This window comes from Myotis yumanensis, unplaced genomic scaffold (assembly GCF_028538775.1).
Source record: "Myotis yumanensis isolate MYYU_CA2020_CCGP unplaced genomic scaffold, mMyoYum1.0.hap1 SCAF_2, whole genome shotgun sequence".
Lineage (NCBI taxonomy): Eukaryota > Metazoa > Chordata > Mammalia > Chiroptera > Vespertilionidae > Myotis > Myotis yumanensis.
Window position 1 is genome coordinate 72793935 of NW_027223753.1, and position 72089 is coordinate 72866023.

The 72089-nt window shown below is 44.5% G+C and overlaps 1 long non-coding RNA gene and 1 pseudogene across 1 annotated transcript; one reads left to right on the forward strand and one right to left on the reverse strand.

The window, feature by feature from the left end:
* Nucleotides 1-19225: 19225 nt before the first annotated feature.
* LOC139001905 (uncharacterized) lies at nt 19226-52050 on the reverse strand. The gene is made up of 3 exons (XR_011470114.1): nt 51956-52050; nt 41973-42248; nt 19226-19475 (listed from the first exon to the last, which is right to left on the reverse strand). It is a non-coding gene; the product is annotated as an uncharacterized lncRNA (long non-coding RNA).
* Nucleotides 52051-66179: 14129 nt separating this feature from the next.
* Nucleotides 66180-67682, forward strand: LOC139002452 (tubulin-specific chaperone A pseudogene; annotated as a pseudogene).
* Nucleotides 67683-72089: the final 4407 nt, after the last annotated feature.

Below are 72089 nucleotides of genomic sequence, written 5' to 3' on the forward strand. Positions count from 1 at the left end.
CCTACCTCATCGAATAAAGTCATAATCAGTTGTTTGTGGAAGATCTCTGAAATCCTGGAATGGCTGGTAACTTATAAGTAAGTATGTCATTAATTAGCATCCACCCAAACTCTTTGCATACTAAAGAATGTTTAATTTCTGTTCCTTTGGGAGCAATCGGCTGGCTGAAGAGACTGGAGCATTCCCTTGGTTTTGCTTGCCTTCCAAGCCTGGAGGTAGCTATGGTTCCTGACTTGTCACTCACTGGATGCTAGGCCACCTCAGGTGGATGCCAGTGTGCACTGAAAACTAGGTTCAAGGTAGACACCCCAAGGGCGCTGGCAAATGACTCAGGCTGCAGATTTGGGCTGATGAGGCTCCCTGGGAAGAGCATGGCCTTTGTGTTTGAATCCCAGCTTTGCATCTCCTGAGCTGTGTAAGTTTGGGGAAATCACTTCACGTTTTTAAATCTTGAGCTTTTTTTTCTCACATCAGATGGAAATAAAGCTTTATATCAGGCTTTACATTAGGTCAGTGGTTGGCAAACCGCGGCTCGAGAGCCACATGCAGCTCTTTGGCCTCTTGAGTGTGGCTCTTCCACAAAATACCACATGTGGGCGCGCACCTACAGTGCGATTGAAACTTCGTGGCCCATGCACAGAAGTCGGTTTTCGGCCTGGGCGAGTCTATTTTGAAGAAGTGGTTCGGAAGTGGGGGGTGTCGGTCGGGCAACAGGAGACATGGCGCAGGCGGCCGTGGGATACGCAGCGCGGGGGAGGCACGCGATTCATGCACAGTTGAGTGAGCCAGTCAGTCAGCAGTCTCATTGTGCAGTGATTAGTGCTAGTCGCATCCGCAAATCGCACTCTGGTGACAAAAGTACCTACTCGAAGCATAAAGTTACCTGTATTTTTTCCAACCAGCTGCAAATCCTACAGGTATTTTTGTCATCAATTTAAGAATTGTAATTCTTTTGTGTTGGTGGCTTTATTATTATAAAAGGAAACATTTTTTTTAGGTGCCCTGTTTGAGATGGCTACAAAGAAGAAGCAAAGAAAAACGGAAGGCGAAAACTGTGAATTTAAAGTTGAATTTAAAGTTGAATGTACCTACCTATATAGTTTAAAAAATTTGGCTCTCTCGCCCTGACCGGTTTGGCTCAGTGGCTGGAGCATCGGCCTGTGGACTGAAGAGTCCCAGGATCGATTCCGGTCAAGGGCATGTGCCTTGGTTGCGGGCGCATCCCCAGTGGGGGATGTGCAGGAGGCAGCTGATTGATGTTTCTCTCTCATCGATGTTTCTGGCTCTCTATTCCTCTCCCTTCCTCTCTGTAAAAAATCAATGAAATATATTTTTTAAAAATTTGGCTCTCAAAAGAAATTTCAATCGTTGTACTGTTGATATTTGGCTCTGTTGACTAATGAGTTTGCTGACCACTGCATTAGGTGGTTGCCTCAGAGGAAAAGATGTGTCTGTCAGCCCAGCCGGCGTTTACTAATCTAAGACTTGGCTACGGAGAGCTGGCTCTTCTCCTTTCCCATCAACTCACTAGCATGTAAGCTGCCTCATGCTCTATAAGGTCTATTGAGAACCCAGCCAGCTCCCAGCCTTTTCCAGGTATGTTTAGAAGTAACTCAGAACCTAAGACCTTTGAAGGGATACAACAACTGTTTCTACTAAAATGTCAAACTCCTTAATTTATTTCTTTTCTGTTTACTCATCTTGCCTGTTTATTAAACACAGGTTTGATGGCTTGGTCTTTGAAAGTAGGGCATAGAAAAAATAGATAAGGAATACTTACCTTTGCATAGCTCTGAGCTCAGACCTGGCAAATATTGGATGGTATGACTAGGAATACAGGTCTGAATGTCTGACGTTGAGGGCCTACACAGGTGTTCCCCATTATGAGGTGTAGTCTAAGCTGACCGAACTCTAGGCTGGAGGACACCATTTCAGGTTATGCTTTTGCTATGAGATCTCTTAAAAGGAACTGATTCCTGCCATCTGGGGGAATGGGCAAACTACACCATTAACTTAATTGTATTTAATCACTCTGTTAGATATTTTTAGCCATTGTTTTCACATTTAACAAGCCAAAATGTAAGCCAGTCAACTCATATTATAATCTTTCTAAAAAGCAAACCCAGGTAGATAAGCGAGAAATGTAGGGAGGAGAAGTGCTGAATCTTAACCCACCCTACCAAGTGCTGATTTGCACAGATTTGAAAAGCATGATTAGGAATGAGTCTGGAGCGCAGCTGAATTAATGAGCGATTGCACATAACTCTGAGATTGAGAGTCACAGAACCTCCTAATGAGAATACCGTGAGGGCAGAAGTGAAATCACCCTTAGCAATTCTAGATAATAGCTTTCATTGCCCTGTCTGGGTTTGGGGCCCAGCCTTTGGGTGGTGGAAAGATGAATTAGCAAGAGGCCAGTCAGAATGACCCAGAAAAGCCTGTTCTTCTGGAAAGTCACTGCTCCCACGAGCGAGCAATGTGTCCCTAAGATCTCAGCCAGGAAATTAATGGAGTTCATGTTCTCAACCAGTGAAGCGGAGGACCCCAGGCCAGGGACCCCTCCAAGGACACACCAGGGTGGAAGAGCCATGTTTACTACCGTCAGGACCTTGGGGCTACCAAGCATGAAGCTTTATTTATTTATTTATTTTTTATTTTTATTTTTTTAAATATATTTTATTGATTTTTTACAGAGAGGAAGGGAGAGAGATAGAGAGAGTTAGAAACATCGATGAGAGAGAAACATCGACCAGCCGCCTCCTGCACATCTCCCACTGGGGATGTGCCCGCAACCCAGGTACATGCCCTTGACCGGAATCGAACCCGGGACCCTTCAGTCCGCAGGCCGACGCTCTATCCACTGAGCCAAACCGGTTTCGGCTAGCATGAAGCTTTAGAGATGCAGAATCACTGACCCACATTAGTTGAATTCATTTACATTAACTATGCTTTGCGTAACTTTGTTTATTCAAATCAGAAGATAGACAATACATTTAAAATGTTTTTCAATAAGTCTTGAAATAACAAAAAATTTCTTTGTTTAATTCAGTTTATAATACCAGTGCTGTCCAATAAAAATACAGTGTGAGCCACAAGTGTGAGCCACGTACATGATTTTAAATTCTCTAGTTGCCACATTTAAAAAAGTGAAAAGTAAACAAATTTTCCTACATACTTTGTCATGTTCTAGTAAAAAATGAAATGTGAAGGGAAAAAAAAGTGAAAAGTAACAGGTGACATTAATTTCAAGAGTCTGTTTTTCCAGTCCTGATGAGGACTCTCCTCCCTGTTGTGAAGGTCCTAATGTCTGGATTCCATGAGCCCTAGGGCAAGTCTTGTTTCTATCCATCACTGACAGGACTGAACTCTGTCTTTCTCAAGGAATGTGCTCAGCAGGCCGTGGAGCCCAGAGGTAGCCGGAGAAAAAGGAAGAGTGGTTACCAAAGCCTTTGTTTCATTTGGAAAAGGTGTTCCTATCTTAAAAGTGAGATTACTTTTCTTTGTCATTACTTTGCCAAATTAGTTCCTTTGAGAAGAGAAGCCATATTCTTTTTATAGCAACTGGTCTCTTGGTTTCTCCCTGAATATACCTATTAAGACAAATCGGATCCCAATAATTTTTTGAGCAGCTGGCCAAAAGCTTGGCACTCACCACCTTCCTTTCAATACAAGGTCAAACATTAACAAAACACATATTCTGTGACTAACAGGGTACTGGGCTCTGTAATGGATAAAGAATGAAATACAAGCCCTGGTTATTTTATTGAAGTTAGGCTTTTGCTATAAAACAATACAATATTGAATAAAATGCTCATAACATGCTATATGTAATAAAAGATCTGAGGAGAGAAAAAGAAAAGAGTATGTTTTACTTAACCCAATATATCAACCCATTATCATTTCAATATATAATCAGTATAAAAATTATTAATGAAATATTTGACATTCTGGGTTTTGTTTTTGGTACCATGACTTCAGAACTCAGTGTAATTTATCCTTATAGAACACCTCAGTTAGACATTTCAAGTTCTCAAGAGACATATATGGCTCATGGCTGTTATATTAGACAGTACAGTCATAAGACTATTTCATCCCACAAACTTTCTGATTTATTGAAAGTCTATCATTTTGAAATCTGACTCAAGGACTCATTATTAACTCACCTTGCTCTGGAATTCCTGGTATGGATGGTGAAGTTCATGTTAATAATGTGCTAATGAGACTAGGGCAGTGATGGCGAACCTTTTGAGCTCGGCGTGTCAGCATTTTGAAAACCCCTAACTTAACTCTGGTGCCATGTCACATATAGAAATTTTTTGATATTTGCAACCATAGTAAAACAAAGACATATTTTTGATATTTATTTTATATATTTAAATGCCATTTAACAAAGAAAAATCAACCAAAAAATGAGTTCGCGTGTCACCTCTGACACGCGTGTCATAGGTTCTCCATCACTGCACTAGGGTCTACCACCTTAGTCTCCACCCTGGGGTATTCCTGCTTCCACTCTACTTTTGACACACAACCAGAGTGATCCCTTTATAGCAGCGGTTCTCAACCTGTGGTTCGAGACCCCTTTGGGGGTCGAATGACCCTTTCACAGGGGTCACCTAAGACCATCGGAAAACACATATATAATTACATACTGTTTTTGTGATTAATCACTATCCTTTAATTATGTTCAATTTGTAACAATGAAAATACATCCTGCATATCAGATATTTACATTACGATTCATAACAGTAGCAAAATTACAGTTATGAAGTAGCAACGAAAATAATTTTATGGTTGGGGGTCACCACAACATGAGGAACTGTATTAAAGGGTCGCGGCATTAGGAAGGTTGAGAACCGCTGCTTTATAGTCTAAGTTAGATGCCATCACTTCTCTGCTCAAAGCTTTACCATAGCTCTCATCCAGTCCTTTTGTAGTCTGCAAGGCCCCACATCTTCTCTCTCTCATTTGCTCAGGCTCCCGATCTTGTTGCTATTCCTTAACTGTGCCAAGAATACTCCTGCCCCAGGGACTTCGCACTTACTTCTGCCCCTCTACCTGCAATCGTCTCTCCCACATCTCCCTGCACTTTATCAGAGGGGCCTTCCTTGACCACTGTATATAATGGCCCTTAAATAGGGTTTCTTTTAAGGCCCCTTCTCATCACCTTGCAGACTCACCCCCTAGTACCTGCTTCATTGTCCTTCACAGCACTTGCTTACTTATTAGTTTATTTTCTGTTTCCCCCAGGTCCCCTTCCTCAACCTATAGAATGTGAGATCTATCAGGGGCTTCCTCTATTTCCTTTGGAGGCACTGAAGACTCAGCAGCAATAGTATCTGGTGCTCAACAAATTTTGGTGACTGAATAAAGGAAAATAATCCAACCTTGGTGAGAAATGCTTATGGGAATTACAGACTTTCATAACAATGAGAGATTTATATGTGAGGCCCTACTTGGAGTTTACTCTTAGAACCCAGCGGGTGTTTCCCCCTGTGCTAAATTACTTGTCTGACTAGAAATGCAATGGTCACTCATCCAGGTTATTCAGCGACCCTGGGGGTCTCTGCCTGACGCCCTTATTACTTTTCTTATCATTTATCACCTGCTACAGGCTCACATTAGGCACACTGCTTTTATTTGACAAACCATAAATTAATAGTTCTCCAACAATCTTAGATGTTTCTTTGATAGTAGCCCCTAGCAACTCAAATTGCTTAAAACCAGATCAGCAGTTTCTGTCAAAGAACTCCTGACATGCGACTATCTGATTGTCCTGCTTTTTATTAGTATTTACACATTCCTGTCAGGGACGTGGGGAGGGACGCCCCACATTTGTTTTTAGGTCACTGGAATTCACAGCAATTTCCCTGTCTGGGTTGGGTGTGCACTGACACAGCCACTAACGGCTGCTCTGTGTTTCTCATGCTCCTGTGTTCTTCTTCTGAGAGGACTGGGTCACTGATTCAGAATGAACCATTGCATTGAACTTGTAAGCACCTTCCTGTAGTACCTCTGTGAGGTCAAGAAGAATATGCTCTAATTAATCTACACTTTCCCATGGTCCCCCACAGGACTTACTAGTACAACACAAGTCTGTGAATTCTCTAGTCAGGGGTAGAATGTGGCCTGTGGCCAGGGGACTGACATGGTCACCAGGTCCAACCTGAACGTCCCTCAGATGTTCCACGGCACCATGTTCTAACCAGGTGAACTGTGTGACCTAAAGGGCTTCTGATGTGGTTGTGGATTGGACCAATGTGAGCCCACAGCAATCTGCATGCTTGGAACTACTCAGAGGGATCCGTGTCAACAGGAAACACAACTACAAATGCTGTCACTCAACCAGTTCAGTGAATGATAAAGAATAAGCTCCAGGGAGATAAAGCAAGAGCATCATCTCCTTGGTAAGTATGCTTACTTTGCAATGACATGACATACTATAAACACAGTGAACTCTGATTAGTTGAAGGACAAAGCTAAAAAAAATCTTTAAAAAATTTCTTTAACCCTCACCCAAGGATTTACTCTCATTAATTTTTATTTATTTATTTAATACATTTTTATTGATTTCAGAGAGGAAGGAGAGGGAGAGGGAGAGATAGAAACATCAATGATGAGAGAGAATCATCCATTGGCTCTATCCTGCACATCCCCCACTGGGGATCAGTCCCACAACCCAGGCATGTGCCCTTGACTGGAATTGAACCTGGGACCCTTTAGTCCGCAAGTTGACGCTCTATCGACTGAGCCAAACCAGCTAGGACACTCCCATTGATTTTTAAAGAGAGGGGAATGGAGAGAGAGAGAGAAAGATGGAGGGAGGGAGGGAAGACAGGAGGGGGAGAGAGAGAGAGAGAGAGAGAGAGAGATCAGTATGCATCCTGCCTGGGCATTGAACCCATAACCTAGGTATGTGCCCTGACCAGGAATTGAACCCACAACCTTCTGGTATACGGATATAGCGCCAATCAATTGAGCCACTCGGTCAGGTCAATAACATTTTCTAAGAACATAGAAAAATAGAATGGCCAAGGGACATTGTAAAACAGGACTTTTTAAGGGTGAAAAAGACAGGTTTAGGAAATTTTAGAAATTAAGGGGACCATGGAAGATGCAGAGCAGAAGAAGATATATTTCCATAGAATAGGGGAGCTGGAAACAGCAGAAGATCCATATTTACAAAATAAAGAGAAGGAAGCCCCTCATCCAGAAGGAGAAGAAGAAGGCACAAAGGGAATAGGAAAACAATAAGGAAGGAGGGGAGGAAAACCTCACAGGTCCCATGTGAGGTTCGACCTTTGAGCTCAGAAGTTATTATAGTAGCCAGTCCAAGGGGATAGTGACCATTCAGAGGGGATATTAAGGCACAAGGACCTGCAGCCTTTATAAGCTGTAGGGAAAGGAACTCAGTGGGAGGCCTTCTCCCTCCCCACGTGGGAGTATGTACTTGTTCTTCAATAAATTTCCACCTTCGCTATACCCACCTTTCGTCTGTGGATTCATTCTTCGACTCCCACGGACAAAGAACCCTGTGGGAGCCATTCTGTCCAGGGGAACACCATGTGCTCTAGTCTAAAAATCCCACTTCAATTGGAAACCACCTTTCAGAATTCGCAAATTATTTAGAATTTATTAGACGCTGTGAGATCCATTTCTTTTTTGCACAGCTGAGTCAAGGTTATCGTAACTAGGCAAACAATAGTTTGTGTCCTAGAATTTTATATTTATGTGATACTGAGTTATTAAAGTTTGTAAACTTTGCCAAGTTTTACCCAGATAGAACAGAGGCAGTAATTTCTGGTTTAACAAAATCAGGAATGTAAGTGAAGGCTGGATTACAGCTCAACAGTGGATGACTCTACCTGCCAGATTAGGACATTAGGAAAAGGGGCAGAAATAGGATGTTGGGGAACCAGCTAGAATTCTAAGAAATATTAATCATGCTCTGTCAACCATGATTGTTTTATTCTGATTAAAGAAGGCACTTCTACCCCAGCTGGAGCTGACTTGCAGATGCAGCCCTTCCTCCCCATTTGGAGCTGCCTATTATCATGGAAAGATTAACAGATTTGTCACAGAAACCAGACTTGCCAGCCCTTTGAAGATCCCCAGTCCTTTTTGCATATCTGCAGGCCTCTGCAAACCTCCAGCCTGCTTACCCGGTAATTCTGGCACTCCCTTTGGCTATTTCCCCAAGTAACCTCAGCCCTTGCATATCACTCAGCCCTTTGAACGACCCTTTCACAGGGGTCGCCTAAGACCATCAGAAAACACATATATAATTACATATTGTTTTTGTGATTAATCACTATGCTTTAATTATGTTCAATTTGTAACAATGAAATTGGGGGTCATCACAACATGAGGAACTGTATTAAAGGGTCGTGGCATTAGGAAGGTTGAGAACCACTGCCCTAGTCCGTTTGCTGGCTTATGGTGTGCTGCAGAGCAGATTTTTGTGGATAACCTGCTGCTCTCCCATACGGCAGGTAGTAGTGGAATAAACGCTTATATGATTCAACCCTGTCTCTGCTTAATTGGCTCCAGTAGTGACAGGCAGCACAGACCCATTGTTTGTCTGGTTACAACTATGCTTCATTCAATTCCATCCCACAGACAGTTATCATTGCTTTGTGGTACTCCAGGTAGCCTGACATTAATTGGATTATGTTCTTGTACTCAGCAGATGCATAATCTATTGGAGGAAGACAAATTTGACCATTTGACAATCAAATACAAATATGGACACTGCTTTAGTCACTCAGAGGAGGAGTGGCCTGCTCCCTGGTGTGCTGGGGAAACTTCCCAAAGGAGGTGCTGTGGAGCCAGACTTTGAAGAGCCCCATGTTAGGGTCTTGGCACCTGCTAGAGCTAGTCCCATTCCTGGAACAGACTCTGGCCCCAGATTTTCTGGACCATCTCAGACCACCTTAGGTTTCCCCTCCCCGCCCCCCACTACCACTCTTTCTCTGTTTTCTTCTTGGCACTTACCATTATATGAACTTCTCTTAATAACTGTGTTTATTTGTTCAGTGTCTGTCTTATTCTCTCAAGAACATAGCCCTGTGAGAGCAGGAACCTGATCTTTGTTGTGCATTAATGTATACGCAGTGCCTGGAGAAGTATCTGACATATACCAGGATTCCAGTAAGTGCTTGTGAGGAACCAACGGGCTCAGCTGCAGTAAGGAGCCATCAGAACTTCTTGACTGTCAGGTGACGTGATGAAACCGTTCTGGACAAATTATTTTAGCAGCAGGGTTTAAGATGAATTGTGTGGGACACAGACTTGGGGCAAGAAGAACAAAGAAGATTTCTGGAATAAGATAAATGTGAGTGCTACAGGTAAGATACGGGTTGTGGCAGCAGGCATAAAAGGGTAGGCTGAACCCAAGATAACTGCTGAAAGAAGGGTCTGCACTCACACAGACCTTCCTACGAATCCTCACAGGCATAGCTCATTCCCTCCTCCTGGAACGCTCCTTCCTTTGATCTTTGCATTTCATTTAGGGTTCTGTTCACATGTCACCTTCCTAGAGTTCTTTCCTGACCACCTTATCTAAAGAAACCCCACCTTCTACCCTGGTTTTGTTTTTCTTCCTGGGACATTCACCACAGACATTACATTATCTGTACCACATGTCAGTGCCCTGAGGCCAGGAGGGCAGGGGCTGCGCCTGCCTTATTCACCAGTGTATCACTGAATGAATAAGTATATTAGATTAGGTGTGAAGATGGCTTGTGAGAGAGACTGTCATGAGAGATCTGAGTCATTAGGAAATGAAAATGACAAAGAGAGCTTGCTAGAAGTTACGGATCCCTGAAGGCTCTTCATTTTAAGACAGATTCAGCCAAACCTCTGTTTCTCTATTTTGTAGCATCACATAATATGCCGGAAGCCGGTCCACCCTTGCTGCTTGACATAGTCGCTGCAGGGAAGAAACATCTGCACAGCTTATGTTTCAAGGGACCTGGCATATATGGCATACTGTTCTTAATATGTTTGTTCCCTTTCTTGGCGCTATGTGTTTTAACCAAGGTCACCTCTCCGAGAAAGGTTGTTTCCCCAGGTAGGGATTTTTCCCTGAAGTTAGGGAGGGAATAAAACCCCTTAACTAAATGCCAGGCAGGTAGTTAATCACTTTAACTACGAACAATCACCCTTAAACTACATAATCTTTACTCCCTGGAATGGAGATAAGAAACGCCCTAACTTTTGGAATAGAAATTGACAGGATTAAAATCAACTGGTATAAATACAGATGTAACAAGACAATAAAAGACAGAACTTGGCTGGAGATCCTGGCTAGACTGCTGATCAACTGAACGCTGTCTCCGTGTCATTCCTTCTTTGCCGACTCCATCCACACCTTTGGGGACCCCTGGACCTGCTGGGGCTGGACCCCAACAATAATAGGCCCTCAGTTAATCCAAAGTGAACTGCTTGGAACTGCTCAGCAGGATCAATGTCATTAGAAAACACAGCTACCTTGTTTGCTCTCCCAGTTACTGTGCACGGAGAAATGAGTAAAAATAACATCATCAAAGAAGTTTTCTTTCTTCAAAGATTTTACTAACATCTCTGGTAAACTTTTTGTTTCAGTTATTATACTTTTCAACTCCAAAATTTCTATTTGGTTCTTTTTATTATTTTTAAAATGATGATGAGAGAGAGAGAGAAAGAGAGAGAAAAACATCAATTAATTGTCTCCCATATGCTTCCGGACAGGGGATCAAACACACAACCTAGGTATATGTCCTAACCAGGAATCGAACCCCACAACCTTTTGGTGCATGGGACCACACTCAACCAACTGAGCCATACTGGCCAGAACTGGTTCTTTTTAAAAAATAATTTTTACTTATTTGATAAGACATCCTTCTCATAGTTTTCTTTAGTTCTTTAAACATGGTTTTCTTTAGTTCTTTAAACATTTTTGAAACAGCAAATTTAAAGCCTTTGCCTAGTAAGTCCCACATCTGGGCTTCCTCAGGGACAATTTCTAGAGACTGATTTTCTTTACCTGAGTATGGGCTATAACTTTTTGTTTCTCTACATATTTCATAAGTTTTTGTTGAAAACATTTAAAAAAGTATAATGTGGTAACTCTGGAATTGGATTCTCTCCAAGCCCAGGATTTGTTGCCTTTTTATTTAGTGATTTTTCTGTGGAGTCCATATACTTTGTCACTTTTGGCCACGGAAGTCTCTGCTCACTTAGCTTAGTGGTCAGCTGATAATGGGACAGAAATTTTACTAACACGTGGCACCCAAACTCTCAGAGTCTTTGCTGAGGAACTCTGTGTGCATATTTGGGCACACTTTCAGCATTCGGGCAGGCAGTTCCCACCTCTGTCTTAGCCTTTACTTCCTGCTTGCACAGAGCCTCAAGGTGAGCCAGAGGTGAGCATTTAGGGCCTTCTCAGGTTTTTCCTGAGCATTTGCACAGCCTTGGGTTTGCATGTAGCCTTCTAGATTCCCAGAAATCTGTCAAAGCTTTTCAAAGCTCCCTACTGACAGACACCGTATTCCCCAGCTTATTCTTGTAAGTTTTTTAGTTAGTCTACTCTTTGACTCAACTATTATCCACCACCTTAGACAGCTGTGGTTTTTAATGAGTGCCCTGGGAAAGGCTCTTCGCAGTGGGTGAGCCCAGGTCAGTTCAAATAAAGATAGCTTTGTGAGTGGGCTCTTCCAAGAACCACCAGATGGATCAACTAGGACAGTTCTCTGGGAAGAGGGCTTTGAAGGAACTCCCGCCCCAGTCCGCTCTCTCCAATGGCTGCCAGGCACTGGTTTTCACTGAGCTTGTTGGTTATCAGGGTTACTGCTCAGCTGGGGAGAGGAATGCAGATGGAGCAAGTTGAAATGTCAACATCTTACTGCTGTTACTGAGATTCAGCCTTTTTTTCCCCTTGAATAAACTCTTCTCAGATTGCCACAAACCTTGATCAATTTCCAGATTCTGAAAAAGTTGATTTTGACCAGTTTTGCCAGTGTTCTCACTGCTTTAATGGAGATTTTCAGAGGTCCTTACTCGGCCATTTTTGCTAATATCCACCCCCCCACCCCCCGCTTCTATGAAATTTACTCTTTCCTTGACATAAACTATTATTTTCCAAACATTGACAATCTGAGGCCTCCAATAGTTTAGGTTATACATTTTGAACAAATGAGTTTTCTGAGACAAATGTTTGCTCATATAAAATCAACCACCAAGGAAACGAGGAGATTAAAACAGGTAAGCCACAGGAAAAATTGTTCCTGGCTATCTACGCCTTTTGTCATTATTTATCTCTTTTTTGCTTGTTTGTTTCAGCATGAACTTGGTTAACTTGAAAATGCCTGGGTAAGGTTCAGCTCTACGTGTCCGTTCCCCGTCTCCTCCCTGAGCCCAGACAAGCCTGGAGCTGAGTGAGGCTGAGGGAGAAGCGGTCCTCAGCAGACTCTCACTGTTGGCCCTCCTTGTCATATTAGTTATCTTGGGCTGCTATACACAGAACGGGTGGCTTAATCAAAGAAATATATTCTCTCACAGTTCTGGAGGTTTGAAGGCCAAGATCAAGGTGCCAGCAGGTGTAATTTTTTCCTGTGGCTCCTCTCCTTGGCTTATAAATAGATAGCCACCTTCTTGTGTCTTCACACGGCTTTTCCTCTGTGCAGACCTACTCCTGTTGCTTCTTCCTCTTCTTAAGAAAACACCAGTTCTATTGGATTAGGGCCCCACCCAGTGAGTCCAACACTCAATGAGTAGGTTCTTCATAAACATTTTCATTGAGGATATGCATCCTCCTTTCCCCTTGCCCTTTACGCTTCTGCACATCATTTACCCCTCTGCAGCATCATTTACCCCTCTGTAAGCACCTCCATGAACAGGCACTGAGGCTTCTGGTCCATCGGGAGAGCAGCACTGTATAGAGCTGCCAGACTGATCTTGATGTCAGAGTTCAGATCCCCACTCTGGTACCAAGTGTCTAGATGACCTTGAGCAAATCAGTTAGCTCACCTATTATCTCCAGATTGGGCTCAATACTCTTTCACTTCTCTCTCCTCTAGACCCTGGATTTGTCACCAACCCCTGAAACAATTTTGCCTCAGCCTCTGTGTGGCACATCTAGGGGTCAACTAGTAAAATACATCCTGGTAAATGCACGAATTAAATAGCTCTGAGTGGTCTCCATCTCTGCCCAGGTAATATATGCATCACTGGAGATGTTGTTGCTGCTCAGGTGAGAATGGTATAATATTATTGGCTAATTTAGTTCAGGAAGGAATGGAAAATGCAATGCAGAAGATGGTTAATGAGAAGGTAACTCAGGGTACACCAGAAGCTAGGGGTTCCCTCACATGTATTTACTCAACTAACTTTCACTGAGAATCTGCCTTGTTCTAAGCAATGTGATGGGCAGAGCTCGTATCATGGGATTTTCTGATCATGGGATTGGACTTCGCATGAATGATAGGGTTGCAGAAAAATGTCTAAGTCTTGGATTTATTGTTTATTTGTTTTTGACTATGGGCAAGCTACTTAACTTCTCAGTCTCAGTAATTCCATTTTTTAAAAAAAAAGATGAGCCCTGACCGGTTTGGCTCAGTGGATAGAGCGTCGGCATGCGGACTCAAGGGTCCCAGGTTCGATTCCGGTTAAGGGCATGTACCTTGGTTGTGGGCACATCCCCAGTGGGGGGTGTGTAGGAGGCAGCTGATGGATGTTTCTCTCTCATCGATGTTTCTAGCTCTCTGTCCCTCTCCCTTCCTCTCTGTAAGAAATCAATAAAATATATTTTTTTTAAAAAAGAGATGAACCAGGTGTTCTATATGGTTGGTTCTACCACTTTGGCTCCCACCTACTAGAATTCTGTTTTACTGGGAGTGGAGTGTAGAGCCTGCCTAAAAACAAATCTGTACTTTTGAGCTTGATTTCAGCACAGGTTATTCTAGCTGGGAAGATGGGAGGAGAGAGGAATATACTTGTGGTAAAATATTTTTTTGGGGGGAAATTAACCCTACAGTTGACTCAGGAAAACTTGGAAATGAACCTCTCAATGAACCAAATGTTTGCATTCTTATATTGTCCTTTCATGGTGTTATTCACAAGTACCTCACATATGGTAGGAAAGAACCCACTTTTGCATTTTAGTAAAAAAGGGGTACACTGTGGACCCCTAAGGAGATTGACCAAGTGTTCATTTTAAATGCAGACTCAAGGGGCAAAACTCTCATCTGCTGGTGTCACAGATGCAGCAGTCACATGTTTATGTGCTTAGATGTGGGAACCACATTTTGTTATCTTCTTTCTTCCCAGCACCTAGAAGCACAGAGCAGACCCTCAATGGACATAACAGTCCTTATTCTCTAAGTGAAATTGTCTTCATGTCACCAGCTTAAAAAATGAGGCAAAGCCAAATCCAAATTTAAGTACTAACATTGTCCCTAAATTGTTGGAGAGCTAGATTTCATTATTTTCAATAAATCCAGTGGAAGTTGTCCTCACCTTTGGAGTTAGCAATTTAGGCCTTTGGCTCTCCTGGGCCCAGTGGTGCCTCTGTGTTCAGGCTAACTCGGCCTTGGTGCCAGCCTTGATGGCAGCTTGTGTGGCAGGGAGGCTTGGGCTACAGGCCACAGCTGGACTCAAGTGCCAGCTCTGTCACTCACAATCTTGTAACTTTGGAAGGAGCTAACCTCGCTAAGCCCAGCTTCCTCATCTGTAGAATGAGGAGAACACTATGTCCTACCTCAGAGAATCACTATGGAGATTAATTTTAAAAACGCATTAGTTAAAGTCCACAGTGACTGGTATGAAAGTTAAAAGCAGAAAAAATGCTGGCTTGAAGAACAAATGTCATGGGCAGGAGGGAGAATTCTCTATTTCTTTTTTTTCAGGATTTGCACAGCACACTATAATTATTATATTTTTAGAATTATTTTTAATATTATAATTATTTTAAATATTATCACCATATTTTTGAGTTTTGAGCCTCCCTATGAACTTTATCAGGAGACTAAGATGCTCCTGAACTATAGCACAGGTCATTAATTAATCTTCCAGATGTGCTTCTAGAAACCACTGTCTTATATCATTTGAGTGCTTTTGTAAGATCAAAAAGATATTTGTAGTCTAAGACAGGCAGGGAAAAAAAAATATAATTAAAAGCCTCAATTCTTTAAATAAATATTTATAGTGTCTTGTACATTTGTGTTTATCAGCAGTAGCATATCTACACTAATAAAAGAGAAACATGGTAATTAGCGTACGACCGCTACCCTTCCCATTGGCTAATCAGCATATCCTTATGCAAATTAACTGTCAGCCAAGATGGCGGCCGGCAGCCAGGCAGCTGGAAGCGAACATGAGGCTTGCTTGCTCCCGTGACTGCAGACTCCAACGTTCCCCGCCTGCCTTGCAGGCCTCTGAGCTGGCAGTTTGAAACTTTGTAAAAGTTATACATTGTTTCGATTATAGAATGGCAAACAAACCAGCAGCAGAAGCCTCAGAGCTAGAGCCAGAGCTAAAGCTGGCCCAGAAGAAAAAAAAAAAAAAAAGAAAAAAAGGAGTGGTTGGGAGCTTCATTCAAAACCGCCAGCCTGAAAGCAGCCCTCAGCCCCTCACCCAGACTGGCCAGGCACCCCAGTGGGGACCCCCACCTTGAAGGGTGTGTGACCAGCTGCAAACAGCCATCATCCCCTCATCCAGGCTGGCCAGGCACCCCAGTGGGGACCCCCACCCTGATCCAGGACACCCTTCAGGGCAAACCAGCTGGCCCCCAGGCCTCTATCCTATATAGTAAAAGGGTAATATGCCTCCCAGCACCGGGATCAGCGGAGCCGAGAGGTCTCCTGGCACCAGATCAGCATCTGTGTGTGACAGGGTGTGGCATCCCAACCCCCTGATCAGCCCTGCTCTGTGTGTGACAGGGGGTGGTGCCCCAACCACCCCCCCCCCCCCCCCACGGGTCCTGCTCTGTCTGTGACGGGGTAGAGCCATAACCTCCCCATCGGCCCTGCCCTGAATGTGACAGTGGTGGTGCCCCAACCCCCTGATCTGCCCTGCTCTGTGTGTGACAGGGGGCGGTGCCCTAACTCCCCTATCGGCCCTACTCTGTGCGTGACGGGGGAGCTCCCCAACCCCCTGATGGGCCCTGCTCTGTGCGTGACGGAGGGGGGGGGCAGTGCTCCAAACCCCTGATTGGCCCTGCTCTGTGCATCACAGGGGGTGGCACCGCAAGCTCCCCATTGACCCTGCCTTGAGTGTGATAGGGGATGGTGCCCCAACCCCCCAATCAGCCCTACCCTGAGCGTGACTGAGGGTGGCATCCCAACCTCCCAATCCGCCCTGCTCTGTGCATGACAGGGGGCAGCGCCCCAACTCCCCAATCAGCCCTGCTCTGAGCCCGACCAGGGGCTGCACCTAGGGATTGGGCCTGCCCTCTGCCACCCAGGAGCAGGCCTAAGCCAGCAGGTCGTTATCTCCCGAGGGGTCCCAGACTTCGAGAGGGCACAGGCCGGGCTGAGGGACACTCCCTTCCCCCCCGAGTGCACAAATTTTTGTGCACCGGGCCTCTAGTTCTTTATAAAATAATACCTAAAGTCTTTGAGAATCTATATATATAAAAGCCAAGTGACCGGAATGCCAGAACAACCAGTCACTATGACATACACTGATCGCCTCCCCCCCGCCCCCCCCCCCGCCCGCTCTGATTGGGGGTGGGGCCAGCTGGACAACTGCTCGAAGCCCCTCCCACCTGCCAGCCCAGCCCTATCGGACCCCATGAGGACAGGCCAACCAGACCCCACCTGTGCATGAATTTGTGCACCGGGCCTCTAGTATACATATAATTTTCTTGTAGCCATGCCAAAAAATAAAACATAAATAAGTTCTCGATACTGATGAAAATATTTGACAAGTCTTTCCAAACCAATGAATCCAAACACTACACTTCCTCTTTTCCCAGCCTCCCTCCTTCAAGAGAGTACTCTTGTTTTCTTTAGCTCCCAAAGGCACTTTGAATTTATGTACTGGTCATCAGAAAGTAAAATCTCAAGTGTTTCTTCTCTAAAGTATTTAGAAATATTTTAAACTATTACATCCAGAAAAATAGAGACTATATGGCCCTGGTCAGTGTGGCTCAGTTGGTTGGGCATTGTCCTGTGCACTGAAAGGTTGCTGGTTCCATTCCTGGTCAGGACACAGGTCCAGGTTGCAGGCTGGATCCCAGGTGGGGGGCATGCAGGAGGCAGCTGATTGATGTGTCATTGATGTCTCTCTCCCCCTCTCTCCCTCTCCCTTCCTCTTTCTCTAAAACAAAAAATTAATAAAAATATCTTAACAAACAGAGACTATATGAAGATAAGCTCGCTTTGCCTCAACTTATTGGAAACCTAGTGAGCAGTTATCATTTTAAAGCTCCAAAAAGAGATCTTAAGCAGAGTCATTGCCATGTCCTTAGAGGAGGAAAAGAATTATGAGCTGTGTGCTAGAGGTTTCAACCATAGTTGTATTGAAAACAGGAAGGTAAATCTGCCGGATCCTGATTAAGTTTTCTTGAGAAGTGGTTGGATAGCCACACCTGTTGAGCTGCTAGAGACTAAAGTCACAAAAACTTGGGGTTGAGCACCTGGGGAGCTGCTCTGAGATATGTACAGAGGATGTTGCAGTGACCAGACGTGTCTCTGAAGTTTACACACATGTGCAAATTCCTGAGTCCACACCTTAAGATCCAAGGTTCTCGTCAAGTTCTGGGACTCCAAATCTCACTCTCCTTGTAACAATTCCCCTCTCACAAGCATAACTCACATTTTTTCTTGAGTCTGGGGAGCAGGGTGGGGAAGCAGAACAGAACAAAGAAGTCTATGCAAGTGAACTGACCCTTCTATTTTCTTCATCTAGATTAGCATAAAAATCCTGAGTGTCTCTCTCAAATATGTGATTTTTTTAAACAACTTCCCAAAACAGACAATACCCTTTGGACCAATTGTCCATCGGTAGTACAATGAATAATCTGAGTTGTATTCAACACAGTGGAATGGATTATGGCAGTTAGAAGGAACAGTCTAGTGCTAATGAAACATCACAGTGACTCTCATAAACATGGTGTTGAGTGAAGGAAGCGACAGGGTGCACACTATATGCTTCCTTTCATATGAAACATGGAAACAGGCAAACTAGTCAGGTAGTTTCCCTTTGCTGGAGAAGGTATGAAAGGGTCTTCTGGTGATATTCTGGGTTTTTTGTTTGTTTGTTTTTAGTGATAGTTACACAGCTGTGTTTTTTGTAAGAATTTATTAAACTGCATACTACTACTAATATGTATCCTCTGTTTATATTTCATTTCATTAAGAAGCCTTTAAAAATGATTTATGGAAAGCAAGAATCAGTCTATTGGTCACAATCTTTTCTGATTTTGGTCTGACACCCTCACTTAGGTTGTGGCCCTTCTGTCTTTACATCCTAGATCCGGAGAAAGCCCTTTAAGACCTTCCACAATTTTTCAAGATGATATCTCTGGTAACACAATCAGTGTTTGTGATTTTTGGAGGCTTAATGATTTATAGCTTTCTGTATCCAAATTTTATTTTTATTGGAGAGAGAGAGAGAGAGAGAGAGAGAGAGAGAGAGAGAGAGAGAGAGACGTTGTTCCACTCATTTATGCTTTCATTGATTGATTCTTATATGTGCCTTGACTAGGAATGGAACCCATAACCTTGGTGTGACAGGACGGTGCTCTAACCAACTGAGCCACCTGGCCAGTGCCTTGGACACTTCTGGTTGACAAGTTATTATAAACTCTTTAAGGTACTCTTGCTAGGGTCATGTGAGCTGTCAGCTAAACTATTTAGTTCACAAAGATTTTAGGAAGACAGGTTCTCTTTTGGCGAGATTGCAGTGGTGATTATCAGCGGGCATGGGTTTGTGTGTTTACTTAGCTATGTGAGATTGTGAGATTTCTTACAGAGTCACCTCATCTCAGAGGGAAAGTTCAGATGCAAAGAGGCTGGAACACAGGCCACAAAAGGGCCTTCTGAGCACTGAAATGGAAGCAGTTCTTTAAGTATTGTATTTCTTCTTTATTTTTGAACTGATTGGTTGATGATCAATGTTTTCCCATGATTTTTAACAAGCAAGAAAGAAAAGCAAATACATTAATTGATTCACTTTGATAATTTATTCAATGAAAGAACAAAATTGGTTTTAAAAGTTGTTCTGTGGTAGTGATGATGTGGGAATCTGGACATATCTTGAGTTCATCAGAAAGAATATGGTAAGGCAGTTTTAAAATGCTTGAGTCTTTTAAAATGTCAAAATGAAGTGAGCTGTGTATTTTTTTTCTTGATTAAAAATTATGTTTAACTTGTCCAGCATGGCTCAGGGCTTATTTCAGGGTTGTAGGCTGGATCCTCAGTGTGGGGCATGCAGGAGGTAGTAGCAGCCAATCAATGATTCTCTCTCATCATTGATGTTTCTATCTCTCTTTTTCTCTGAAATCAATAAAAACATATTTTAAAAATTATATTTAAAGGAAAACTGAATCCATATGGTTTTATTAACTAATATTGAAGGTTACTAAGACATAATTTGAGACACTATTATATGTTCAAGAAACTTAGGAAAGCTTTAAAGAACACCTTCTCTAAATTCTTTCAAATAAAAAACAATATTTTGCCAAGAAGTTTCTTGAGTTTACTTTTACATCCTTAAACAGATGACTATGTATACCACCAGTGTTCACATTCTTCAAACATCAGAGGCCTCATGTCAGAGGTAAGAAGCTGCTTTGTGCACTTTTTGTCTTTCTAGCCTCATTTAATGATGGGTTAGCAGCCAAAAGAAGCAACTCTTTCTTCAATATTTTAAGAAAACTATTATTAGCTTTGCTTTTAACTTTAACTTATGGAATGTGTTATTAGACACCAAGTAAAATGGAGATAGAAGAACAGAGTTATATAGCCCTGGACCATAAATCAGAACCGAAATACCAAATCTGCTAGGTGCTAGATGTGAGATGATGGGGTTCAGGACACACCTGTAATGGGACACCCTAGGACCATGTACCATGGCCTGCTGATTGTTTTAAGCTGAAGGAATTTGAGAAAATGGCACAAGTAAGAAGGACATCACTCTGACTTTCTCTGCCTTTCTCCCCTGAAGCAGGTCATAAACTCTCATGTGAGACTTGACCCAAAGGAAAGGAGCATCCTTATCTCTAAGAGGAAAGGACACCAAGAAAAATCTGCACAGACAGGCCTGTGTTCACTTTCCCCCCGCTTTCTGCACTTACTAATACCCTCTGTGCCAACACAGTTCTCCACCGTGGCCCGCTCTTCATCAAACCCTGCATGAAGCACCCCAGTTGGTTTCTTCAGGTCTTCATGTCACATGAAACTTATGTGAAGTAAAGTTGTGTGCTTTTTTTTCCTATTAATTTGTCTTTGTCAGTTTAATTTCAGACGCAGCCAGGAGCCCTGAGCGAGTCAAGGAAAACTTTGTTCCTCCCTCAGACAAGCCCTTATTCTCTCTGAGCCTCAGTTTTCAAATCTGCAAAACAGGGTTAGTAACCTGGATGTGGCAAAATGACAGGGCTGTTCTATCAATTAGTTATGAATGTTTTAAAAATTATTTTTGAAAAGGTTTAAAAGTTGCTACTGATTATTTTAAATAATAAAAACAGCAACAAAGAATAATAGATTGGCGCCACTCCTAATGAAAGGCGCTTCCGGTTCAGAAGGAGTTGCCTTTTGGAGGCAGTGGACCTGCTGGGTCCCAGCTTCCCCAGACAGAAGCAGCTCCTTCCTCACTGTCTCCATCCCATGCAGGGTGGTCACTGTGGTATCAGGAACTCGGTCCCCCAACAATAGTGGTCCATGTGGTTTACTGATCTCTCTCTTCTGCTAAGCAGCATATGATATTGTGTTGTATGATTTATGATATGTGTCCACATATTGGTGTTTGTCCACAGTTTGGCTCACAGCCCAAATCCCTTGTAGTTTCCTAAATGAATAGACCAACAGAGGCATCTTTTGTTGTAATATTTGTTTTTGGTCGTCTGTTTCTGAAATCGCTTTAGAGTGATAAATGTGAAGTGGCTATTTTTTGTTATTCATAACAAACCCCCTTTCACCATGTCTGAGTTTATGTAAGTGGATGACTTTAGGAAAGCCCCTAGATAACCACAATGGGTGTGGTGTTGGGGGAGGAGCTAGCTGGTTTCCAAGGGAAGCAACCATATGGTTGGGACTTTCAGACCCCCTCTCCTCCCCCCAAAAGGTTGAATTAATCACCAAGAGCTAATGATTTTATCCATCATGTTTATGGAATGAAGCCTCCTAGAACCCCAAAAGGATGGGGTTTGGAGAGCTTCCAGGCTGGTGAGCACAGGAAGGTGCTGGGCGGGTGGGGCACCTAGAGTGTTCATGGATGGCCGCTCCGTGCCCCCTCACGCATCCCTTGCCCTACACGTCACTTCCATCTGGCTGTTTCTGAGTTACATTCTCTTGTAATAAATTGTTAATATAGTAAGTAAATTCTTTTCCTGAGTTCTGTGAGCTGCTCTAGAATATGATTAAACCCAAGGAGGGGTCTGTGAGAATCTCTGATCTATAGCCAGTTGGCCAGATGCACAATGTGATACAACAGAAAAAGTATATATTGGTCTCTGCCCCAGGATTCCTCGAATAGAGTCCCTAGAACTCTTGTAATTTCCTCCTACGGGATAAGAGCACTAGCAGCACCTTTTGCCCTACAGCTGGGTCTCTGACCCTGGTTTCTGACATAGAGTTTCTATGTCCCTTGGAACTTCCTGGGTGAGAGGAGCACCTTTTGTTCTAATGAGATGATTTTGGTGGCTCTGGGATGAGGGTTGTCACCAGAAACACCGAGCCATGATTAGAAGTTTGGAATGTTCAACCCCACTCCCCATCCTCCTGAGGGGGGAGAGGGGCTGGAATAGAGTTAATGACCCATCGTGCCTACATGATGAAGCCCCCGTAAACATCCCAGAAGTACAGGGTTTGGAGAGTTTTCAGGCTGGTGGACACGTGGAGGTTCTGGGAGAGTGAGCTCAGGTCATGGAAGCTTAGCATCCCTCTCCACATATTTGCCCTTACACATCTCTTCCATCTGGATGTTTATCTGTATCCTTGATCATAACTTTTTATAACAAACTGGTAAACAGTATGTGAACTGTTGTTCTGAGTTCTGTGAGCCACTCTAACAAATTGATTGACTCTGAGGAGGGGATTGTGGGAACCTCTGATTTATTGCTTATTGGTCAGAAGCACAGGTAGCGACCTGGACTTGAGATTGGCATCTGAAGTGTGGGGCAGAGCCCTTAACCTGTGAGATCTGACACTATCTCTAGGTAGCGAGTGTCAGAATTGAGTGGTAAGATTCCCAGAGGGTGTCTGAGAACTTCTTGTTGTGTGGGGAGAAGCCCACACACATTTGGAGACCAGAAGCGAAGTGTCTGAGTGTCAGAAGCGCAGGATAGAGAGTCAAGTGTGGAAAGAGAAACACAGGAGGATCTTCTCCTTGACAAAGCACGAAGGTCCTTTCTAGGGTCAGCCTGAGGATTGTGAGCATAGTTCTTACAGGGAGGCAGGGGCCTGAAGTCCCCAAATGTGATTTTTCTAAAAGAACAAACTGTCGTAGTCAGACGTTCCTTCAGGAACGGATGAAGTAGTCTGACAAAGCTGTGTGATACGCAGGAATGGGGGAGTGGCAGGTGGAGAGGGCTCCAGGCCACTTCTTAGCTGGCCCCGTTGGTCAGCACAACAGCATGTTGTGTCAGACCCCTGGCTTTGACAGTCTGTCTCCATTGACCCTGGCCCAAAGACAGCTCTTCTTTACTTTATTTTTAAATTAAATTTATTGGGGATGACATCGGTTAATACAATTATATAAGTTTCAAATATACAGTTCTGTAATACATCATCTATGTACTGTATCGTCTGCCACCACCCAAAGTCAAATATCCTTCCGTCACCATATATTTGACTCCCTATCCCCTTTCACCCTGGGAATCATCATATTGTGTGTGTCTATAAATTTTTGTTTGTTTCTCTTGTTTGTTGCTTTCAGTTTGTTATCCCACATATGAGTGAAATCATATGGTTCTTAACTTTTTCCTTTGGACTTATTTCACTTAGCATGATATTCTCAAGGTCTATCCATGTTGCTCAAATAGCGGTATTTCATCTTTTCTTATGGCTGAGTAGTATCCCATTGTGTATACTAGTTTATACCACAATCTTTATCCAATCATCTATCATAGGACACTTTGGTTGTTTCCATGTCTTGGCCATTGTGAATAATGCTACAATGAACATGGAGGCACATATATCTTTATGAATAAGTGTTTTCTTTTGAGGGGGGGGAGGGTTAGCTAGCCGGAAGAGGAGTTGCTGGGTCATATGGTAACTCTATTCCCAATTTTTTGAGGTACCTCCATATTGTCTTCCATAGTGGCAATACACCAGCATTGTGTGAGGGCTCCTTTCTCTAGAGAGAGCTCTTCTTGGTTACCCAAAGTTCCTTGGATTCAAAGTAGAGCTAGAGTTCCTTCCCATAGGACCAGGATGTCTGCATCGAAAGCTGCAACCCTCTAAGACTATTAGTTTTGTGTCACCTCCCAAACTAGCACTCTGCTTAGGTTTGGTTTTTCACGAAGACCTGCAATTCACTGAATACTGAAAGCATTTCGCAGTTTCTGTGTCTGTCCTCATGAACGTGAAGCAGAGTTTATACAAAGTGACTAATTTTGTAATTTCTCAGGATGCTTGCCTATCCAATACAGATTGCCAAAAACTGTTCAGCCAGAACCAAAGGGTCACCAACATTAAACACAATACCCTCAGGTACTTCTGTTGAAGGGTCTGCCTTAGCCAGACAGGATCCTCTTTCTCTCCCTCTTTCCGCAAGACCTCATCCAGCCACAGGAAATGGCCTGGGATGGGCCGTTGACCCAGGGTCATGTATAGTCTGTCCAGCAACCTCAATATAACTGAGCTCAAAATGATGAGCTCACCCAGGAGTTTCAACTAAAAATAACAAGAGGATGAGTTAGCATCAGGAGATGAACACAAAAGGGGTTCAGAGGATGAAGCGAGGACCACGCAGGGTCCATGGTCATGGCCCAAAATGAAGGGTGGGCAGGAGATAAAACCCAAAGTAAGCACAGGACGGGAGGCCAACATACGCCGGAGCAGAGAGAAAGAACATGTTAGAAGGGAGAACGGCAGAAAACAGTAACTAAGGACATTTCCTGAAGATTCTGTTTCTTTTCCTGGGTTCTCTGCACTCCTGATAATAAACCTCTGTTCTTTCTATTTGACCTGAATATATATCTATTTCTGAGGCCCTGAAACCAGGGGAGTCAGAGCAGATGCCTGCACTCCTCCCTTCCCTCCCTTCCACCCAGGGATTGGGCCGGGGCGGAGAAAACCTCAGATTATTCATATTAGTATCCTGGGTGCTAGTAGGGCTTGCTAACTCATCAGTGACCCTGCAAATCTTCCACGCCTCCAGTTGATATGTCTCTAAATTATGGGGCTGAATAATTACACCCACCCCCCTCAATTCTAGCCCTTTTAGCCATTTGTAAGCAGGGCTCTCCTGGCTGAGAAATAGAGAGAGAAACGTCTTTGGTCCCTATGGCTTTCCCCCTGGGATTTGCAAGGAGGGGAGGAGGGACTTCAACAAGAAGGCGTTTGGGATTTCTCTACCGTAGGAGACAGAAACTAGAAAAGCCCCATCATCCTGGGACACAGACTAGTCTTTGATTTTGTCTATCGGGCTGTTGGCCATTAAAAAAAAAAAGGCTCAAGTAGTGAGCTTCAGGGCAGTTCCAGTGCTGAGTGATTAGACCAGTAACTGTCAGGCACGGTCCCCAGAGGGATGGATGTGAATCTCTCCTCCGTGGGAGGAGCACAGGTGCCTGTGCCTGCTGGGGAGCAACTGCCAGGACCCGCGGACCTCCCAGTGTGCTTTCATCTTTCTATCTTCCACGCAGGGTTTTATTGCACAATCAAATGCTTGATGGTGGTTTTGCACGTAGAAGTTCACTGCAAGTTGATTTCTTCAGTTAGTTGCTCTGAGAAAGAGTTACCTAATTGTAAACTTGCACTGTGATTGAATTTAAACGCCAGGCTGATCTGACTAGCTCTGCTTTTTTCATTCTTTTCTACCTTGAAGAGCATTGGAAGCTACTTATGAGGAAATCCTTTCTGAAAACATTGCAGCTCATTCCTTTCATTCTTACGGAAAATCTGACTGTTGAGCCCTCACTGCAAAAGCAATTGGAATCCAGGCTGTGGGCTGAAGGAACAGACGGTGTGTCCCCTCTCAGAGTGGAGGGGACTGGCCAGCTCAATGGCAACAGAAATTCCTAACTCACAGGTCACTGCAGGTGTCATGCTAATTCGAGGAGCTCTGACTCATCACTCTCACCCCACTTCTGAGAGGCCCAGGAGCCAGTTCCCTGTTCTGGGGCAGCACAGTGGCTGGGACTTAGAGACTTAAAAAGAAAAAAAGAAGTCCCATGCTCTCCCTGCCAAGCAAGAAACAGAGGCCCATTTGTGTGGCTACTCTTTGGTCATCCTGCCGCTGTTCCGGAATAATTTGCTCCATGAAAAGAGTAGGCAGGAACCCCAAGTTGCTGCTCCATGGACTCCCACCCCCACCTCTCATGGATCTTCTTCCATCTGAGAGGTAATTCCCATCAGAGGAATGTCTCCAGTTTACTTCAGAATAAAACCCCCTTTAGAAACGAGCGTCCAAGCATTCCCACAGACAAGAGCCCTGGCTAGCACGTGTGCTGGTGCCCCTTCCCTGGTGGGAGGGGGAGCCTGGGCCTGATGGTTTGCAGATGACTCAACACTGTCACTAAGTAACCATCTCTACCCCCCAGTCCAGGACAAGCAAGAAGAGAAGGGACAAGGCCACTTATTTCTCAGTCCTTGCTCATGGACAGTCACAGTTTTGTCTGAATAGACTGAACACATAACAATGACCTTGGACTTGCCTGACCTAGGGCTTGCTCTAGTGGGAATGATGTCTTTCATGACAGTGAGAGATCAGCCATGGGCTTAAAGCAGACGGGTCACTTCCTGCAGCCCAGGGCCCAGGGTTTACACACATTAGTTCACTAAGCCTCACCAGCCTGGGAGAACTCAGCTTTATAGATGATGGACTTGGAGCTCAGAGGGGAGTGACTGGGCTAAGATCACAGAAAACGAGCAACTCAGGCAGCCTGGTGCCAGGCTCTGGCTGGTCTAATGGGCTGGCCCGTCCCCCGCATGCACTGCAGCGGCCAGACTTCTGTCTCACCGATGGGGAAGGAAGTGCGGCAGCCAGTTCTGCAGGTACTGGTGTTTATTCATAGACTAAATATTTGCTGATTAAAAACTTCATTGAGTTGCTCACCAGCCCACATGATTTGATTTCTTTCTGGCCACAGCATTTACTGTTTATCCACGTAGTTCTGTTCTTTTGGTGTTTATGGAATAAGCTGAAGCTCCCTGGCTTCACATAGAGGGGATGAAGCCAGGCCTTCATGATGGTGAGGAGAGAATTACGTTCTTTCACCTCCTCCCCTCCTCCCCAAAGCATATCTCTCCAGTCCACCAGGTGACAGTACCCCATAGGCACTGTAGCTCAAATCAACTTCCTGCCCGAAAACTCATCTCATCCTCCCAGATACTTCCTTCGTGATTCATCCCTACAGTTCCTCGCTCCCCTTCCCGCTCTCAGGGCACCCTGGGTGATGTAGTGGCCACTGCAGCACACCACCCAGATCCCCTAATTAAAGGACTTGTCCCAGCTGCTGGGGTGCTGTCCAGCACCCAGGGCTTGCCCCTGGTGCCCAAATCATGTCCCTTTCTGATGGCCCACACCAGTGACTGGCCAGTGCAGTGTGTGACATTATCTCACCTCACTCTGAAGGGCCTTTCCAGCACACTGCAGCTCCACATCTCCTCTGTCCATCCTACTTCCTCCCGTCCCTTCCCCAGATGGTCCCTAAGGGCACCCTGCCTGCTGGGCTCTGTCTCAGAGTCTGCTTCTGGGGGGGAAGGGGACAACTGCCACATTCTCCCTCAGACCTTCTCTGTATATGACTGTCTTGCCCTTTAGACTCTAAGCTCCTCAAGGGCAGAGCTGAAACTTATTTCCAAATCCACAGAGCCTACTCCAGGCCCTGACATGCAGGAGATGCTCAGGAGATGTTTGTGGGATGAATGGATGTAGTCACTTAAAAGCTATTGTGAGAGGAGAGGAACTGAAAGACAGGTGCCTGTGGATGGGGCGCCTCGGCCAAGGTCTGGTCTTTAGTATCGCCCTCCCAGAAGAGTATTCATTGCCATCATCTCCCAAGCTACTCTATTGTTCAAACTGGGACTTGGCTGGACTCCTTCCTCTCCTCCCAAATTCTATCTTTCTGGACTAAAAACTGAGTTTGGGGTGTGGTCCTACAGGAGCCACCGAAGTAAATGAGAAGCTGTGTCAGCAGCCCAGCCATGTGCGCCTAGAGGCTGGCTACTCCAGAAAAATAACCCTGTGCTCTGTAGCTCCCTCCATGTGTAGATATTTTCTCTTAGTTGATTTCTATATATTTTAACTTTCGTAATTTTTAAAAGTACCCTATTTCAGATAAGATAAACAAATGTGCTATGCACACCTGGCCAGGTAAGTCCGAGGGGCTGCCTGGCAGGGTGGCCACAGTGCTGGTCCAGATGGAGGAATGTCATGTAGACGTGGGCAGATAGCAACCAAGGCGAGGAACTTGGGAAGAACAGCGATTCCTTTCCATGCTCCTTCCTTGAAGGCAGTTCAGAATCAGGGTTCCTGTCTCCCTTACCCCAGATTCAGGGGTCCTCAAACTATGGCCCGGGGGCCACATGCGGCCCGCCGAAAACATTGATCCGGCCCGCCGGGTGTTTTTGCCGCCACTGCCTGTCCTGCTTAGCAGTCGACTCGTCCCGGGCCCGCAGTGCGCATGTGTGGAATGTCTGAGGGACAGTGAACTGGCCCCCTGTTTAAAAAGTTTGAGGACCTCTGCCCCAGAGGGAGGAGCTGAGCTCTGAGAGGAAAAGCTCTCCTGAGCTTGACATGAGGGACCCGGGTGGGCACTTTGAAACTCCATAGGCCTCAGCTATAGCCCTTTATGACATCAGGATTATTACATCAGGGGCTTCAGGACGATCGTCCCACATCTACTTTTGAAGTAGCTTGGGCCCAGCCACCACCCCTTGTAGAGGTTGCTTGCGGGACTCTTTAGGAATTGGAATGGACTTGGTCCAATGGAAAAAATAGACACAGAATCATGTTACCTCATGAAGGATCTGTTCCCTCCCCTGAGCAGGCACATTCCTCATGTCATCTCAACTCAGAGTGGCTCCCTCTGACAGGACACTGGGGGCCTTCCTGAGGGAGGATGAGCCTCTGGTGGGCAGCTGTATTTGTGTGGCCATCAACATATAAACAAGAGTTGCCTGCGTGCTGCACAGCAGACTCATAGGGTAATCAAAATGCATCCTTATTTGTGTCCTTCAGGGTTCCTTATGATCCGTTTACTCTGGGTGATCCTTCCCACCCCCGGACAAGAACTCCAGCAAGCCCCAAGAAGATTTTGCTTATTTTGAGGTAAGGGACAATCCTAGAGTCACTTTAAACAGTAAGTACAGACTCCATTCAGCAAGGAGCATGTCCACTCCATGAGAACATCAAAATTCTGAACCTGATAAGGTGTCAGACCCTGTCTCCTTCTCCAGTGGGTCCCCTGTGGGCTGGAGGCAGCATGGAGAACTGGGTGGTGGTCTTGTTGACTTCTCTCCAGGTGAGGAAAAGTCTCACTTCAATAAGCTGGTCTCACCTTGCGGGACCTGCCGGTCATCTAAAGCTGGCTGTCCTTCTCTTGGGATGCTTTCCTGAGCAACTTATAGGTTCCCCTCCAGGCAGCCCTCCCTGGCAGTGCCCTTGTTCCCAAGTCAGGGCATCTCTATTTGAGGGGTTACTGGCACTGCTTCAGCTCTTGGACATTTACCTCCAACTTCTCACTGCTGAGGCCTGTCCTCCAAGAAGCCCCTAGGCCAAGATCCTGGATGGCCCCCATGAAATGTCTCTCCTTATAGTCAGTGGCCCCAACACTATACAACTCTGACCTCAACAAACTTGGAGTGTGGCCAACCCTGCCATAGCAGCAGTCTCCTGGCTCAGCTTCCCTACTTCAGGGAAGAGAGGGGATGGTGCATAGCACAGCGTCCTCCAAACAAAGCCTCCTCAGTGAATCCTCTCTCCTCCCACCCTCTTAGCTCCTTTTATTCTCTAAGAGGTGAGGAAGTTCTAGAATAACTCTATGACATTGGTAGTTTTATTTTGTGTAAGTGTATTTTATTTTAATCCTCACCCGAGGACATGCTAGAGAGAGGAAAGGAGAGAAACATCCATATGAGAGAGAAACATTGTTTGGTTGCCTTCCATATGTGCCCCAGCCGGGGATCGAACCTGCAACCTGCATATGTGCATTGACCAGAAATTGAACGGCAACCTTTCTGTGCAAAGGATGATGCTCAACCAACTGAGCCACTCCAGCTGGGCAACACATTGGTAGTTTTTATAGAAAGAAATTAAGGCTCAGAAATTTATCCTCATTTGGTTTGGATTTTGATGCATATTGCAACCCCCCTCCCCCCAAAGCAATAATGGCTTAAATAATATAGAAGTATACTTCTCTTACATCTGAAAGAAGTTTGGAGATAGAAAAATCCAGAATTTATAAGATATTACATAGTGTCAGGATCCCAGCTCCTTCTATCTTATTGCTCCGCCATCCTCAGCATTAGCTCCTACTTCATGGTCCTAGACAGCGGCTTAAGCTGCAGCCACCCCCTCTGCATTCCAGGCAGTAGGAAGGAAGCAAAGAAGGGTGCCCCCTTCTGCTTTTAGGACACTTCCTGGAAATTTCACACACATCACTTTCACTTATAACTCATTGACCAAAACTTAGTCTCACTCAAGGAAGGTTGGGAAATGCAATCTTCATTCTGGATGGCCATTTAAAAAACAGAGCTTCTGTTACCAAGGGAGTAAAGAATGGATATTGTGCTAAACAGTTTTTGCCATGGGCGTTAAATAACTTGCCCCAAGTGTTCCAGTTGAACACTGTCTGCAGAAGGTACTGGCCATACCAGAGGGAAGAAGCAGTAGGACGTGGAGATGGGTGGGAAGTGGGTGGAAGGTGGACACTTAGCATATCTGCCCTGCGGTATGGAAAATGGCTCCAGGGTCTCCTACTTGCTTTACTGAAATTCCACTTGCTTTGCCAGGAGTCCCATGGCTTTAGCTAGTCACTGGAATCTTCACTGCCACCTCACTTCGGCCAATGGATACTGGTGAGGAAAAATGCCAAGGTCAGTGTTGAAAGTGTGGGGAGGGGTAAAAAGTAGAGCAATTTTTCTTTCCCTTCAGCTTCCTGTCGCCTGGATTCTCTTTGAGAATGGTAGACTCATGGTTCCATTCTACTTGTGCTAATATGTAGGGTGCTTCTACCCCATGCAAGACTCTGGGCAGGCCCCGGAGGATGCAGAGGGGAGTGGACAGGGTCCCGTTCTCCAGGAGCACAGACATGTACACAGATAACTTAAGGGAAGGCCCTTGGAGAGATAAAGTGAGATGAGAGATCAGGGTAGGGGGTTGGGGACAGTGTTCAGGGAGGAGAAGGCATTTGAATTTGACTTTGAAGATTAGTTAGAATAGTAATTAAAGTAACTGGGAAGATGGTCAAAGTGCACCCCAAAGAGAGAAAACAAAATAATCAAGAAAACAGAGAGAGCCTAAGGAAAAAGAATGAATCTAGAACCATTGGAGTTTAGGGAGACTGTGAGGCAAGGAGGCTCAGGATCAGACATGGGTGTGGTGGGTGAGGTGAAAGTAAAAGCGGGGCAGGCAGACTGGGACTACTTGCAGCAGGTTTTAGATACTACAATAGGTCTTTGTTATGGAGGAAGCTAGGAGTCATCAAAAGGTTTTGATGAGAGATGACACAATGGACTTCCCTTTCTGGCCTATTTTCTTTGAATAGTATTAAACAGCAGACATTCTCCAAGAGGCCAAAGACCAATAGAAGTCACCAATAGAGAGGGCTTAGAGGCATTTTCAATTTCCATGTGGAAACATTTTGTAGATTAGTGATGACAAATCCTCATGGAAAAAATTTTTAAAAATCTCAGAGTGGGGAATGAGCACTGTTCTGTTCTCTTCCAAATAGGTTGACAATGAAAATTTCACACACATCACTTTCACTTACAACTCATTGACTAAAACTTAGTCTCACACTAGGAAGGTTGGGAAATGCGACCAGGGGGAGAAGGCTCAAGTGATGTGTAAAGACACAGCCTCTTTCTCTGTGGGTGGGACTTAGCCTGGCTGCCTAGCAACAGGGCAGCCTCCCTGGAACAATGGCTGAGCAGGTGAGTGGCTGGGGGAGGAAAGAGCTTCCTCTGCTTGGGCTTGGGTGTCTGGAAAGCTGGTCTTCTCTCCAGGAGAGAAGGAGAGAGGGAGGGAGGGAGGGAGGGAGGGAGGGAGACCTGTGTGACAGACACTCGACCCCTCATCTCGACTGCCATTTTCACCTATAGTGTTCTGGGGTCTGATAGCGGGTTAGTCAGTAGAATTTCTCCTGTTGTTTAGATGGTGTCTAATCCTCTGAGTGTTACCAGAAAGGGGACCTGGTCCTGCGTGGGTCTGCCTAGGGCCTGCCGGTAGTATGTGGGTTCTTGACTTTGTGCAGGAAAAATTTTACAACATGAGTCCAGGTGACTTTGAGGGTGTGTTTATTAAAGCTGGGGACAGTGAAATAAAGAATGGCTTAGCATAGAAGAAGCTTTGGCTCACTGGAAAATCAGAGAAAAGGGGGCCATGGAGACAGGTTCAGGGTGTTGGCCCAGGACCAGCTGCTGCTGCCCATTGCTCCCCTAGTTGCAAGTCTCATGGGGTCCCTTAGAGTTTAGGAGATGCATCCCTTTGGGGGAAGAAGAGGGAGAAGACAAGGAACAGGTGTGCTCCCTGGAGGGACAGCACAAGCTGGGTCCTTTGTTTTGAGGGTTTTTAAAGGCTGGGAGTTTAGGAGAGGTTTTAGGGCAGATCTCAATAGAATATTCACCAACTTTTCCAGGTGTGAGCTTTTGGGGTTGTGGTTTCCACTGACTGGTCAGCACCAAGGCAGGTGGTCATTAGTCATTACAGCATATCCTGGTGTCGTCCACCTGGTTTTGTTGCTTTTCTGGGCTTGCAGCTGAAATACAGCTAGAGTCTAGATGTTATCTCTAGGGAGGGGACCTTCTGAATCTGGCTGTAAATTGCTTGGCTAGTTTGTGTAGCTGTCTGTCTGTTTCCCTCTTCCACTTGCCAAGGAATTTTATTACCTTCTTACTATCCTGCCTCATGAGGAGCCCTAAGTCTTGGAAATAGGCTTTATTTTAGTCCAGAAAATATGTTTAATTCTTTGGCACTCGCTGAATATATGGTGTATGGAGACCAAAGAAGAGTAGAATGGTGCTTTGAGCCCATGAAGCCAAAGGTCATAGCAAGATTTCATTTATTGCCAACGACTGGAGAATTTTGGAGGCTCACTGGGTAAGACATTTCCTCCCTCATTTTCATAGAATGGAACACTTTCCGGCTTATGGAAAGTTTATAAATTTTTCCATTGTTTAAAGTGGCAACTTTGAATTGATATTTTAAACAAACATTATCTGGAACTTAGGTTTGAGATATGAGATGTATATGGTAACACCCCATTTATCTGTGATTATCAGGGACCAAGACATTTCAGAGAAATAAAATATTCAAGTATTTAAGTTGAATTCCTTAGGAACTCAATGCTTGTGTTAAATATTTTTGATGGAAAAATTCCCCAAATGCCTTGTGTAGTCACTGTTTACTGAAACAAGAGTGTAGTATCAGATCCCATTTGACTTGCTGACTTAAGAGAAAGCCACTTTCAGGATCATTCTGAACTCTGCGTTGCTCCCCAGGGCTACCAGAGCATGTCTGTTGGACACGCCGCAGTGGGCCCAGTGATTGTGATCCAATGCTGCTCCTGTTAGCCATTAGTGCCCCTGTACTGTTGCATGGGCAAGAGCCTGAGGATGTTTTTTGGACTGGAAAGCGTGGTACCCATGCCTGGTGTAGGCGTTAGTGGTCTCCACCCAGGGAAAGCTGGGTTTGCTTAGGTTGTTTTCATTACTCTTTCTTGCAATATGAAGTCAGAAGATCAGGATTCAATTCCAGTCTTCTTTTTCTTGCTATACAGCCCTGGACAAGTTATCATCTCCTTTATGCCTTGGCTCCCCCACTACCCAAGATGGTAGAAATAATATCCTGCCCTGGGTTGAGGATTAAACTGTGTGTCCTAAGCTCTAACGTGTTGTGAAAAAAAAAACGTTTTCTCATTTAACTAATACACATCTGTTAGATATTTAATCATTTTGGAAAACCCAGGCTCCTCCGCCATAAAAACTGGACGAAACAATAGATAGAGGAAATGCACAGGTGTCCAGTGAGCAGCGGAGCAGAGTCAATTAATGTAAACCATGGAGGGGGGGGGGGGGCTTAAAAGTTCAGTTGAAGGAACAGAGGATGCTAGAAATAAACATTTCATCTCGAAGCTATAGGAAAACAAGTAAACAGTAAATTAAATGGCCTAGAGCAGTGGTTCTCAACATTCTGGCCCTTTAAATATAGTTCCTCATGTTGTGACCCAACCATAAAATTATTTTCATTGCTACTTCATAACTGTAATGTTGCTACTGTTATGAATCGTAATGTAAATATTTGATATGCAGGATGGTCTTAGGCGACCCCTGTGAAAGGGTTGTTCGAAGTCAAAGGGGTCACGACCCACAGGTTGAGAACCGCTGGCGGTAGAGGCTTCATGAAGCTAAATCATAAAAAAATAAACACACAAAATCCTGTGGTTGGGCTCCATAAAGATAAGCAATTTGGAGTCTGTTTCTTTAATACTAGGCTCTTTCCTGTTTTAGACAAATAGTGCACCAAGAAAATGATGCAAGTGTGTTTCTGTGTGGGGAGCCGATATAGGGTTAAGCCTCAGATTGACCTGTTGGCAAAGTCACAAACAAGTCCCAGCTTAGAGGGCACAGTCCTCTTAGCATAATTAGGCTTGACCTTATAACACTCCCTAGATCTTATCTGGGAAGCTAATGGGCTGAGGAAAGTGCAGGAAGGGTAACTATGGTCAAAACAAGTGAAACTCACAAGAACAGTGTAACTATGGTAATCATTACTTTGTTTACCTTTGACTATAAAATGGTTGGTGCGGCCTGAGCACCTGCGGAAGTCCTTCCTCTTGAGTTGGACTTACCTGCCTGGCTCCCCGATATTCCCAAATTATCTCTTGTCTTTTCTCTTTCATTTGTGTGCGGCTCCTCTTCCAGATCCTGAACCCTGAACCATGCGGGACATGGAGGGAAACATTTACAACATCTGGCGCCTGACGGGAAATCTGGAAGTGAATGCTTTGCCTAGAGCGAAAAAACGAAGTTTCACCATAAAGGTGGGGAAGAATTCACCATAAAGGTGGGAGATATTTCACTGCACACAAAGCCCACGATCAGCTGCAGAAGTCGCAATCTGTAAGTAGGGTGGGAACGTCTTTCCAACCAGGCTTATGGGGCAGGATTCGGCTTAAAAGGTAAGAAACTTTATTATAGATTTTTGATTTGCATGCTTAAGAATTTAAAGCTTCAGAAGGTAATCTCTTATAATTTTTGCTTGATGTTATAGAACATAACCCTTAGTTTCTTGAAGAAGATACATTAGATTTTGAATGTTTAGCAAAGAGTTACTCAGAACTTGAAAAAAAGGTCAGCAGCAGGGGAAAAACTTGCCTCCAAAAACTGTTTTCCTTTGTGGAACATGGTTTTTCATTTGCTAGAGCCTTTAAGAGAGGCCAAGGAGGATAAATCTCCTTCCCTTGCACCCTCTGTTCCTTAAAAGGACCAGAAAGAAAAGAAAAAATGGGAGAAATGGCCTTCATGGCCCCCTCCATGTCCTAATCCTGAAATGTTTAATTCTCCGTTAATAGAATCACCTGTGCAAAAAGGTCAAATTATAAAGAAATTGGAATATTAAAAGGTACTCTTTTAAATCAGGCTGAAAAAAGAGTGCCATGGTCATCTTAATGTGGTTTCTTGTCCAAATTAAAGTCTTAATTCGTATTTGGAATCTAAAACCTGTAATAAGAAATGAAACCCTGCTGCCGAATCCGCCTCTGGTGCGGAGAGATTCAAAGGTGGCAGGAGAGGGCAGAGCTATAAGATCTCCTGCAATGAGATTACTTAATGTTTTCAGAAAACCTCTTATGATAACCAAATTTTGGCTAAGATAACCTTGGGTGCTAGCTATTATTTTGGAAAGTGAAATAGGAAAAAATTTAAAATGTGTTTTTCTATTAAGCATGACTTTGGGAAAAAATATGCCATCTAAGTCATTTGCTGAAACTTCCCTCAAAGCAGGATGTGGGGGAAGGGAAGAAGAGAGCACATGGCGATCCAATATGGATGCCGCCTCCCCAAGTATTGTAATTTAAAGTCTCCTCATAATTGAAAAGTTTTACAAAATTTAAAAATGCGTCTGGGATTTCTGTGCACGTGTAAAGAGAAAAGCTGGCTTAAAACTAATGCGCGCAACTGTCCTGTTTTTGGACATTTAGATAGAGTTTTGAGCTGGAATCTCTTTGCAAATGTACAAAATAAAACCCAAGACTGGTTATTTCCTAAAAAAAATGACGAATTTGACCCAGGGAAGAAATGCAGGCTGGTTCTAGCAACAAGATTGGTATTTTTCCATAATAAAGTGATTTTCAAAATGTTAATGAAGCCTGTTCCACAGTTAATCTTAAAGCCTCAAAGAAATTCAGTAAAATTATCTGTTACAGAAAATTTACCAAAGTAAATGCCTTAAAATAATAATTGTATTTGAATCTCAAGAATTATTGAAATATATTAATTATGAAGGTCCAGTAGCCCAGGGAGAAACTAGCTTAGCTCTTTGACATTTAAATGGACCAGGTTAGACCACACTTGTTTCGCCAGCTGAAAACAGTTTTCCCGTGGCTGCGATCTCGTGGCCAATTTTGAAATTTCTCGCCGGCAAGCAACTGGCAGGAAACAATGTAGCTACAAGTTTGCTTCTTGACTTTCCCCAGAAAAAATTGTGGTCGTTTTAAAGTCAAGGGCTGAGCCAGGTCTGTTTGCCAGCCTCAAGCGTGGTTTTCCAGAGCTGCTGGGAACTTGGGACCTTGGAGTTTATGGAATCAAATGATAAAAACTTATACCTAGGTATTTTGAAGTGAAATAATGCTGAAATATTGATCTGAGTGTGCCCCATACGAAATCTAGAGGACAGAATTGAATATAATCTTTAAATCTTATATACACATATATATTTGATGGTCTTTCAAGTTGGATTTCAAAACTATAACCAAGGAATGACTTTGGGACATTTCACGGGCCCTGAAATGTTTTCAAAAGTTTATTCCCTCTTTTTAAAGGATTTTTAAACCAAATTTAATGACTTTGACTTGAAATACATGACCTTGCGGCACTATCAGTCAACATCCAAGAAGTAACCCTGTAGGTTACTTGGTGTAAAAGAAAAAGATTTTTCTTTTTTAAATTGAAATTCTCCAAGTGTAACCCAGCTGTGAAAGGATGAGGATACTGTTTAGAAATTACTCTGCAAGAAAATAATAGAAAGAGGTTTTTCCTTCAAACATATGGAGGACTGTAATTAAATGTACTAGGTTTTATATAGAAAGCTAAATAATTTGGGTTTTTGCCTTCCTGAATATAGCTAGTGTAAAGTTACTGAAAGACTAATTGAAGAAATTTAGTTAATGTCATTTCCAGTTTAAAATTGAATTGCCATGGCCTAGAGCAAAGAATATCCTTGCATGACATTATTCTATAATGTCATTAATAATTTTTGATATTTTACAACAGCATATTGTACATTTATCCCAAACAAATTTACAAACTAATTCTTTGAATGTTTGGCAGCAGTTTAATAAGGACATGAAAGGATTTAATCCCTTCCACTGTGTGGAAGGCCCCCTGGGAAGGCACTTGAGCATTCTGTATTGACCTCTCTTGCCCTTTTTGCCAAGAGGGTCCCTCTTCTTACAATCCAGTTGCCCACAGCTGTTGCCTGGGCTCTCTGTTCATGCTGAGGTTGAAGCCTCATGGTGGCTGGTACCATGGATCTATCTCTCGCCCAATGGCATGGGCTGGGCCATCTCTGGAGAAGAAACCTGGGTTCCCCAAGATATGTGATCAATGCCAGAGCCCAGCCAGCAGACGAGGGGATCCCAAGGCATTTGCTGGGCATGGAGGCCACAGGCACATAGGCTACCAAGGAGACATAACTGAACCTTACATCACCCTGCTTGGCCCCAGAGGATGGCTGGTTAGCCAGAGACGGGTAAGATTCCTCAGGGAGGAACAACCTAAGACAGGCACAGTCGCAGAGGGGCCATCAGGAGAGAACTTGGGGGTCAACAGTGGTGGGGCACAGATCCTCACTCCCCCACAACTATGCAGGGGCTTGAACACTCGCCCCTTCTGTGGGAGGTCTCATGCCCCCATGGCTGCTTCCTGCTTCCCATGTCCAGCTCAGATCGGGACCCAGATAACAGAGACTTGGCTGACAGCAGCTACCCTATATCTAAATCCAGCCTAACACCAGGAATGCTCAGGGCCTTCTCAAGGATGAAAAATAATTCTTTCCATTAATATTTACAGTGTAAACTAAGATTGTTGTTAGAGCATTAAATTTGACAGTAATGAGTTTAATTGAAATAAGTAGTATTAACCAAAGTTTTCATCTCATGGTAAAATTGCTTAACATGCATTGAACCTAAAGCAGTCATATTTTTGTGCAAAAAATTTACAAATTTAAAGTTATCTAGACTACATTATAAAAATTTTCCAAAAGTCTCCTAATAATTAAACCAAAAAAGGGGGGATAGTGGAGGAATACCATGTAAGGGAAAATATCCTGTAACTAATTTACATCTAGAAAAAAAATTTTTTCATTTGTAATGCTAACAGCAAGACACCCATGAAAAACATACATGGTGTCAAAATAAGCCAAAGGAAAATCATTTGGGCAAATATAAAAAGGATCCCAAGTAAAATTTCCTTTATTAACTTTTGGTCGAGAATATGTTTGTATATTTTCAGAAAACAGCTCCAAAACCATGTGGATTCCTGAAACAGAGAGGAATTCTCAGGAATGCTCCAGCCATGAAGACAAGAGGAAAAACAATCCAGAGATGGAAGACGCTGACCATGCTTTGCCATGCTAGCAGTCAGCAACTGTGCATCGCTGCAGGTTGCCCAGGATCAAACCAGAGAGGGTCGGACCTGCATTGCCACCATTTGTCCACCATCCAGAACTGAAATATCATTGCTGACATGTACACATAAGGAACTGTTGGACATTGAAATTGGGACTTAAACATTTTTTGTTCTTGATGCTTAAGTTTTACTTTCATTATGGTAGCTTTTTGTTCTTGATGCTTGGGTTTAACTTTCATTATAGTAGCTTAATAATAAAAGAAGGGTGAGATTTGGGGAGCCGATATAGGGTTAAGCTTCAGACTGTCCTGTTGGCAAAGTCACAAACAAGTCCCAGCTTAGAGGGCACAGACCTCTTAGCATGATTAGGCTTGACCTTATAACACTCCCTAGATCTTATCTGGGAAGCTAATGGGCTGAGGGAAGTGCAGGAAGTGTAATTATGGTCAAATCAAGTGAAACTCACAAGAACAGTGTAACTATGGTAACCACTACCTTGTTTACCTCTGACTATAAAATGGTTGGTGCGGCCTGAGCACCAGTGGAAGTCCTTCCTCTTGAGTTGGACTTACCTGCCTGGCTCCCCAATATTCCCAAATTATCTCTTGTCTTTTCTCTTTCATTTGTGTGTGGCTCCTCTTCCAGATCCTGAACCCTGAACCACGTGGGACGTGGAGGGAAACATTTACAACATTTCTGCCCACTATTCTCATATTTTCTCATCAATGCTAACATACTTACATCACAGGATGTGAGAATTAAATGAGATGCCATGTGCTACTGAGCTAACACACAAGAAAAACTATATATGTATAATTAAATGGGAATCTGAAGAGCACTTTATTCTCCCTCCTTCTTTCTTCTCATTTTCCCATCTGCCTCTGTTTTGTTGGTCTCTATTGAGAACTGACTGTGTGCCCTGGGCAGGTGCTGAGATGGTCTTGTTCTCCAGAGACTTTGCTCATTCATTTACTCGACCAATATTTATTTATTTATTATTTATTTATTTATTTCTTCACAACATACATGCCCTTCCGCATCATAAATCCTAGCAGGTTGTAGAGTAGGTAGGAACAGTCACAACAGCAGCAGAGATTGTTCACCCAACTGTGGGGACAAGGAAGGGTTGGGGGAAATTTGCATGAAGGTTTCCACAATGCTTCCCATGATGGGAATAGATAAGAGAGATTTTGTGCAGTTCTCTCACCTGTGGGCTCATAAGCAGAGCCTGGGAGGCCCCCCACCTCCCACCCCCCCAGGGCCTGGGCACCTGTCGAACCGCTTCCAGCTTGCTCACTGCCCAGGTGACTTACTAGGGAAACAAGAGAATTGACTAAGACTTGACACCTATGGCTACACTTTTTTTCTTAAATTTTGCGAATATTCTGTGGCCAGTAACCAGAGTCTCAACTCTTTGTGTCTATACTCCTTTGTTTCAGGGTCCTTCACTTTGAATGAGCTGAAGAAAGAAACATTAGCTTCTGCATGTCAGTAAGTCAACCTCTCCTGCATGAGAAACAGCAGCAACTTTGGAACACACAATGTTGGTTCCAAATCATCAAATTTATTGAGCTCCAACTATGTGCTAGGCTCTTCTCAAGGTCAGTGTTAAGGATAACAATATTCCTGTTTACATTTGAGGAATAATGAATCAGAGGAATAAATCTGTGGTATAATTTCCAGTTCTTTGAAGTGCTGTGAAAAAAGACAAAGGAGGGTAATGCTTTAGAGAACAGCAGGTGAGGGTCTGAGCTATTTTATGAGAAAAGATTAGGGAAGTCTCTCTGGAGCAGATGGTATTTGAGCAGAGTCCTGAATGAGGTAGGGAGTAAACCCACAGGAGGATCTGGGCAAAGTATGTGGCAGAAGCAAAAGAAACAGCACATGCAGAGGTCCTGTGGTAGAATAACTTGTCATGACCTTAGGAAAACAAAAGCCAATGTGGCTGCAGCAGAATGAGTGGGGAGAGCTGTTAGAAATGGGTCTAGAGCAGTGGTTCTCGACCTGTGGGTCGCAACCTGTGTGTTGCGACCCCTTTGGGGGTCGAATGACCCTTTCACAGGGGTCGCCTAAGACCATCGGAAAACACATATTGTTTTTGTGATTAATCACTATGGTTTAATTATGTTCAATTTGTAACAATGAAAATACATCCTGCATATCAGATATTTACATTATGATTCCTAACAGTAACAACATTACAGTTATGAAGTAGCAATGAAAATAATTTTATGGTTGGGGGTCACCACAACATGAGGAACTGTATTAAAGGGTCGCAGCATTAGGAAGGTTGAGAACCACTGGTCTAGAGGCATGCACAGGTGCCAGATCACATTAGGCCTTGTGGAGCCTGCTAAGGCGTTTGTTCAGATTATATTCTAGGGGTGATGGGAAGCTATTGGAGGGTTTTGAGTCATGATTGCGTTTATGTTTCTTTAAAAAGAATCACTCTGGCTACTGGAGAATATAAAAGGGTAAGAGCAGAAGCAGAGATGGCAATTAGGGTGCTAATAAAGGGATGGTGAGGTTAAAGCTCTGGAGCCAGACTGCCCAGGCTTGAAGCATAATTCTGCCATTGATGAGCAAAATGAGCATGGGCAAGTTAAACTCCTCTATGCCTCAGTTTCCTTATCTGTAAAATGGAAATGATGATAGCAAGGGCTACCACCTTGTGCAGAGCTAGGTGGAATCACCCCCTGATCCCAGTGAGCACAGTGTGAATGGTACCCCTCGGAGATGTGCAAGGCAGTGGTCTTGATCATGATTCCTACCTCATTGGGCCACATCATTGAACACATGGAAAGTGCTTAGAACACTGCCTGGCACCCAAGAAGAGCTTAACTAATATTAGCTATTCTTTTAGTTGAGATGAGAGGTGATGGCAGCTTTGATTAAAGTGGGGTGTGTGATAAGTATTAAAGTTTGAAATAAAAATTGAAGAGCCTGCACTGGCTTTCCAGGGCACAACCAGTATTGATGATGAAACTCACTAGCACATCTCTGCAGGACCTCCAGGTGGGTTTTCTTAGTCTGATTCATTTGGGAGCTGAGTTTTTCAGCACCTTCCCCACCGGTGTGTTTTTCCCCTAAAGTGAGGGTTGTATTTTGTATATATTTCATAGGATTGAGAGGATGAAACAAGATACTGTATGCAAATTCTCTAGCTTAGCCCTAGTACATTTAAGATGTAGTAAGTGTTAGCTAATGTAATGATCATGATCATCACCTGAGCAGCTTGATGCTCCTGCAGAATGGATATGCACACCTATGACTCCGTGGGAGAGAGGACTCAGCAGGTTTTCCCCTTTTGTGAGGAGAGCTAACGAGCACAGTTGGCATTGGCAATTACTGTCCCGAGGCCACTGTGTCCCTGACATCCTTTAGGTCCTTCCTGAGAGGCCTACCCTTGTGCCTTCAGACGCCCTGTATGGCCCCCTAAGGGCTCAGGTAAGAACCAGCCCGACAAGGGAAAGAATCACCAGGACATACCTAAAGGCACATGATTCAAAAGGCGTGATTCATCTTCATTTCATTAATTTCACCACTTATGGAAGTCAAGTCAATCTAAGGTTAAGAAATTTGTGTTCTGTTCCTTTTTCTTACCTACTTGGCTCTAATGAATCACAAGCAGGAATGTTGGAGGTGTTGGGGATGCCCGGCAAGCCCAAGAGCTGTAGATACCCCAGGATGGTGGCTGAGGCACGGAGTCCTGAGGAGCTCTGGGTAGCTTCTCTGTCCCCCTCAGGCTGTAAGTCCCAGTCACATGGCTGTCTGGTTACTCATGCGCCTGAGGCCATCTCCCCATTATATTTGTTCTTGGATGTGTGAGCCATAGAATTCCTTCGTCAAAAGTTGTAAAGGTGGGGCTCCAGCCAATAGCTCAATATAAAAAGAGACACCATTTTATCATTCTCGAGCTTAGTGATGAATCCTGCCATGAGCCAGCCTTTCTCTCCCGTGTTAATAAGATTTTACTGTCTTCGGTGCTGACTCAAGGCTGGCCTGGAGCAATGCGGGGATCAGAGAAGTTGTATCTAAGTGTGTCACTATGTAACTGTTTGCTTAACTTACCTGGATACTAAGCAAACAGGGTCCATTCCAGCCATTGCCTTCCTTCCACGTTGGCTGCAGTCTTAGCCCAATTCACACAATGGGTGCCTGTTACCTTCAGCCTCAACTGCTAGGAAGCTGAGGCCACAGTCCTATTGACCAAGGGCTCTCAAAGATGGTTAGTGGGCAGAACTCAAAATAAGGCATCTTAGCTCTCTTTGCATCCTAATATCAACAATACTCAGTGTCTTCTTGGGGGGTCCCATGACTCAAATCAAACCTCATTGTAAGGGGGACAATATTTTGTTGTTGTTGTTGAAATGATCACTCTGTGGGACCTCTGGGGATCTGGAAATTTAAAAATGATCCAGAATTCATCCATTTATTCAGCAGACGCTATCAACACTGTGTCCCGTGGGTGCTAGGCATTAAGGATGGAGAGAAGCCCAGTCCCCAATGTCAGGGACCTCAAGGTCAAGTGTGGGGCCTGATGAGAAAATAAACAATTGGAGAATAGTGTGAGTGGTATTATAACAGATTTTTGGGTACTACAGAGGCATTCAGTGAGTATCTGACCCACACTGGTGGTCAAGAAAGAAAGAACTAAAGGAAGGCATTCTTAAGTGACTTTGGAACGACACACAGAAGCCATATAATCAGGGAAGGGCCAGGAGGGAGGCAGAGGGACATTCCCAGAGAGAGAGGGAACAGCACAAGATGCACATGAGACAAAGCCAGCTAGCTGTGACCACTGACATCCACTTTCCCCTTTTTCCTGGGCACACAGTTGGGTTCTCATTCCCAATTCCTTGCAGGTAAGTGTGGCCATATGGAAGGCGTGCAGAGGTGATGGGTGGGCCTGGCCCAGAAGACCTTCTCACATGTGCATTCCCCTGTGTTTTCCCACTTCAGCCAATTGGGAGCAGGCAGGAGTCAGGCCATGAAGGGTCCTGTGTGTTGCTTGAAGAAACTCCAAAAGTTGAGGTGCAGGTAGTAAGCACAGGGAAGCAATCACAATTAGATTTCAGAATTGAGGTGGCACAATATTAGTGACAAGACTGAACTTTACCTAAGTCTTGTGCTTTTGGAAAACAGCAATACCTAAGAAATCCCCTACCCCCTGTTTTTCCAAATCCCCCATTCTTTTGTGTTTCAAGGATAAATCTCAAAAGGCCATCCACCCTCGGATATTTCACAATAAACCCCATCTCTATTCCTTCTTCAAGGCTCTTACTCCCTTGTTTACCTGCCTGTTTCAGCTCCAAGGCCCCTTCCTTTTCAATGAGACATGCTGCTTTAATGAACGTTACCCTTATTTCAATAACCTGAATAAAAACATAGCCTTAATTGACTGGTATGTTTTGCTTTCACATAAACACAATAGTGCTGCACTAGGAGCCAGAACTTTCTGAGGGAAAGTAGCTTCTACTTGACAGTAGACCATCATCTGCTTTTTCTGTAACAACTTTCAATATATATTAATTTATTTGTCATCAGTCATTCATGAGAATATAAATTTCTTGAGGAGGGAGCTTATCTTCTTGACCACTTTCTCCCCAAAGGCCTAGAACAGAACCTGGCACACAGTCGGCACTTAATTAGGACAAATTATGGCATGGCAACCCTGCCCCATCCATCTGAGCATTCTGACATCCTTCCTTGGCTCCCCCTGCCCTTCTCCCTCTCCCTGGTCTCCCTCCCTTCCCCCTGTACATGTCTCTGTCTCATCTGCTCTAGTCTCCCTCTGCCAACCTGCCTGCCTCTCTACTCTTCTTCTTTTTGGATCTTTTTCCTAAGCCCCCCTTCCTTTTGCTTCTCCCTCTCTCCTCCTTGAGCCTGGAAGGTCCCTCTTATCCCTTCTGCCCCAATTAGGGCTTATTGAGAAGGGTTCAGGGCTAGGTGAGAGGACCCCAGCTGCAGAAGGAGGAGTGAGCCAACCACGCCAGTGTCTGTGCCTGCTCGGTCGGTACAATTCTGGCCACTTTGGACATGCATTTGGCCAAGGGCTCCTTGAAAGTTAAAGATTCACTCAGAATTGGCCAAGTAGGTGTTTTAGAAACAATAAACATGTGGTTACTAAACCCTGCTCTAAGCAGGGTGCTAAGATCTGGGAAGAAGAAGAATCCAGATAAGGCCCCTGCTTTCCAGGTTCTCCCTGTCTAGTTAGCCTAGAACACTGTAGGAGGGACAAAGTCAGGCAGAATGCAGGCTACAGGTGATACAAAACAGAGAGTTCTGGAAGGGATCAGCTTGTTACCTTTGAGGCATGTGGTCTGTATATGAATGATGGCAGTCAACCAAAGGGAGAGATCAGGAATTCAATTGCAGAGGTGGACAGCGTCCTGTCTGTGACTGCCAGTCTTCTTGACCTACTTGGGCCTAAGCTTAGCTGAGGAGGCCCCTCACCAAGACTGAGGGAAGCAGCTCAAATCCATGCCTGTGGATTTCCTCTGAGTTAGAATAAGTCAGGGGACACTGGGGTGTGGCTGCATGAAAATGTAGTGCCCTGCAGCTGGCTGACCTACTCTAAGTTTCTGAATGGGAAACCAGTGTCTCAGCAGAGTCTGGCACCAGCCCTCCCTCTAGTTTCTTAATAAATAAATGTCGGCTGAATTGATTTCGATACTGGGAAACTGTCAGGACATTGTGACTAAGGAAATCTTCAATTTGATGGCACTTCCTCTGCAGGCTTGGGAAATTGCACAGGTTAGCATCTGATGCTCTGAAGGCCCAATGTGAGGTGGAAGCCAGCCTGAGGCAAAGAGGAAAAACAGATGGTGAATTTGTGCTGGTATGGAAACTCCAGGCAGGTGTTGATCCAATCAGCATGAAAACTGAATGCAACATGAAATTCCTTTTGTAACCACTTTTATAAATAGGACTAGAGGCTCAGTGCATGAAATTCATGCACAGGGGAGTGTGTGTCCCTCAGCCCGGCCTGCACCCTCTTGCAATCTGGAACCACTTAGGGGATGTTCGACTGCTGGTTTAGGCCCGATCCTGCAGGGATCCCTGCAGGATAGGGCCTAAAAGGGCAGTCAGCCGCTGGCCTGCCTGCCTGATCACCCCTAACTATTCTGTCTGCCTGCCTGATTGCCCCTAACCCCTCTGCCTGCCTGCCTGATGGCCCCTAACCGCCTCTGCCTGCCTGCCTTATTGCCTCTAACCACTTGCTGCCTGCCTGATCACCCCTAACTGCCTCTGCCTGCCTGATTGCCCCTAACTGCCTCTGCCTCCACCCCCACTGCCATGGCTTTGTCAGGAAGGATGTCTGGAAGGTCGTTCAGCTGTCCGGTCTAATTAGCATATTATGCTTTTATTATTATAGATGGGCCAGACTCTTCCCAAGAGGTGCCTGGAAGAATCATGTGGATTCCTAAGGTGGGTCCTTGTAGCTCTGTAACTTTGGGGAGGCAGAAAAGGGAGAGGATCTTTTCCTGAGTACTGGCTTTTATAACTGTGGTTTGGGAAGAGAAAAAAGAGAGTTGTAGGAATAAGTAAAGTGAGTAAATGTCTCCCCAAGAGGAGGATCCTTGGAGCAAAAAGAATTTGAGGGCAGTAGGAAGGGGTTAGCAGAGAGGGGTGCTTGGGTGTTTTGGGAGCACCTCTGGAATTCGTTCCTTCAGGAAGAAAGATCCCTTTTATAGTCTTGATGCCTCTTTCCCCTCTTCTCAACAATTTGGCAGAAAATACAGACAGAAACTATCCCTGCGAAGGCTTGTTTATTTAGTCATTCCTTCCTTATCAATGACGGAATCCCTACTCACATTTCACTAAGCTGCTGACTCATAGGTTGCTTTAAAGCTGTGGTTTTTGCACCTTGGGAAGGTAGTTTGATAACATCAAAGTTGTTTGAGTTGGTGTGTTAAGAGGGTGATAACCAAAGTTCACCACCAGCCCAGGTTGACAGATATTTAGGGCAAAGTCCCCAGTTCTATTTCCAGATCTCCCTCCCCCATCAGGTAGGATATTTAGAAAAAGTCTAAATAGCAATGCAAAGAAAAAAAAAAAAAGATGAACATGACTTACTCTGTCTCTATAAAAACTAGTATCTTTCACATTTCAATATTAAGATGCCTTAAATTATTGAAATTTCAATAGCAATAAAGCAACATGAGTACTGGAGGCAGGGGAGAGGGAATATTATTAACTCTCTGTGCTGAGCCAGGCACCATGGGCACTTTGCACACATTTTCACTCTCACAAGAATGGGATATTAAGAAGTGTGATTACCCTCACTTCACAGTTGAAGAAAGTGTGTGAGTGCCATGTGCAAGTTCACATGGTTGATAAAAGATGTAGCCAAGACCAGAATCCACATCGACATGACTTCAAAGCCAAGGTCCTTCCCACCACACCAGACTCTCCACAATACCCAGAATGCCTTCCTCTGCCACTGGAGTCTCCCTTGACCATCCAGCCACACAATGACTGTTGCTTTTGGTTGTAGTGTCAATGCAATCTATCAATGTATTTTGTGTGGATAAGCAGCATTATCTGTTCAATAATAAAAACATCTTTTAGCTATAGTTGCTTTATGATTTATAAACTTCTTGAATCCATATAATATAATTCTTATCACAACCCTGTAGGGTTGGAATCATTGTTAGGAATTATAGTGAACAACTGCTGCTTTGGCCACCTCAGCATTCATTTCTTTTTTCTGGGACGAAGACCATGGCTTCTTTAGGGGATCATTCTTCTTCCCCCTCAGTCCATATGGTTTGTCTGGGGCTGACCCTGCCACTAGCTCTAGGGCTTTAGCCAAACCTGGCCAATAAGAGCAACTCATTGCTGTGATTGGTTTAGGGTTGGACATATGACCAAGCTGAGCCCATCAGAGCAAATGGGAGTCAGCTCCTGAAATTTTGCTGGAACCGTGGGAAACTGGTTCTTTTCTTTCTTTCTGGTGGTGTTGCAGAGCTGCAGGAAGAACTGGAGGTTATCTTTGCCTATCTTCAGGAGAGCCAGTCTGAGAATGAATCTGATGCAGAGGAAAGTAGAGCTGAAGAAGACAGAGGGAACAGGGCCCTGATGACCGTGTCTAGACACCTAGGTTCAGTGGTGCTCAGAGTCCAGGGGAGCATGGACTTTTCAGTTTATTATGCTAATAAATTTGCTTTTGCTTAATCGAATTTGAATTGGGTTTCTGTTGTGTATTATTCAAGTTATTGCTCCCACCATCAAAGAAAATTTGATTGAGGTCATGTTCATCATTGTCAACCTTATTGACTACTTATTAATTGTGGATTCTGGGGACACAGGAAGCATTTAACCCCAGAAATGTTTCAGATTTTGTTATGGGGTGAAAGGGGTGGTGATGAAGGGAGTGTTAATAAGACAGTACAAGGCACTGTAGCCTAAAATCTGCACTTAAATCCACTCTCCCTCTTTCCTTCTTCCTTCTCCAGCCCTCTCTCCTTTAAAGGGTGCAAGGGAGTCAGAGAAATTGACAACTGGGGACGTAGGAGGGAGAAGTGGTCTTTGGGGACATTGTCTGTTGGAAGGGAAACAGCACTTCCATGTGAGATACACATCAGGCAATATTAAATGTGACACTAGGTAACAGGTGAAATAAAAATGAGAAATAAAAATGCAGTTTCAGGAGCTGCACATGATGTGCAAAGTGAAGCTTCAGGAGACTATGCCAGGAAAGGGTGCAGGGGACTACATGGGCCATGGGAAGTGTCATTCAAGGGAAAACACGTGCATAAAAGTTTGCTTTAGAACACAGAGTAGGTGTGTCTTCAGGCATATACATATGTGCCAATTTTCAGAAAATACAAACTTTTGCTAAAGTCATAAAATCTATTCTTTCATATTGCATTAATTTCTTTGGCAGTTGAAGAAAATGTGAGTAGTTAGATCAAAATGCCTTCAGCGAGTTTGACCATATCAAATAGTTTTCATTTTGTAAATAATTTCAGAATGTCTCAAAATTAAATATTTTTCATGTGTCATTTTGTACAGGATAAATTTGTAATCAAAACAAAACAAAATGCCTACCTAAATAATATGACCGAAATACCAGTTTAGAGCAGCCTTGTCAACCTCTTGTGTAAATCAAGGATCTTTTCATTATTTTGAGAAGTCTGCAGTCTTGAAAGTACATTATATGAGAAGACTGTGCACTGATTCAAACTGCAAATGGAAATGTGTATGTAAGGATTCTGTCTTTCCTGACTTTATGGAGCAAACCCTTGTTTATCTAGAATGAGAGAGGAAAAAGAGAGGGACATATGGCATTCCTAAGTTAAATATGAACATCCCACACAATTGTAATAGGCTGAGAATTGTGTTATTGAGTTCACTTGACTTTCAAAGCATTTCACTACTTTTCACTAGGTAGCCCCCTGCCTTCCAGGTCACAGGTTCTACACACACATTTGCTAGGATGATGCTGATGATGACATCAGCCATTTTCCGATAAAGTCCCATGAAGATAGAGCTCTGATTGCTGTGCAGATCCAGACTTGAGCACCAGTTTGAGGGCAGGAACCCAACCAGGGATCTTGTTGACATTTGAGAAGGGACATTCTGCAGGATGTTTAGCATTCCTGTCCCCTTCATTAAATACTTGCAACACTCCCTGGTCACTGTGACAAGCCTGACACCATTACACTTCCAAACAGCCTCTAACAGGTTATCTCAGTTGATAACCTCTAGAGAATTGCCTCTTTACATCTGAAAATGTTAGCTTTGGGGGCCTCAGAGGGTTAAGTGTTAAAAGATAGACTGAAGCATAGTAAAAACAAAAAATGAAGAGTTTATTTGAGCAAAAATCAGCTGGAACGGGGCAGCACCAAACTGGAAGTGGTTAGGAGCACTGTAAGGACAGGAGGTGGGGAAGAGGAGGAAGATTTATATAAAAATCTATTCCATTAATTAAAAGTTTACAGAGGCAAAGAAAGAAAATTATTTGATTGGCTAGAGTTTAAAGACTAGTTGCCTGTTTGTTCTTGGTTATCCTTAAAGTTTTGAGGCACTTGCAGGCTTAGATTTTGGTTTACTTACGTGGACTGCCATGGCATTAGAGCCTTATTAATCTTATGGCCTTCTTGTTTAATTAATTGAACATAAGAAACTTACATGCCTAACCCGCCCTCAATCCACCATTCATTTCTGCTGTGGACATGGTTCCTTCCATCTCTTTGGTTGTCAGGCAGAAATAACAGATACGTTGGGATCTTGCTGTTCATGACTACCTTCCACCCCAGACTGTCCTACCAAATTGCACACAAATGCTATAGGCCCAGTGCATTAGAAGACTGTGGGATTATCCTCTGGGAAGGCAACATTCCAGAAACGTAGGAAGTGGTGTGAAGCCAAAAAGACAGAGAGGGCAGCAGCATAGAGCAACATGTGGTTTCTGAAACCCTTCTGCTGGGAGTAGCTGTGGCTGCAAGATGATCTCAGATGATGCAATGTTTTTTATTGCCCCTGACTCTAAAGCGCTCCAAGGAAGCCCCTCCCTTGTTCTCTTCCATCAGACGTCTGCCATTCCAGCGCCACCTCCACCCAGACTCTGTCTACTCCCAATTATGGGGTCTTATTTCCTATTGATCCCCGTGTCTGGGGCTTTTAACGCATGGAAACTTTCGTAGCTGGGCTATTGTGTTGTTGTCAGAAAACATTTAAAGGTTTTTAAAAGAGAGGTTAATGGGGCAATACCTGGGATGTATTTACTGTCATGAGAATACTACCTTATAGTCTCCACAATGTTTATAAGGTCACATGGCTGACTATTTCATTTTCAAGTACACCTAGATCAGAGAGCCAATCTGGGAAGCTGCTTTAAGGTGGTTTGTAAATGCTTTCTCAGAAACAATATTTTATCTACAATAGAATCACTACTCATTCCACAGGAATATAGCTATTTGGACTACTAAAACAATGTGGAGGATTCATGAAGTTCTCTAGAAATTTGGAGAAAGTAGTGTATTGGTGAAAAAGATAATAATCTTTGGCATTCTGGATTCAAGTCCTAGATTTACTCTACTGGCTGTGTGACTTTGGAAAAGGTACTTAACCTCTCTGAGAATTCTCTGATTCTCAGCTATTAAATGGAAATGATAATTAAAAAAAATAATTCAGAGAGGAAGGGAGAGGGAGAGAGAAATAGAAACATCAATAATGAGAGAGAATCATGTCCCACAATGGGGATTGAGCCTGAAAACTGGGCATGAGCCCTGACCAGGAATTGCACCATGACCTCCTGAGCAAATGAATGACAGACACTCAACCACTGAGCCACGCAGTCAGGCTAGAAATAATAATTTAACAGGGGACGATGACAAGGGGTTGTTGAGAGGATTACATGAAATAAAGTAAGTGAAAAAATTTGCTAATTTCTGGCTATAATAAGTACTCAGTACACTGTAGTTATGATGATGATTATTTCAATGGAAAAAACGGACACTCGAGAAAAAGCTTTTGTGGGAGAGAGAAAGTAGGGGAGAGGAGAATTGAGGCCAAATAAAAACTTTTTCTACAATTATGAATGTATTAGCCTCCCTCCCCCAAATATGGTAAGGTTTCAGAGATAAACAGGAGCACAAGGGGGAAAACCAAGGAAAAAAAGGTGGATGTGAATGGAATTACTTAATAGAATAGATTTAAGAAGGAAGAATTTAAAAAAGCCTTTGAATTAAGATGCTGGGATTTATAACATGTTTCCTTGTCCATCATGGCCTGTTAATCCGATTCCTTGGAGATCAAAGGGATTTGGCACATTCTCTGGGGCCAGTAGAGTGGCCCTGGCTGCATCAGCCCGGTTTAAGGGCGGAGCCTCCAAAGCCCCCAGATTGAACTGTGGATAACCAGCCACCTTCTGGATTGGCCGAAAGAGAGCAGGATTTGCCTCATTCAAGGAGCAGGAGAGGAGTAGCTCATGAGGCAGTGCGGTTTCCGATTAATGCACAAAGAAATGTATGAGTGCTGACCTTGATATTAATTTTGAGAAAAGAAGAAATCTGCTGGCCATTGTATTTCCTGTTAGGAAGCCTTGCGGAAAGGGGAGCCTAAGGGTTCTTCCGAATGAATGACAGACATAATGGCCTCCCTGGGACACAGGTGCAGGTGTGATGAACATAGGCATTGGGGAGGTAAAGGGCTCTTGGATCAAAGCTCACCTACCATTCACTGAGCTCTACTCTTCCTTCTCCCCTCTCAGGTCTCCAGTCTTCCAAAAGCATTATTTATCCTATATAATAAAAGCCCAGTGACCATAATGGTGTAACGACCAGAATGACCAGCGGACTAGTCATTATGATGTGCACTGACCACCAGGGGCCAGATGCTACGGCAGGAGAAGGGGGAGGGGGCGCAGTGAAGCCTGGAGGTGCATGCTATGGCCCAGGGATCTCAGGAACCACAAGCCCAGAGCTTGCTTTCCAATAAAAATAATAAATTGAAAAACAAAACAACAACAAAAAAATGGCCAACACTGCCACCCTGGGAAGAATGGCTCTAGGAGAGAAAGGCCTCCCAGACCCCGCCTGGCCCGACTGACATGCCGCGGGCTCGCAGGGACTCACCAGTGATGCTCAGGAAGTATAGCCCCTCCGATTCCAAAGCCGGTCCACACGGACAGCTGCTCCCCATCCAGCTCCATAGCAGATGCAGCACTGCCAGGCCGCCTCAGCTCTGACTTCCAGCTTCTGGCTTCCTGCCCGCCCCTTCCTAAACTATGTGTGCTTGAGGGCACGGCTTCGGCCTCCCTGGCCAATAGCTCCATGTCAGCTCCAGCTTCCAGCTTCTGGCTTCCTGCCTGTCCCTTCGCATACTACATGCGCTTGGGGGCATGGCTTCGCCTCCACCCCCAAGCCAATAATGCTGCAGCACAGCCAGAGAGTGGCAAGACACAGCTACCAGTGCTGACTGGGCATTGATTTGGCCGTGTGACTGACCTCATGTGCAGTTACACTGCATGTTTACATTTGTAGGGAAGCAGGGCAGCCTGTTCCTGCCACCTGTGTTACCTTCTAGGCTAAGAAAGGCCCACTGATCTCTGTGATTCTCCTCCCGTCTGGAATCAAAACCTCTTGGGGATGAATGATCCCAGCGATGGCCCCAACACACGCTCAGTGTCACTGTCACAGACGTTCCCAGTCATTACAGCCCGTTTCTCAGCCCGCAGTGCCATGCTCCACCCACTGCCACTCCTCACCTGTCACCCCCTGAAGACCACCTTATGTTATCCTCTCTGAAATGTGAGCAAGATCTCAAATGCCCGCTCTCAATAGCTCCTTTGCCCTACCTTTCTTTCTCTAAAAACCTTGCATTTTGAAAAATATATATTTGATTGATTTCGGAGAGGGAAATAGAGATAGAAACATCAATGATTGAAAATCATTGATTGGCTGCCTTCTGCATGTTCCAAACTGGGGATCAAAACCTTTCCTGGACCCTCCCCCAGACCCCCAGTGGCGGCGCAGCACTGAGGGAAGGAGGGGGGTAGGCAGGGAACCATGGGGTGGCAGGGCACCAAGGGCAGCATCAGCGTCTGGAGTCTGTTCCTTCTGCACCCCGCCCGGCCACCATCACCTAGTCTCCCGACCCCACAGGGGCCTTTGGGCCCTGATTGGCCTGGTCCTGATTGGCCCTGATCACCCGCCAGGCCTATGGACCCCACCCATGCACAAATTTTGTGCACCAGGCCTCTAGTACTGATAATAATGATAAGAATACTAGTATATTATTAGTAACTACAATAATTGACATTCACGTAGTAATGCATACCAGGTGCTAGGCTCTGTGTCAGGAGCTTAAGCTACAATATCTATTTCTTAAGAACAATTCAACCTTAGGAACAATCCTACAATTACACATATTATCTCTAATTCTATAACAAGCAGACTAGGTTTGATTTTCCCTATTTCACAGACAAAGAAATGGAGAGTTGTGTCTGTGCAAGGCCACACAGCTTGCTGAGCACAGAGCTAGCATTTGGACCCTGGCCTTGAGGGCAAAGGGCTTGGTGTGTGCATCTTTTGTGCCCTTCACAACACAACCCCTCAGCTCATTGTTCTGCGGAAGGCTCTCAGGAAATATTAATTTAGTAAATGATTTAAGTGAATATTTGCCATCTACCCCAGAGGCAGTACCATAGTATGTGCCGTTCTGTGTGCATCCCGGGGGTGGAAAAAGGAATGTGGACATGATCTCTGAGAGAACCCTGGGCATCAGCACCCCCCTGTCATGAGCTGCCAGGTGCCTCCCCCTAACCTCACTCTTCCACAACTCAGAGGATTCCAGGGTTAGAGCTGGAGCTGGCCTCACATACTCACGGGCCCAACCCCCTTCATTGTATAGGTGTTCCCATCTCTACAGCCATAGATCTATGGCCTTTTGGAGTGATGCTCACAGAGGCTGAATGAGTTGACCAGCATCACACAACTAGTGAGTGGAGGGCTGGAACATGAATGCAGGCCACCTCCTAAGCCCTCATCCGGCCCTTTTTTTCATTATATAACAGCAAGACAGGGGACATTAGAGCAGCATGGGCCTTGCCCTTGCTTAGCCGACCACGGTAACGCCTAGTCTTGCTGTGGGTCTGAGGTAGAGCAACACGGATCACTTGCCTGCCCATGCAGTCTGCCTAGGCAGCACCCACAGCAGCCCCAGCTGCATATTCCCGGCAGGCAGGCATCAGCCATCAGGACCCTTTGGTCTGCCAAGAGCCAGGCCTTGGCTGTGACAATGTGCACCAAGGGAGAAGATTTGCCCTCTGAAAGCTGACTTCTACATGCTTCCTTACAGACTGATTGTGCCGAAACAAGCTCCGCATCTGTGGGAGGTTTATCTAGATTACATTTATTTGGCCTGCCTTGCTTGTTTCAGCTTTCCTCTGTTACCCCTGCCTAAACACTCCAGGAGGCACTACATGTACTGATATAGGAAAATCTCAGTTACTTATTTAAAAATAGGAATATATGCAGTTGAAAATACTTTCATTGGACAAAGTAAGTTTTTTAAAATCTGCGCCAGGCTTCGCTATTTCACTGCTTTCTCCTTCCTGATGGAAATGGACCTACACAACGGACTCTTCTCTCCTGTGTCACCCGTCCCTCACATAGGTCCACGCGTTCTCGGGTGTATATTCTATGGAAGGCCCTGTGGGAGGAACACAGCGCTGTGAAAATCGGCCCCTGTTCTCCAGAGACATACCTTTTAGTGTAGGAAAATAACAATAGCTGACAGGTATTGAATTCTTCCCATGTGCCATGCGCTGTGCCAAGTGCAGGCCACCTCATTTACCCCTCCCAACTCGCTTGGTGAGGGGGACTGGGGTGAGAGACCGAGGGCCCAGCCATGCTCACGCTTCAGGGAGTGGCAGAGCTGGGGTATGTACCTGGCCTTGTACTACAACCAGCAGACACCACACTTAATAGCCAGGGTTGTGCATGTGATGGTTCCCCAACAAGGGGGCAAACTCATCGTGAGCCCCAATGTCTTACATGTTTAGGATCCTAACAATCCCACTCATGGTCCAGGCTTAGTACATGTTTCTTTTTTCTTTTTTAAAAATATATTTTATTGATTTTTTACAGAGAGGAAGGGGAATGGATAGAGAGTTAGAAACATCAATGAGCAAGAAACATCGATGAGAGAGAAACATCGATGAGAGAGAAACATCGATCAGCTGCCTCCTGCACACTCCCCACCAGGGATGTGCCCGCAACCAAGGTACATCCCCCTGACCGGAATCGAACCTGGGACCCTTCAGTCCGAAGGCCGACGCTCTATCCACTGAGCCAAACCGGTCAGGGCAGTACATGTTTCTTGATTGATTGCTCAGGATAGGGGAGCCGCGCTGCTTTGCAGTGCTCTGGGAATCAAAATACACCTTAGTAGTAGTAAATCCTCTATACAGCTCGGACGAAATCGAGCCCAAGAACATTTGTTAGGATGGGTCCTGGGCAAGCCTAGCACACGGGAGGGTGGGCACCTGTTCACCTAAAGCTGCTGAGAGTCCATAGCTTAGGCATCGTTAAGGATAAACCGCTGGAGGGTCAGTGTTAAGTTCTGGGGTCAGGAGCCCCACACGGGGGTCCCTGATTACGAGCTCTGTGGTAACATGAAGATGAAAGAAGCCTGCCTTCAAGAGCTGAAGGTGAAGCGCTGAGCTCTCATATTGCCTTGGCCCTGGCACCAGATAGAACATTATGTGTTTGTGTTTGTATGTACTGTATGTTGGTAAGGAGGTAGGTATCTTTTGTTCTTTTATTTAATTTTTAAATTTTGATGATGAATCCATAAGGTTCTACCCTCCATTCGTGGGAGGAAAGCCTTCGTCTGGGCTCCACCACAGACATTAAAAGTTACCCTGCTGAGGACTGGGGCTGGGAAAAGGCAAGAATGAAAACAGAGGGCCTTGTCCGCAGGGGGCAGGGACCGGGTCCTTCCCGGAGTGTATCATCTGTGACATTTAAAACTGTCAGAGGCATTTCCCAGCCAATTTCACTCCTGGGCAGAGGGGCCTGGAAAATGCTCGTGTTTAGCCTCCCTCCACCTCCCCTCCCACCGTGGTGCTTCCTTTGCCAAGAACACAAGGGCACTACCTGTGTGAGCTGGCCAGGCCGCTCTGCAGCCGGAGAATCTGGAGCCTGGCTGGGTCCCAGCGATGCCGCACCCAGGACTGCTCGGCCTCGGGGAGGCGAGGTGAGCCGCCTGGAGTGACTCAGACCAAGGAAGTGCGATGCCCAGACACGTTTGTTCATCAGTTCCTCCCAGCCTGAGCCCATGCTTACTATCCTGGCAGGATAGACAGACACTGAGAACCCAGGCAATGACTGAGAGTCGCCGGGGACCAGCAGTCTAGGACCCGTGGGTGACAAATATGACTCAATGATCTGATCGTCATTTCAAATGCCAACACCTTTTTTTCCCCTCTTCTTTTTCCTTCTTTAACTTATTAGGGACTTTTCCCATAAGGGTATATAAAATAGCCTGCCCAAGCTTGTTCCCAAGCTCAGATCTAACCAGGATTTGCCAACACCCTCCTGGTCCCCTGCCCTCTGATTACATACAATAAATAAATGCTGGGGCCAAAGAGCATCACATCCTGGGAGCAGTGTCCGGGGTGAGCCTGGCAGAAACAGCATGCACAGGAGCCTTGGACCTCCGGGTCACAGTTCTGAGGACAGGGCAAGAGCCGGAAGAGCAGGCCCAGCTCCGGGCTTCTCTCCCCTGAGGACCACCTCTCAGTCCCAAGCAAGGAGCCTCGTGTTGGCTCATCATCCCTGCAGTGAAAGTGGAGGAACATGGAATGTTGTAAGGCCCACATTACCGCTCCGTTCCAGCTTAGATGGACAGACAGAGCCATTCCCTCTTGTCCGGAGAGTCTCTGAAGAGCCCCCTTCCATCCGAGCTTCCCTGGCGTGAGCTCCGCTCAGTGTGGCATTTATTAAGGACCCACTGAGTGCCACACCCGCGCCAGGTAACGCAGGAAGGCAGTGATAAGAGCCCCTTGCTCACAGAAAGTATTCAACAGGGTCTGCTTTTCTCTTGGATTTGAGCTTGATGGGATCCTAAAGGAGGCACTTTCTTTCTAACACTTCCTACCCACTGTGGTTTAACGGGCTAATAAGGGAGGGAAGCAAATAGAAAGCGTGCTGATGAGCGGGTTGCTGTGTGCCCTCATTTCCACGAGGGACCTCGGGGAAAGGACACAGAGCTTGCCTGGCCTCGTCCCCCACCTTCAGGCCCAGGAAGCTGAGGCATGTGTCTGCAGCTTTCTCTGTCTCTGGTGGAGGGCATTAACCCTTGGCAAGTCTGGCCTGCCTGTGGGCGGAGCCTGTTCCTGAGACAGAGAGATCCCTAAGCAGGCCTGTGGAAGGTGAACACGAGTGGATGTGGGCATCGCAGCGCTCACCTTGTCCACCCAGGCCCAGCCCCGGAGGAGGAAGCCAAACCTCCGAGGACAAGAGAACCAGCAGGCCTTGTGGGAATGGCAACATTAAGGCCCAACCAGGGAGGAGGAATGTCAGTCAGTCTCTGCTTCCCACCAGCAGGAGGGGTGGTGGTTCAGAGGTGTTGTTTCAAACAGTGCCTGGTCCAGAAGGGGGGTTTTAGCTTTCCTCTGCCCTCCTCTCTCCTGATTAAACAGTTCAGGTGATGCCAGTGAAAACTGAGAGTTGACTAAGCGGGGCTTTAGTCTACTCTCCCTGTGAGCATAAAGGGGCGCACACAAGAATTTTCTCCCCTCTGCATTCAGAGCTTGGGGGAAAGAGAGGTGGCTGCTGGCTCATCCCAGGCTCCGCCCACAGGAGGATTGGTGACCAAGTGCCCAACTCTTGAGGCAAACAAGTGCTCAGGGCTCAGGCAGCCTCCCTCCCCAGCCCTCCCTCCCTGACAGTTTGGACTGCTTTCTTCCAACGCGAATGAACAGCTCATAGGTACCAACAGCTCATAGGTAAGCTCATAAGGAGTCTCCCTTGGCACCTGGAAGCCAGGCAGCGTAACTTCCAACGTGAATTTGGACCAAGTCTAGACCCCAGTGCAGCCTCGGGATTTTCTGATTGCCGACTCTGGGTGGCTGAGATGTGCAGGAAGGCTCACCACAGCTCCCAGAAAGCTGGCTCTCTGCAGCCCAGATGGGCCTCCCAGACCTTTTCTAGGCCACAGAAACTTCCATCTCACAGACAGGCTTGAGCACTGAACCCTCCCTGATACTCAGAAGGTGGAACAGGTTCCAGAAGGTCCAAGGTGAGCCCCTGGTGTCAGAGAACATTTCTATGGAGATGAAAGCAGGGATCACACAGCAGTTCCTACCCAGCACCCACCCCAGCCACCTGCTAAAGCTGTAAGTGTGAGAACTATACAGACGATACATACTCTGAGCTCCTACTCAGGCCCTCGGTAGGCAGAGGAAACGCCACTGTGTGTGTGTAAGGTTCATCCAAACCTACCTCCCTGAGCACTTACACCTTTTCATAAGGAAAGGGCACAAAGGAGACGTGTCTGTCCTAAGAAGGCCTCAGGACAAGGGTGTGCCTGGACACGGCCCAGAGAAAAACTTGGCCCCCACTTATGCTGGGACTAGTACACCAGCTGAAATTTCCAGTATCATGTGGACCTCAACTGAGCCAGGGCAAGACCAGTGACACCTCCCCAGTACAGATGGGTGACCAGTCACATTAGAGGGAACTGATCCCAATCTCTCCTCTTCCCTGCCTCCCTCCAACCTAGAGCAACTGGACCCGTGAAAGGGAAGATGAAGAAAGAAAGGGCAGGCCACATACATGTCCTCCCGAAGCCTAACTTTGCCAAGGAGAAAGGGAAGGTAAGATTTAAACTGGGTGTGAGATTGGAGTTTTGACCCAGACGGGACTGGGTACTGAATGTGACTGCTGATTAGGACATTTCCTTAAGATATCATCACAGGATGGGCAAAGGTGGTTACCGGGGAAAATAGTCATTTATTATACCTTTTCCCCACCTAGTTGAAACTCCTCAAATTGTTTTTGCAGCCATGGGTTCTGAGAACTTTAAAGAACATATTTTCCTCTTGAAACACAAGATCTGGAGACACCTAGAAAATGGAGTCAAAGTGGTTGCCTTGTTTGAAGCAGCGAGCCAAACACTCTGAAATGTTCTTTACTTCCTGGAGAGCTAGTTCTCAAAGATGTGTTAATACACAGAATACACAGTGTGTGAGTTTCCTGCGGCTGCTGTAACAAATCACCACAGACTTAGTGGCTTCATACAACACAACTTTATTCTGTAGGTTAGACCAAGTCCAACATGGTCTCACTGGACTAAGATCTAGGTGTCCGCAGGGTGACCGGGGGTCCTCCATGGCATCACTTCAGCTTCCTCTGTCACCCCTACCTCTTCCACGTTAAGGACCCTTGTTACTGCATTGGGCTCACCTGGATAATCCAGGGTAATGTACAATCTTAGAGTCATTTGGTTAGCAACCGTAATTTCACCTGTGATATGGATTCCCTTTGCCATGCAACCTAACATTAGGACATAGACAACTTTGGGGGCCATTATTCTTCTACCACATGAGGCTTCTATGTATTGAATTCAATATAGTTTAACAAAAATGCATGTGATTCTCACAACACATGGCCAAGATTCAGTTACCTTCTGTCACCTCGCCTCTCAGGGTGTGGGGAGACAGGCTTACTGTGAACTCTAAGAGGCAGTAGCCAAGACTGCCAGACTTTGTAGTGTCTGGAGGATCACACAAAAGCATTCAGTCTCCCTTAGGCCCCCAAGCAGAGGTGACTGCAGGAATGTGGTCTGCACTCACCTCCCCAGGTAAGGGGCTCTGACACTCCAAGCCCCAGCTGCCACTCTGTTGCTCTCACTGTTCTGCTGACACCAGGACTTACCCTTCCACTGATAGCATCTGCTGCTGCAAGTATTTGGCCAGTAAAATCCCAGGTGACCTTAATCAGTATCAGGTGCTGCAAGATGCTGCCTTAGGGAATAGAAAAGGTGGTGACATGTCTTGTCACCAGCACTCCTGAGAGTTGAGGCTCTCCTTTCTCCAAGGGTGTTATCTCCTGTCTTAAGCTGCATCTGCACAGGTGCCACCGCCCGGTTTGGAGGGAAAGCTGGAGGCCAGCCCCGCTGGTCTGCAGGGAGGACGGCGGTGGAAGAGCTCTGCGGAGACTAGGACGCAGCACTGATAACTGTGCTTGCTGGGATGGGAAGCATGCGGAATCCTGGCAACTCCTCTGCACTAACAGCTCATGTCTGGCCTCTGAATACAGAATGGAAATCTGTGCACCCTGCTAGGACTGGGTTCCCAGGACACCACAGGGGTCCCAGGGTGTTACGGGAAGTCTGAAGAGCAAGGCTCTTGACCTTGGCCAGTCAATCCCTTGCTCTGGGTTTTGGGGACCTTCTCATCCTTACTGGTGGGTCCCAGCAGGTTAGGTTGGCCCTGGTCCAGCATAGGCCCTGGACATCAGAAAGTTTCCCCTTGGGTTCCTCCCCGTCTCCTTGTCAGGATGCTTTGAGGGCAGCAAACCCACATTCAGACCACCCTCAGCGATGGCGTCTGGGCAGCTGAGCCATCCCTCAGCAGCCCCCTCCCCCTGGAGCACTGCGTGACCCACACCCCAGATCTTGTACACAAAAGCTCTCATTCTCTTCTTTTCTTACACAATAAGCTTTCCAGCTTGCTGGGAAGGACATGATGACCTGATAAACCGGAACCTCAAGCCGGGAGAAACATAAGGCCTTATTTAACCTCCTGGGGGGTAAAAAGGGACCAATCCTCCTTTAGAAACACATAGCCACAGGGACCTTGGACACAGAACCCCAGGAGCATTCATTCCTTTAAGGTGAGGTCACCTTCCCATGGCCCAAGAGCTTTCTTTCTGAAGCACAAATATCCACAAACCCACTCTCTAAGCACGTTTCCTATAATAAGCATTGTTACTATCATAATGAAAAAAACAATCCCCTGTATTTTGTTCATCCATTTATGAGCTGATGGACATTTGCTCTAGTTCTACTTTCTGACTACTAGGAATGACACTGCTACAGAAATTCAGGTACAGTGGGGCCTTGACTTACGAGTTTAATTCGTTCCGAGACCAAGCTCGTTAACTCACATTACTCTTATCAACTCAATGCAAAAAATCGGCCGAGAGACAGCTGGTATCTCAAAAAAATCGTTAGTCGGGACACTAGTAAGTCAAGGACCCACTGTACAAGTTTTTGTATGGACAAACGTTTTCATATATATATATAGGTGAAATTGCTGCGTTACATGGTGACTCTATATTAAACTATTTGAGGAACTGCTAAATTGTTTTGCAAAGTAACCACTATTTTCCATTCTCACTAGCAATGTAGGAGGGTTCCAATTTCTTCTCATCCTTATTATTCTTGTTATTGTCTGTCTTTTTTTAATGATGGCCATCCTAGTGTGTATGAAGTGGCATCTTATTACAGTTTAATTATATTTCTCTAATGATTAATGATGTTGAGCATCTTTTGAGGTGCTTATTAAACATTTGCATTTTTCTTATGAGAAATGTCTATTTAAATTATTTGTCCATTTTTAAAATGTGGGGTTTTTTTAAAGTTTTTTTTATTGTTGATCTGGAAGTGCTCTTTATATATTTTGGATACTGATCAGATATGTGATTTGCAAATATTTTCTTTCATTCTGTGGCTTGTCTTTTTATTTTCTTCATAGTGACTTTTGAAGCACAAAAATGTTCCACTTCGATGAAGTCCAGCTACGATGGGGTCTGGGGCTCCCTGCTCCGAGTCCCACACAGAGAGGGAGAGACGTGAACCGGTTTGTACAAGTTAGGAGGTGCTTTTGGGATTAAAGAAAAATGAATTGGACAGACACAAAATTAGATTAAAAGCTTGGGCTGAGTGTGGCGTTTGCCCTCTGACTCGAGGGACAGACAGAGAGAGAGAGCGCCAGCACTGGAAGCAGTTTATTATATACTCGAATTACAGGAAGTTACATCACATCTGGGTGGGCCTTGAGCTTGACATCATGAGATCCGTCCCCTTAACACTGGGCAGGAGAGTCAGACTGAGTGGCTTCTAATCTTTTGACTGGTTCTGCCTTCAAGGCATGGCTTTGTCTTCGCTCTGAATTTCAGCCAACATACTTAAGCCAAGTGTTTTTTGCCAACGGCCCTTTACACCAGCTTGTCTATTTTTTGCCTTTGGTTGCTTGTGTTTTGGTGTCACATATAAGAAACCATTGCTCAATTCACGGTCACGAAAATTTACACTCATGTTTTCTTCAAAGATTTAAAAAAAAAATATTTTATTGATTTTTTTACAGAGAGAAAGGGAGAGGGATAGAGAGTTGGAAACATCGATGAGAGAGAAACATCGATCAGCTGCCTCCTGCACACCCCCTACTGGGGATATGCCCACAACCAAGGTACATGCCCTTGACTGGAATAGAACCTGGGACCCTTCAGTTCGCAGGCTGACGCTCTACCCACTGAACCAAACCGGTTAGGACTCTTCAAAGATTTTTATAGTGTTAGATCTTACTTTTAAGTCTTTGGTTCATTATGAATTAAGTTTTGGTGTGATCTAGGAGTCCAACTTCATTCTTTTGCATGTGGATATTCACTTGCCCAGCACCAACTGTAAAAAGATTATTGTTTCCTCCATTGAATTATCCTGGTGCATTGCCAAAATCAATTGTACGAGTTTATTTCTATACTCTCAATGCTATTCCATTATAAGTATGTCTATTCTTATTCTAGTGCCACACTGTCTTGATTACTGTAGCTTTAGTTTTGAATAAAGAAAGTATAAGTCTTCTAACTTTGTTCTTCTTTTTCAAGATTGTTTTGGCTATTCTGGGTCCCATGTATTTCCATGTGAATTTTAGTATCACTTTGTCAATTTCTGTAAAAAAGGTCAGCTGGGATGTTGATAGGGACTGTGTTGGATCTGTAAATCAATCTGAGGAGTGTGGCCACCTTAACAATGTAAGTCGTCCAGCCCACAAAGGTGGGATGCCTTTATCCATGTATTTGGATTTTTAATTTTCAACAATTTCTTATTTTTTTTATTTTCAGTGTACCAGTGTACAAGTCTGGTACTTTATTCTTTTTGATGCTTTTATAAATATAATTATTTCTTAATTTTATTTTTTACTGTTAGTGTATAGAAATACAATTGATTTTTTAAATGATCCCACAACATTTTAAAGCATGTGTTTTTACCTTCAAATTCAAGAATCATTATTTTCAAGAAATATTTTCTCCCTCTTAAAGCACGAGACCGTTTGAGGCCTGACAGAGCTCCCAGAGCTTGCTGCTGCCCTAGAAAGAAAACAGGAAATGAACATTTTTGGTGTTGGGAAGTGAAGCATGTGGCTTACTTAGTCCAGATAAGGCAGGTGTACTTGAAAGGGGGCAGCAATAGAATTTGGGGAACCAGCTAGTATTGTAAGAAATATTAATCATGCTCTGTTAACCATGATTGTTTTATTCTAATTAAACAAGAAGGCATATTCTACCCCAGCTGGAGCTGACCTGCAGATGCAGCCCTTCCTCCCCATTTGGAGCTGCCTATGATCATGGAAAGATTAACAACTTGGCTACAGAAACCAGAATCCTCAGCCCTTTGAAGATTCCCAGCCCCTTTGCATACCTGTAGGCCTTTGCAGACCTCCAGCCTGCTTACCTGTTAATTGCCCATATGGCACTCCCTTTGGCTATTTCCCCATGTAACCCCAGCCCTTGCCTATCACTAAGCCCTTTGAAGACCCCTAGTTCTTTTGCATATCTGTAAACTGCCCTTTTGCCTACTTTTCCTTTGTACTTTTCCTATATAAGCAGTTGGCTTATGGTGGGGTGCAGAGCAGATTTCTGTGGCTGACCTGCTGCTCCCCCACACTGCCAGCAGGTCTGGAATAAACGCTCATATATGATTCCACCCTGGCTCTGTTTCATTGGCTCGAGTAGTGATAGGCAGCACAGACCCATTGTTTGTCTGGTAATATACTGAGAGGCATAAATTTAAAAAATTGAGAAGTCCTTGAGCATAGAACATAGACCTGGGGATGCTACAAAGGGGTTGCAAAATAAAATATTAAGCTCAAAGAACTGGCAGATAATGAGTGTAGGATAACTGCATGTTAAAAACAAAACAAAACGAAGCCCATAAGAACCCTCCCAGGGAAACAGTATATGCATTCTAGTACCAACTTTGGGCATTGGCTAAGAAATTTAGAGCTTGAAGGGTTCATCTGATCATCTAGTCAGCTCCTCAGCTGAGAGAGCAGAGTCTAGAAAGTTGAGGTAGCATGGGATGCTCTATAGGAGAAAAAGCAAAGGGTTTGGAAACAAATGACTTAAGTCATCACTACTAGGATGTCACAGTCTTTTCGCAGCAAGGGTTCAGGAATCTGGAGAAGGGCCTGCGACATAAATGAAGAGACTAGACAAGACATATAAATTTGGAAGGCATGGGGGAACCAGGTGGAGGCCTCACCCTCTAGTGAAGTGGGCTCCCTGAATATCCGGACCCACGGCTTTTTATTTATATATTTTACCCTTTAGCAAAGCAAACACACATATCAAAGGTAAGGTTTGATAAACAATAAAGGATTATCAGGTTAGGGCAGTGGTTGGCAAACTGGCCCCTTGAGTGTGGCTCTTCCACAAAATACCACGTGCGGGCGCACAGTACAGTGCGATTGAAACTTCGTGGCCCATGCTACGGGGCCAAAGAGCCACTTGTGGCTTGCGAGCCGCAGTTTGCCGACCACTGGGTTAGGGGAACTGCATTCAGCTGTTCAGCCAGCAGCAGGTAATAATGTGCAGATTTTCAGCCCGGCTGAATATCAATAGTCCATCAGCCTTCTGATGAACTTCTCACATTTATGACCTGCTGGTCTTAGCCTCCAGTACTAGGAGATTTTCTAGAAAGCTACTTAGCCTCTGTTGACCTCAGTTCTTCATCTGTAATAGGAGAAAAATGATGCCTACATTTTAGGGTAGTTGTAAGGAATCAGTTATTCAATGAATTACAAGTCTTTCTCAGTACTGTATGCCAGGTCCTGTGCTTGGTGCTGGGGATGGAGTAGAGAACAAAAGAGGCACAGACCATGCCCACAAGAAGAGTAGTTTTAGGATGAAGATGAAATGAGATTACAGAACACAAAGCTCACTAAAAGTTCCAGTTAACTTTCCCAAGGGTTTATTTCATTCAATTTTTTTAAATTTAATTTTTATTGATTTCAGAGAGGAAGGGAGAGGGAAAGAAAGATAAAAGCCCATAAGAACCCTCCCAGGGAAATAGTATGTGCATTCACTGATGAGACAGAATCACTGATCAACTGCCTCCTGCATGCCCCACTCTAAGGATTGAGCCCACAACCTGGCCATGTGACCTTGACCAGAATTGAACTCAGGACCCTTCAGTCCATAGGCTGATGCTCTATCCACTGAGCCAAACCAGCCAGGGCTATTTCATTCATTTTTGAATCCTGAGCACCAAGTGCAGTGCCTGACACACTGTAGACACTCTGTGTTTGTTGAACCAAACAAATCATCTTCTTACCCCAAGGCAAAGGAAGAATTTAGATAGAAAAGGGAAGAGTAGTATATGCTGGGCAAGGAAGCAGAGCATTTCAGGAGGAGGTGATGGAGCTAAGTATGAGACCAGGGCCTCCTCTGAGCCAAAGAAAAAGGCAAATATTATCAGTTGAGCCAGGGTTTATTTTATTTTATTTTATTTTTTATAGCAAAGGTGGACATTTATTGAAGAACAAGTTCAGACTCCTACATGGGGAGAGGGAAAGAGTCCCACAGAATGGACTCCCATTTAGGGAGCAGGAAAAGGGTCTATTTTATTTTATTTTCAAAAGAAAGCTTATCTCTTGATAAATTGAAAACAAATCCAAAGACCTTTCTGGTTCCTTTTCCTTTTAGTGACATCTGCATGTGAGTGTCTTATTTTACCAAATTGGTTATTCTTAGCCAGTAGGACAGGTTTTTAAATAGAAAGTAAATGAAATTTCTGCTAACATCACTCTGAGAGAAAGACAAAAACAATTCTATGCATACCATCCCAAACTGGGATGATAAGAATGATGAGGGCAATGTAATTACAGGGAGAAGAGAATAACCTCAGGCTCTGGGTCAGAAGTCCAGGCCCCTGGGCATCACTATAGGTTTCTGCACTGGAGGACCTCTCATTCTTCCTGCTGGGATCACAATGCCTTGAGGCTGCAGTCCTGCTGGGAGCAGGCAGAGAGAGCAGGAGCATGTTGGGGCCACAGAGCAACTGGTTATCATGAACCATGTGTCAGGCAGTACATGGAGCCTGACCTCCCATTGCCTCATAAAATCAGCCCTCTTCAGATCTTGTAAATGAGAACCACAGGAGTTTATGTTGAAAATAATATCCACTCTCCCCGCACTGTTACTCGACTCTCTGTCCCTCTCCCCATGGTGCTGGAAGGACCATGGCCCATCCTCCATCTTTGAGTGAGCAAAATCAAGATCAAAACTGGTGTGGTGAAGTGATTGGCCAAAGGGAAAACTTATGTATAAAAAAGAAGCAAAACAAGAAGAAGAAAAGATTGAAAAGATGCAAGGTGCAGATGATGAAAATTATGCCATTAAAGAGCAGGCAAAGGAATCCTGGATGATGATCCCAGATTGCCAGTGCAGGTTGGAAGCTGCATATACCAATCTTCTGCATATATTAGAGAATGAAAATGTTGGAAGAAGCTGAGGAATATAAGGAAGTGATGGGGCCAGTGCGGATGGCACCAAGTATTAGACTGGTGGGGTCAGACTGGACCTGGATTTAGCAACCTCAGTACTTGAATTCTGGCTAGGAAAGAATTCAGAGCCAAGACTCAAACTATAAGAGAACATTTATTTATAAAACCACAGAGGTGGAAGAAGTAATTTATAGAAGAAATGGGCTTAGGAAACAAGTTGTAGAGACAAAGGAAGGGCCCTTGGAGCTTAGAAGTGAGGAAGGTAAAGGTGAAGCACTTGAGTGGGGGTGGGGGCGGGAGGACGAGGGGAAGAAGGAGGGGAAAGCCCTGGCATGCTCCCAGGAGGGAGAGTGCTCCGGGTCCTCCGTCTGAAGTGCTTTAAGGGTGAAGATTTAGGGGAGATTTCAGGGGAAGATCTCAATAGACCAGCCGTGGGCAAACTACTGCCCACCGGCCAGATCTGGCCCGTTTGAAATGAATAAAACTAAAAAAAAAAAAAAGATCGTACCCTTTTATGTAATGATGTTTACTTTGAATTTATATTAGTTCACACAAACACTCCATCCATGCTTTTGTTCCGGCCCTCCGGTCCAGTTTAAGAACCCATTGTGGCCCTCGAGTCAAAAAGTTTGCCCACCCCTGCAATAGATTATTCAGCAGCTGTCCAGGTGTGTCCTTTCAGGGTCTAGGTCTCTACTGATTGACTGGTCAGCACCAGGGCAGGGGGTCATTATCCAATGCAGCTTGTGCAGAGGTCAGTTGTGGGGTTTTGTCTGGTTTTGCTGCTTTTCTGGGCCTGGAGCTGACATACAACTGAGGTCTAGATGTTATCTCTAGGGAGGAAAGGTCAGGGGGTCCTAACCACATGACCAGTGATATACTAGTGGAGGAAAAGTCACCTGGGGGTTGAGGTCCCACCTACATTTGTTCTTTGCAGGGCACTTAGAGTTTTCTACCCCGTGACCTTCTTCTGTACCTGGCTCATTATCCTTGCTCTGCTCATGCCTGTCTAACTGTCTACCACATCGGCACGTTTAGTCCTGGATTCAGTGAAGCTAGAAGCTTGAAGTTCTTCTGTACAGGATGTTTCTTGCAATTCATCCTGGGGTTCATTCCACATTCTTTATTTTGTGATCAAGTAGAATGAGCATGTGATTTTTCTTATGCAGTTGCATATATTTTTCTTTGCCTAATTTAAGGTGTTAAATAAATGAATTCATCTAAAAAAAAAAAAAAAAAAGGGAAAGAAAACAGTACTCAGGTAGAAAACTAAAAGGCTGGATTCCAGGTCCAGCTTGGCTTATGATCTTGATCTCGACCCCCTGAATATCAGTTCCCTCAATTGCATAATGAAAACTGAGAGCTTGATTAGACATGGTAAATACCCAAGGGGGGTGCCCCTGTACTGCATCTCGTCCAGGGCAGACACTGCTAAACATCATCCACCACTCTTCTTCCCAACCAGCTGCCCGACACTCCTTCACAGACCAGTGCTACATGGAGCAAGTGCAGGATACAAGCTATTTGCCATTTGTTGGGGGAAAAGCCCCAAAAGTTTAAATTCAGGATTGATTCTGAAGAACTGACATGTAGCCTTATTCAAATTCTTAAGAGCTTTAATATGAAAATCTGATATACATGGGCAAAGCAGCTGCTGCCAGCGGTGGCAGGCCCCCCAAAATCCATTCCCTCCCTGAACAGGACCTCTTTTTACAGGGGATTAATAGTGAAACCATATGATGGGTAGTCACCAAGACCACCAGAAAGAACCATGCCTTCCTAAGTAAACAGACAACATGTGGTAGTTACCACACTCTATGCATACATTCATTGGCCTCCTTCCTGAGGGTATGATGTTTATCTGTGGTATTTCGGTTTTCTGAGTAGTCAGCCAACTCTGAAGCTACAGAGAGTAAACAGTCACAGAGAGTCAAACAGAGTCAACATTTCCCAGACACCTTTGCTGCTGGAGCCATATTGCATCTCTAATTGAATTGCCCTACACCAGGTGGGCAATGTCTGGCCCTCGGGCCGTATAGGGCCTGCAAAATCATTTGGTCTGGCCCTGCCAAGGCATTAGGGGTGAGTATATTAAATGTTTGAACAAATATAGCAGGATGATTTTTAAGTTGATGATTTTGTATGGCCAGTGAACAATGTTTTAAATATCCAAATGCCCTTGGCAGAAAAATGGTTTCCCACCTTTGCCCTAAACCATCCTTAACCAGACAGTTTGCTATGACCGTTTTACCCTGACATGCAATTCTAAATAGTTTCTTGTAGGTTTGCCCAGGCTTCCTACTAAAGTTGTCATGAGGCAGAAAACTGATAACTCCATAAAGTCAAGAATCAGCCCATGGTGGCTCTATGTAAAAGCAGCTATTGTGAATGCTATAATTTATGCAACATACTTTCTTTTTTTAACTTTTTTGTATATTTTTTTATTTTTTGCTAAAAGTATTACAAAGGGTATTACATATGTGTCCTTTCCTCCCCCCCACCCCCGGCCTTGACAATCCCCTACCCTCCCTTACCCCCCAGTGTTTTATGTCCATTAGTTATGCTTATATGCATGCATACATGTCCTTCGGTTGATCTCTTACCCCCTTCCCTCCTGCCCCCCAACCCTCTCTGGCCTTCCCACTGCAGTTTGACAATCAGTTTGAGGCAGCTCTGCCTCTGTATCTATTATTGTTCAAAAGTTTGTAATGGTCTTTATTATCCATGAATGAGTGAGATCATGTGGTATTTTTCCTTCATTGACTGGCTTGTTTCACTTAGCATAATGCTCTCCAGTTCCATCCATGCTGTTGCAAATGGTAAGAGTTCCTTCTTTTTTACAGCAGCATAATATTCCATCGTGTAGATGTATCACAGTTTTCTAATCCATTCATCTACTGATGGGCACTTAGGCTGTTTCTAGATCTTAGCTATGGTAAATTGTGCTACTATGAACATATGGGTGCACATATCCTTTCTGATTGGTGTTTCTGGTTTCTTGGGATATATTCCTAGAAGTGGGATCACAGGGTCAAATGGGAGTTCCATTTCCAGTTTTTTGAGGAAACTCCATACTGTCTTCCATAGTGGCTGCACCAGTCTGCGTTCCCACCAGCAGTGCACAAGTGTTCCTTTTTCTCCACATCCTCTCCAGCACTTGTTGTTTGTTGATTTGTTGATGATGGCCATTCTGACAGGTGTGAGATGGTACCTCATTGTTGTTTTGATTTGCATCTCTCGGATGATTAGTGACTTTGAGCATGTTTTCATATGTCTCTTGGCTTTCTGAGTGTCCTCTTTTGAAAGGTGTCTATTTAGATCCTTTGCCCATTTTTTGATTGGATTGTTTATCTTCTTTTTGTTAAGTTGTATGAGTTCCCTATAAATTTTGGAGATTAGGCCCTTATCACATATGACGTTGGCAAATATGTTTTCCCAGGAGGTGGGTTTTCTTGTTGTTTTGTTGATGGTTTCTTTTGCTGTGCAGAAGCTTTTTATTTTGATGTAGTCCCATTTGTTCATTTTCTCTTTAGTTTCAAGTGCCCTAGGAGCTGTATCAGTGAAGAAATTGCTTTGGCATATGTCTGAGATTTTGTTGCCTTTGGATTCTTCTAGAATTTTTATGGTTTCCTGTCATACATTTAAGTCCTTTATCCATTTTGAGTTTATTCTTGTGTATGGTGTAAGTTGGTGGTCTAGTTTCATTTTCTTGCATATATCTGTCCAATTTTCCCAACACCATTTATTGAAGAGACTATCTTGGCTCCATTGTATGTTCTTGCCTCCTTTGTCAAATATTAATTGAGCATATTGGTTCAGGCTAATTTCTGGACTCTCTATTCTATTCCATGATCTATATGTCTGTTCTTGTGCCAATACCAGGCATTTTTGAGAACAGTGGCTTTGTAATACAGCTTGATATCTGGCATTGAGATCCCACCTACTTTGTTCTTTCTCAGGATCGCTGCAGCTATTCGGGGTCTTTTTTTATTCCAGATGAATTTTTGGAGAGTTCGTTCTAGATCTTTGAAGTAAGCCATTGGTATTTTAATGGGAAGTGCATTGAATTTATAGATTGCTTTGGGTAGTATGGACATTTTAACGATGTTGATTTTACCAATCCAAGAACATGGTATGTTCTTCCATCTGTTTATGTCTTCCTCTATCTCTTTTTCCAACGTCCTGTAGTTTTCTGAGTAGAGGTCTTTAACCTCTTTAGTTAAGTTTATTCCTAGGTATATTAATTTTTTTGGTTATGCAACATACTTTCAACACTGTTTTCACACAAGGCTTTGAAGTGTTGAGCTTGGTCAAAAGCAGTTCCTGGGGGTGGTGATTGAGTAGTAAGAAAGACAAGGAGAAAGAGTTTCGAATGTCCCCTCGCCCCCCATGAAATATAAACTTCTGCTTCTGTGCCAGGATTAATTCCATTCCCTGCAAGAATTGTTAGAGCTGTGTTGCTAGGAAAACAGTAGCTGTTGGTCTGGATGAGCTTGGGACAAGGATGTGTCATTCGTGCAATGTAAACAGGGCAGGGGTTTGGTTTCTGAGACCAGTCTCTGTCAGTGCTGATCAAGGAAGCACAGCAACAGGGCCTTTTAGACAAAGCCAAGGTGGGGACCCTTCCCAAGGTGATCTGTTTCCCAGAGTTGGGTGACCTGGAGCACTGCCCCAGGATCTCTTTCCATCTGTCTGGTTTGTCATTGTCAGTCTCACAACTGTTGCCTGGCTTCTGACCCTCAGCCTGGCTTCCGGGAGCCTGGGACCAGAATGACCCCTGAACTCGGAGGAAGATGACATCTCTTTAGAAATGAATCCTGGACAGCTAACTCACTCCCCAAAAATTCGGCCTTTGGAACTGCAAATTGGAGCTTTTAAGAATACCCTGACCCTTTTCTGACTTCACCTCACTCCTGCCACTCCTCATCCTCCTTCCCTGTTTTTTTTTTTTCTTTTACTTACCACGAGTTAACATTTAATGTATTTTATTGACTTACTTGTTTAGAATTCTCTCCTTTCTTGCATGTTTGTTTCTTTGGTGCCTATAACAGTCTCTGGAACAGAACAAACACCTAGTAAACATTTGTGAAATGACCAAATCCATTCATCTATTCAATATTTTGGATATCCAGAAAACTGGATTTTTCATCTAAGAAAACTTTATTGAATACCTTCTGAATACTTGGAATTATTCCCTGAGTTTGGCATTGGTTTCTGGGAAAAGTTTGAAAAGGAAAGAAATTTCCCACTGATGATTGAAGGGAAGGGCAAAATATCAATAGCCTTCCTGATGTACCACTTTTTAATATACCAAGTGCTCTCCTGTTCATTGTCTGTGTCTGGAGTCAGCCTTTTGAGGTAAGTAGCCTGATCTCAGTTTTTCAAAGGAAGAACTGGAGGTTCATAGGAAGTAGGCAACTTGGTCATGTTGATGAAAGAATAACCAGCCTATAGAAAAGTCTTATAAGAGTTTT